The sequence below is a fragment of the Spea bombifrons genome, chromosome 13 (assembly GCF_027358695.1).
Source record: "Spea bombifrons isolate aSpeBom1 chromosome 13, aSpeBom1.2.pri, whole genome shotgun sequence".
In the NCBI taxonomy this organism is placed as follows: domain Eukaryota; kingdom Metazoa; phylum Chordata; class Amphibia; order Anura; family Pelobatidae; genus Spea; species Spea bombifrons.
This window is the reverse complement of record NC_071099.1, coordinates 23,701,231-23,773,319: the sequence shown is the minus strand read 5'-3', so window position 1 is coordinate 23,773,319 and position 72,089 is coordinate 23,701,231. Positions and strand designations below refer to the sequence as shown.

The 72,089-nt window shown below is 40.5% G+C and overlaps 3 protein-coding genes across 3 annotated transcripts; 1 reads left to right on the top strand and 2 right to left on the bottom strand.

Annotated features, from left to right (window-relative positions):
* Positions 1-1,384: 1,384 nt before the first annotated feature.
* MBTD1 (mbt domain containing 1) lies at positions 1,385-12,375 on the bottom strand. Its single transcript, XM_053453804.1, has 16 exons — positions 12,213-12,375; positions 11,201-11,399; positions 10,863-10,996; positions 10,493-10,607; positions 10,000-10,082; positions 9,752-9,869; positions 9,010-9,144; positions 8,402-8,490; positions 8,058-8,292; positions 7,848-7,903; positions 7,608-7,712; positions 7,190-7,337; positions 6,784-6,866; positions 6,101-6,335; positions 5,890-5,967; positions 1,385-2,014 (listed from the first exon to the last, which is right to left on the bottom strand). The coding sequence occupies exons 1-16, from the start codon at positions 12,231-12,233 to the stop codon at positions 1,899-1,901; spliced, it is 1,950 nt and encodes a 649-aa protein (XP_053309779.1). The 5' UTR covers positions 12,234-12,375; the 3' UTR covers positions 1,385-1,898.
* Positions 12,376-12,449: 74 nt separating this feature from the next.
* On the top strand, positions 12,450-19,600 carry UTP18 (UTP18 small subunit processome component). The gene is made up of 15 exons (XM_053453031.1): positions 12,450-12,672; positions 13,611-13,827; positions 14,482-14,603; positions 14,822-14,917; positions 15,125-15,195; positions 15,291-15,394; positions 15,744-15,869; positions 15,994-16,168; positions 16,388-16,488; positions 16,945-17,035; positions 17,155-17,278; positions 18,004-18,178; positions 18,678-18,823; positions 19,131-19,171; positions 19,443-19,600. The coding sequence occupies exons 2-14, from the start codon at positions 13,615-13,617 to the stop codon at positions 19,153-19,155; spliced, it is 1,569 nt and encodes a 522-aa protein (XP_053309006.1). The 5' UTR covers positions 12,450-12,672; positions 13,611-13,614; the 3' UTR covers positions 19,156-19,171; positions 19,443-19,600.
* Positions 19,601-25,494: 5,894 nt separating this feature from the next.
* CA10 (carbonic anhydrase 10) lies at positions 25,495-60,806 on the bottom strand. The gene is made up of 9 exons (XM_053453423.1): positions 60,638-60,806; positions 42,046-42,120; positions 39,132-39,274; positions 33,089-33,274; positions 31,298-31,393; positions 31,018-31,090; positions 30,282-30,436; positions 26,513-26,687; positions 25,495-25,660 (listed from the first exon to the last, which is right to left on the bottom strand). The coding sequence occupies exons 1-9, from the start codon at positions 60,696-60,698 to the stop codon at positions 25,638-25,640; spliced, it is 987 nt and encodes a 328-aa protein (XP_053309398.1). The 5' UTR covers positions 60,699-60,806; the 3' UTR covers positions 25,495-25,637.
* Positions 60,807-72,089: the final 11,283 nt, after the last annotated feature.

Genomic DNA, 72,089 nt, shown 5'->3' with positions numbered 1-72,089 from the left:
AATCAGTGCAAATTACTTTTGCATCAGGTGCAAGCAACCTGTTTATTGAGGTTCTTACACGTGAATTGTCAGGTAGTTAAAACTAAAAAAATAATAGTAATAAAAAAGGCCTAACAAAAAAAAAATGGAAAAAAATATTTATGAGTGCTTTGGGGTCTAATAGTGCTTAAGCATCTATTGCAATATATATATATATTTATATATATAATATTTTGAGCTTGTTTTCTTTATGTCACATATGACATGAGCATATATCCTGGATCAGTAAATAGGTACTGATGAACTACAACCCCCACAATCCCCTGCTACACCAATTAATATATAATTTTTGTAAATAGATCTTGTGCTTTCTTAAGGTAAAGTATAAATCTTTATGTCCGCTAACACAATGAATGACACGCAGCATCCAAATCTTAAGTAAAAATATGGTGGAATACTTTAATTATTTGCGGTATCCCTTTAACTCACCGTAACTGCTAAGAAAACGCTGCAACCGAGGCGGGATGCGGGACATGATCTATGCGGAACATGCAAGGAACAGACCGCAAGTTAACAATCTGTAGAATTATTTGAAAATAAAAATTGTAAATCCTGGTTACCATGACAACATCCCAGTTAGGGATGCTGGTATCATCCTCTAGGGGCACCTAGATTGCACTCCTTTATCTTATAGCTAACCACGGTTGGACAGAAGACAAGATGGACCAAATGGTTATCTGCCATGGAATTCTAGGTTTCATTGGACACTTTTAAGGGGAGGTTATCATATTTTGGGACCTTTTTCATGGTTCTCTTATAAGCAACATCTAGAACAGAAGTAGACATCCTGGACACACTTAAGGTCCAGAGCGCAAGTCTCGCTACTCTAGTATTATAAAAGGTCCAAGACTATCTGGCCGCCACCAGTCCTGATCGGTAAAAGCCAACACTTACACACAGCCAGCTTCAGAACAGATTGCTAAACGTCTGTCCCCACCCCAAAAAAAAATGCCTTGTGTGGTTATGTAGCGGATATCAAGAAAGAAAAAAAATATAGCTGCCCAATTTTTCTAAATAAATCAGCCGTAGGGATCTTTGCCCAATCCTGAGAAGACAAGTTGGTATTAAGAAAATTAAGAATTTTAGATCTACCTGATGTACTGATGGGGGGCCGACTCATCCCAAAACAGTAAGTGGCCTTTGATTACCAATTATGATTAAAATTGTAGTAAAACGTATTTTCTTGTTAAAATTATTTTAAATTATTAAATGATGGGGCGATGGGATATTCTCAAGAATTTATAAAATATGATATCTGGGAGAATTATATTCTGAATAAAATTCTTAAATGTAATCTTATATGGTAGATGCTGTTCCACCTCCAACTTTTGGAAACAAATGTTTGTTGTTTTTTTTTTTTAGTTGTTTTAGAGGAGCATAACTTTAGCAAAAATCATAAAATATTAGCACAAAAAATATATATATACTTTTTTTCAAATTAAAAAACTTTTCCTGGTTAACAAAACAAAAAAAGTTACCCAGTGTGTACCAAGTCTGCGTAGCTTTCCAAAAAAAAAACAAAACATTTTTTCTTACCAAATATATCTAGCCCTGCTATGTCCCCCCCAAAAAAAACTAAGATTTTTTTTTCCACTGCCCACAATTCACAATAATTTGTAAAATTTCAAAATATTAAATTTGTTTTCTCAAAAACTTCAAATACAACACAAAAATTGTTAATATTATATAATAAATTGAAAAAAATCTGTTTTTTTTTTTTTCTTCACCAAAATATTTTTCTTTTTACCCTTTAACAGAGCGTCCCTGCACGTAAGTCCAATTATAAATTCTGGTTTTCAAATAATTTTGTATGAAAACATTCTTGTCTTTAAATTATTTATAGGATAGTTACGGTGACATCATGGCTCTTGTTTGATGTAATAGCTGCCAGAACCGTTACTCTCCTGATCGGAAGCCTGAAGAAACGTGTATTCTTCACTGTCCAGTAAATCTTCTTTCAGCTGTAACGTTGTCACTATAAAACAAAACAAAAAATTACACACTGCTGAACACGATCTATAATACAAAAATCATAGTTTTTATAGTGGAAATTAAAACATACATTTAGAAATCTGAATAAAACCACAAATAAAGATATATTTAATATATATTAATATAGAAATATATAATAATTCTGAATAAAACTACAAATAAATATATATTTAATATACAAATTATTTAATATATAATATATAATAATTCCGAATAAAACCACAAATATTTAATTATCATTTAATATATAATATATTATTTAATATATAATATATAATTCTGAATAAAACCACAAATATTTAATTATCATTTAATATATATTTTATATATAATATATAATAATTCTGAATAAAACTACAAATATTTAATTATCATTAAATATATAATATATTATTTAATATATAATATATAATAATTGAATGCCCTTCATTTCTCTGTTCTTGTCCTCTCTGTTTCATAGCACCCTGCCTTTCTTGATTTATGTAATTTTAAAAGGGATACCTGCAGCCATCTTTTTATCAATCCCCATCCTTCTCTCTCCATCCCAACGAGTGTTTAATGCTTCTATATCTCATTGCTATTTTTATTGATCGCTGCCTTTCTCTCCCAATCTCAGGTTTTGTTAAGGACCTTGTCCTTGTCCTTTGTCCGTGTCCTTCTCACCCTGTACGACAGGACATTTATTGATCTGTTCTTTCTTTACATCCTAATAGTTTAATAGATCACCCCCTTCTCTCCTCATACCCTACTTCTTTTTCCATTATGGATCTCATGCCCATCAAGATTATATGAGTGGCGCCCTACCGTTGCCCACAAATCTATTATTATGTCATAATCCTGAGCTCATGATAAGACACAGATGTTTTGTCTCAATGTATATGCCTGCCATTCCCTGCACCCCAAAAAATGCCCATTATTGCTGGAACGTATGAGTATCGCTTCTTTTTTTCTCCCCAACTCAATGTTGTATTGATCATTGCCCTTCTCTCCCCGTACCCCAATCATTTATTATCCATAGATCGCCCTTCTCTACTTAAACATCAATGTTGTATTGACATTGCCCTTCTCTCCCTATACCTGTGTTTTTTTTTAATAGATCATTGCCCTTCTCTCCCCATACCTCAGTGTTTTTTATGGATGATTGCCCTTCTCTCCTCATACCTCAGTCTTTTTATAGATCATTGCCCTTCTCTCCCCATACCTCAGTTTTTTTATGGATGATTGCCCTTCTCTCCTCATACCTCAGTCTTTTTATAGATCATTGCCCTTCTCTCCCCATACCTCAGTTTTTTTATGGATGATTGCCCTTCTCTCCTCATACCTCAGTCTTTTTATAGATCATTGCCCTTCTCTCCCCATACCTCAGTTTTTTTTTTGTTGATGATTGCCCTTCTTTTCACACACAGTTTTTTTTTATGGATCAGCGCCCTCTTTCCCCAAACCTCAGTGTTTTATTGATCATCCTTGCTTAATATGATAATTGTATTTATCAAACAGGGACTATGCAACAGTCTCTCGCCCCCCTGTTTCCATGTGTTGCCCCTCTTTCTTCTCTGTCCTAACAGCCATTGTCTCCAAGACCTCTAGGACTTCATATCCAAGAATTTGCCAGGAAATCCCCAATGCGTTCACACAAGACGTTCTGGGCCTCTGCTGACCGTATGGTCAGGACCCAGCATTTCTTCTGGACTTTTATTTCATGTCTGTAACAATGTTGATGTAGAAGTTCACCTTATAGTTAAAATAAACTTTCCGGCACCCAAATACGCTTGATTTTTTTCAACCTAGAGACCCTCTGGCGATGATAGGAGGTCCACGTATGCTGGAACGGGGCTTCCACGACCCAGATAGGGCTAAAAGTCAGGTATCGCTAGACTGAATGATACTCTAATACAATAAAATAAATGTTCTCATCTCCCCCATGGGGGTATGCTCAGCACTGTGCACAAAGGGGTGAAAATCAAGACCGTCCAGCCCAAAATGGGCCAATTGGCCATCTGGTCAAGACCCATGCCTGCCTCCTCAACTGTGACTTACATTTCCATAGTTTTGTAAATGCTTTGAGAAGGCTCACACAAAAGCCCGTATTTTATTGCATATAAGAAGAAAAATATTTACAAAAATTGCCAAAAGAAAAAACAGTAAATGTTTAAACAATTAAACAAAATCAAACACACAGGGGCCGTGTGTAGCGGGGCTTTCAGAGAGGCGGCATGGCTTTAGGGCATGCTACCCGGGAGGCTTCCTGAAATCTGGAATTTTATTCAATAAAAAAAGAAATAAAATAAGGGTGGATTAGAAGTAACAGAAGCCTCATGGTAGACGGAAATATATAATATATATATTTTACACCCTGCAGGTTTAACGTTATTTCACAGCAATTAAAAGCATTTACCATGTGATGTATAAAAGCATAAAACAAACCCACTTTATTATCATATATAAATATATAGGAATAATTACACAAAAATGTTCGTTTTTTTTCAAGTTGTTAAAGAATTTCACCTCAATTCATTAGCCTTTTGTTAATACCAAACAGCCGTGTTTTTTCCATCTTCTTTCATTATTTTAGAGCCCCCAATTTTTTTAAAATTTGTTATCACTTTTATTTACATGCACTTTATATTTATTTACGGCCAAAGCAATAGATCAATCGAGAGGTTAAAACCAGTGTTAGCGTAATGTTCTGTGTTGTAGGTCTCATTCAATAAAGTATCTTTATGCCCTTTCACTTATTAATAACTTAAATCAAGCTGCGTCGAATGAACAATTCCAGCGTGTTTAAAGGACACAAACGGGAACGTGATTTTGCCAATCAGGGATTCTCGATATTAGGGGCGGGGCATGGATAGAAGTGGGAAGGGCTAGCACTGAGCAACACCCACTCAGACAGAAGCCCTTTAAAGAATCTTATCTTGTCTTGTTCCTTCTATTAATGTCTCTTATGTCATAGCGAAGGTGCGAGTCAGGCCGACACATCCCAGTCCCCCTGGTATTTTAATGCCCCCTTTACCTATAACACTTTATAGATAAGAAATGCCCGTCCTTGGCAGCCGGCGAGTCATCCTCAGGTGCCAGAAAGGCGTTGACGTTTGTGAAGAACACAGCGAAACAATATGGCAGACGGAGGCCACAACCGCAATGATATCGTAAAGGTTCCACCTACTAGAATAAACCATAGCAGCAGAAAGGAGCTCTATAGTGCCAATATTATTTTGCTGTGTTTAAAATGCAATGAAATTGTTCCTTGTGGTAAGAGTATGTGGACTCTTCACACCGGGGTTACCGGGCTGAAAGTTTGTGAAAGGGACTAGGAACGGTCACGTTATCAATTGACCTTTTAAATGTAAACTTGGATCAGCAAACACGATGTGAGTGATAAAGGGCCATTGGAACACAGGAGTGATGGGAGGGATAAAGGGCCATTGGGACACAGGAGTGATGAGAGTGATGAGAGTGATAAAGGGCCATGGGGACACAGGAGTGATGAGAGTGATAAAGGGCCATTGGGACACAGGAGTGATGGGAGTGATAAAGGGCTCTGTACTCCAATACAGATATACCATTAAAATTCATCCATTTCCAGCATTAACCCCGTCTGCGCTGGATTTATGATCCACTTCATGTTATCTCAATGGACAAAATGTGCTTTTTTTAAATAAAAAAAAATTCTAAGTGATCCCAAACTTTTGAACGGTAGTGTATATTTTCTTGAAAGAAAACCAAATAAAACATTAAATTTGAATAAATTGTGTCAATAAGGCTCTGTAAGGAGCCATTCATATTTTGGGATGAAAAGGCGGCCTTACATTCAATACAAAGAGCAACTAAACCCAAATAAAAAGTTCCTCGACCTACTTTTTTTGTGTCCCTTGTACTGCTGCGACTTGGATTTCTTCTTCTGTTTGGACACATTGGACTGGTTGTCTTTCGTTGCTGCAAAGGCAACGTGGGATTTAGTGGCTTTCTTACATTCTCAAATCCAACATTTTTTGTTGTTTTAAACAAAACCCCCCAAAACTTGGAATCCTTGTATGGGAGCAGATCCCCATCATGCTGTGCAACTTACTCTGCGGCGCTGGGGGCTGTAACTGGTAACCCGTTAACTGGCACCATCCGACGGGATAGAGGTCTGCGGATTCACAGTCCACCCACTGATCGTACTCGTCCTCCCAGCCGTCAAAATGAATCCTTAGGAGGCGGTGAATAATGCGCGTTACGGTGGCCACACACACTAGCCGGGGCTCCATGAGGTCCACGGCTTCCAGCTTCATTCCCACACGAAAGCCGTGATTGGGAACTTCCTGGAAGATTGGGATATTGTGAGAAAAATAATAAAAATATAAAAGCCAATTTAAAAATATAAAATAAAAAAGGATATAATATAATAATCTATAATATATATATATAATCCTAATGTCTTGTTGAATATTTTTGTGCTTTAAATTAATAAACTAGGCTTTTGCAAAAGAAAATTAGTACTAGCAACAACTCGTATAGGATATCTATTAAAATTAAACACTCATTTACAAGGATTTCCAGTGAAACCGACATTTAATGAAATATTCTGAATATTTAAACAGTTTTAATATTTTTTTTACATGAACGGTAAATTGAATAGATGTTTTAGTAACACCCACCCTCTCAACGTACGGTTCAAGGATTTCCGCACGATTCTTAAAACGCAGACTTTTTATAAAAATAGAGCAACACTCTTGGACGCCCCCTAACACACTCCCCCCGTATGATTACCTTGTTAAAAAACTTTACCGGGGCAGCCACGGATCCCGTTTCCCTGAGGTAGTCAAACCATTTGAAAGGTAGTTTTGTGTAGCCTGGAAAGTACATATTTGTCATTTCTATGTCATATATAAAAAGTTTCCAAAAAACCTTTTTTTTTTTTCTTTTCAAATCGTCATTATGTTCACCATAAAAAAGTTTTAACGTTTGGTTCGGGACAATCCGAATGTAGATTTGGAGCGGAGGACAAACAGAAATTGCACTACTAATAAAAACAACAAATATGAAAATGTTACCATTAAAATAATATGATTTACTTTGATTTAAAAATCACTAAGATGTTGGAACCCCAATAGTTTTCATGGCCTAACATCAGACGTTCAGATCTGAGATAAATCTGAATATCTCTCCCAAGTACCTCGAGGCGGCGTCAATTCAATTTTGTTAATTTCACAGAAACCAACAGGGAATATGGAAGGAGAGGACGCGTGGTAACAGAACCAGTCAGAGCCGTCCGCTGCTTCCGAGCCGTCGATGCCAATCATTAGGTATCCCTCCGCGAGCACCTATAGAAATTTAATGCACAAAAACAACACGTGATGAATTCCGTAACGTCGGATAAAATATTAGCATGTAACCATAGAAAGCCTGCGGGCACGTTATATGTAACTTGTCTTAAACATGCATCATGTGATTAAATTTAATGATTTTTGGCATTATTATTAACAATAACGGCAAGAACATTATAATGTTGATAACGCACGCCGGCGCCCTCAAGTGTCCAGCTACTGCAACTACAAACCTCCTAGAAGATGCACCCATCGGAGGGTATTTACCTTTCTGATGGTCGCTACACATATTGCCGATAAATTTAAAGGGTCGATTGCTTCCAGCTTCATGCCATCTTTAAACCACTCGGCACCCTGGTCAACCTCTTTAATCTGGTGGAGAACATCGCAACGGTTATATGAAGTATTCATTCATAGGATGTGACCCTTTATGGCCCAACACAATAATACACAAAGATCTGCACTCAATAATAAGTAAAAATAACTCAAATAAATCCATTTTCCTACCTTTGCAAATAAATGAGGAGGCGCATCATAGCTGGATTCCTGCTTCTTCAAAATATCTAAAAATATAGACAAGAGCGCCAATGATAAAACCATCCGAACCGATGCATGCTTACGGGGGAATGATTATTTGCGGATCTCTGCAGAGCGTTTCACATGAGATATTCTGCAAGGAAGCAGAGACTGTTCCTATAAGAATCTTACTATACATACCTGTTCTTTTGAATCGATGCCCTATGCTCCGAGACCACCCGATCTGATGAATGAGGGGACTGTACATATGACACCAGAAGTCATCTGTCTTGTCTTCGCTTTCCTCGTAGACTAATCGCAACCTGCCCCCGATCACGCTGTCCACTATGGCCACCCGCGTCCGGCAGAGGTGCGTCTTGTCCACCACCTCGACCCTCATGGAAGCTTTGATAGGATACTGCATGCTTTCCGATACCTAACGAATCCGAACACAAATCCCCAAAGTAAGACAAATCTGTCATAACCGTAGAAACAAACAAAAAAAACAACCAATCGTACGTAAATTGCTCAAATAGTACATTTACCTTTTGAGAGAAGTCAGGAGGCAGCGTCTTGGCTCCGGTGAGTCTTTTCACTAAAAAGGCTTTCCAATTTGTGTATCGGTGTTGTATCGCTGATGGGAAAAGAAAGACAATCATATCTCAGACTGCGTTTACCTAGTATACCGAGTACCTTACCCAACGCATGATCCAAAAGACTAAGCAGCTCACGACGTAACACAATAACACGCAGTTGTGGTATTCCGTATTAACGGTCTCTTGTCCGGATAACCGGGAGAAGGCTATTAGCAACGTGCAGAAGAGAGACTCTTCCTAATACTATGCGATTGTAAGCTCCTGCGAGCAAGATTGTTATGTTATATACTACTTGTTACGTCCTGTCTACCCGTTGTACAGCTCTACAGAATTGGATTGCGCTATATAAAACAATAAATAATAACAACAGTGACTTTCACCAAGAGCCCCATTGAAATAACCGTTTATCGTCGATGGGGATAATTAATTGAAGTTTTTCTGAATATTTAGTACGGATAACGATAAATGATTTGTGTGTCGCAAGAAAAAGGAGGCCGTGGCTGGGTAGAAATGTGTGTAAAACGGCACCGGCTGGAGGGTTGATTTAAGCGTCTTACTCTGCGGAGGAACTAACGGCTTCCCGCTGCTTGCACACCAGCCGACCGGATGGACGTCAGGAGCGCAGATGTTACACCAGAAGTCCAGGCTGGAATCGTTTTCGAAGCCCTCGTATCTCAGCAAAGCGTTGTACCCTGTCCAAAATGTGAGAGAACGTTACGGATACGCGGAACGGTAACGGGATCAGCAAGTGTCAAACCGGTAGGAGAAATACCCTCTTCAGTGACTCGTTCATTAACAAAAATGTACAAAGAACAAGAGGTCGCCCTCTGGGATGGGAAGAGCGGAGATTTCATAGACGACAAAGGAAGGGATTCTTTACAGTGAGGGCAGTAAAGGTACGGAATCCGCTGCCAAGGGAGGTGGTTATCAGATACATTAGATGCCTTCAAGAGGGGTCTGGATATTTTTTTAGAAAGACATGACATACAGGGCTATAAACAGAAATAATAGTTTAGAGCTTCTTGATCCAAGGAGAAATCTGATCGTCTTTTGGAGTCGAGAATAATTTTTTCCCCTGATGGCAGAATTCGAAGCAGCTTAATTAGGGCTTTTTTTTGGATCAAGAATAGGAAAGTTGGGTAGGAAAGTTGGGTAGAAGGGTTGAACTTGATGGACTTAGGCCTTTTTTCAACCTATGTACTATGTAATAATCCCACTTCTCACACCAGTTTCCAGTGAAGAGAAACAGTCAGCACGCTCCTGAAAACGTAATACACCAACGATGATATAATCACCGACCTGCTAACTTCACGATCGCGGCAATCCAGAACACTTTCTGGGGCAGATTGTGGTCTGTGTTTGGAACTTCGACTCTTACACCTTCTGAGATATCTCCCCAGCAGTTTCCCATGGGTGCCTGGCAGAAAAAAAAAAAACAGCGGATTTATAAGCAGAAGGGTTAAAGGAGCCTAGAATGGCTGAACGTGTTAATAAGTCAATCTTTCAAGACGCGTTAGAACGCAGGGAGTCTGTCGATGCCTACTTACGTGTCTGAAACAAGTGACAGGAGCAGCGATCAGGTTATTGCTCGTGATGTAGTTGCCCCAATTAAATCCTTCTGCTGTGACGGCTGCAAAAATAATAAATGAAAACCGGATGACGACGACTCGACGACTCGAGCATGAACCAATACTTATCGATCTTAAACAAATTAATACTTTTAAAAAGGCAACAAAAACAATTTACGTAATTATTACGGAAATTCAAACTACTTTATTATCACTCCCATCACTCCTGTGCTCCAATGGCACGTTGTGTTAGCTGATTCAAGTTTAAAAGGCCAATCGATGGTTAGAAGCCCTTTTGCAATTATGTGACAGCCAGAAATGTCATTGGTTTCCATGGAAACAGTGGAGTGAGCCCAAACGTTTAAATGGTAGCGTACGTCTACAAATATTTCATCTCCTCCCCGCGCTCCGTTTCCCGTAACATCCGATCGCGCAAAAGTAAAACCACTACTCTTCCCAGGACGCCTCTTACCCATTTTGTTCGCCGGTTGGTTCTTCAGCGTCGCTTGGTACTGAGCATAAGCTGCTAACTTGGCAACCAGCGGCTGTTTTTGGAGAACTTTTGCTTTTTTCGTAGGAGGTTTACCCTGCAATTAAAGAGGAAAAACAAGGGAATTAGACAAGAAATAAACACTCAAAATGGTTTTTTTTAATGTAATAATCACTAATGCTGTACTTTATATCCCTGAAGAGTTTGGTTTTAGGGAAAATAAATATATATATTTTATTAATTTCCTTCCCCAGTAGCTCACCTCTCTCTCCTGACTCTGATCGCTAAACTAAACGTCTATGTCGAGGGCCGATGCGTTTTACGCTGGAAATCTACACTTACAACCTAGTACCTGAAGCCTTGCCAGAATGCTTGCCTTCTTGGAATTGGAGGAGTAACTCCGGGAGCAGGAAACGCTGCAGAATCGCTTCGTCTTGGAGTAAAACGCGTCCCGGACTCCGACCATGCCGCACATCTCGCAGGTAGCTGGGCGCCAAAATAATACGTGAATATACACACGGTTACATACAACACAACCACAAGGTCCGCAACAGACGCAAGCCGAAGCCCTGGGTGAGCACAAGTGAGTTAAGCCAGTATTACCCAGTCACCTGTGCTCAAGCAGGGATACCCAGAAACTAGTTTTGAAACCTTCTAGATACTTAATGTCACCGCACGGGTAACACTCACCCATTCCGGATTTCCCGTCTGGATACGTGTAAACTTGCCCATTGTTTTTGATGATGGGGAGGCTCGACTGCAGCGGGGTAACTTCCTCCTCGCTTTCGTCGGAACTTGAGCTGCTACTCGTGTCCTCGCTGCAGCTGTCATACCCGTCGAACATTCCGAACGAATCCCGTCTCTTCCTTTCACGTGAAGAATGGTCAGACTGGAATCAAAAGATGGAGAAAAACACAGATCAGGAAGATTTTTTCGGCCGACGACATTAATTGAAACAGAGGCGTTATTAACCATTTGCACGCCACAAAACCACAAGCGGACAATGCACGGTATGGGGGGGTCTTAGAAGGACTCTTCCTAATTAGCAAAGGCACTTTTTTCAAACCAAATTCTAACTGCTGAAGACACTACGGACCCGCCGGACGCACAGAAAGCAAACGCACGAGGAACCCGCTTGCACGTCGGGGTTAAGCGGTGTCACGCTGGCGCTCCTCCTGACAGATCGGGTCAAATAATTCCAATTAACGCAGATTAACAAGCACCGGGGGCTACGATTTTAAGCCGCAAATGGGTATTTTTGGTACAGCAAGGCGCTCGCCTTTCTATCAACTATTAACCCTTAGAGTGCAAGAATTTGAAACAAGCATATTAATTCCCACTTTAAACATCCCATGTATAGTATACATTTGCATGCATGCATACGCTGTAACGACGCATGCACATACTGCATTAAGACCTCATGCATGCACTCATATATGTATAGGACATATATGTTTATACAGTATACATGCAGCCTGACTGCTGGGGTAGCTGTACCCACGTGACTGGGCTGCAGTAGGCTTACAGAAGGGTATTAGCATGCAGTCACATGCCCAGGGCCAGTTACCCCACACACGGGCTCCTGCCCCCTTGGCATGCCAGGGCTGGGGGGCAGCTGGCAGGAACCCCTGCCAGGCCTCACTGCACAACAGGAATAACAACAAAGAGAGGAGAGCAGCCATGGGCAGCCCTCACCGCCTACCAGCTCCTTGGGCTGTTCCATCAGACCCTCATGGATGCTCCGGTGCACGGCGCTATCCCGGGGCCACAGCGCGGACACACGGCCGGTAAAGGGAGCCTGGAGCAGGGGGGAAAACAATGAAACTCCTTCCACAACATCAACAAAACCTGAGCCTGGCAGCTGCGCCTGCGCGCCACGGGGCCGCCGATTGGCCGCGCGCTCAGGGAACGCCCCCTTCCGGCGGAAGACTGGCCGTACGAAGTGACGTCTTGGGTGATGGAGGGCAGGAAGTGTGGGATACGGAGCTAGCGGTGCTGGGGAAGCAAGGGGAGTAACTACTGTCGGGTTTTACACCGGGGGCTAAAGGGTTTCGGGAAGACCCGGGATTTGGCAAAGCCACACACGGCGCTTCGAGCTTTATTTGGGATCGGGGTTTCCGGTTTGGAGGTTAAAGGTCACAGGAAGCTCCACGTGCGTTAGTGTGAGTATAAGTGCTGCATGCAGTAGGTAGAGTCACACGTGTTTTAAGTAAGGTATATGAGGGGGAAACAGTGGGGGAATTATTCACGAAACTGTGGCATGGAGCAGGTCATCTCACTGGCTTCACTACCGCTTAGATTGTAAGCTCTACAAGGCAGGGACCTCCTTTTCTAATGCACTCGAATGTCTGTAGACTGCTGCACTTGTATAACTTATTATACTGTCACTTTTATCATGCTGTGACACACTAAGTACATCTTTAACGGCGTAATAAATAAAAATATTCACACACATTACACTGTGAAGTGGTAGTCCTACCCAGATCTTCCATCAGCTGTATAATGCTCAGGGACCGGTTCCGCCATTCTTGAAAGAGAGGGATATTTTGCTGTGTTGGTCAGATTCCCGGTCATAGTTGCCAACTGTCAGGCCGCTGTTGGCTGCCGCGTTGGGCAAACGCAAAATGTATAGGAGATTTTTAACCCATTCCATGCATGCATCTGTTCTCTTTCCCTTTATTTTCTGTGTCTGAAATAAATAAATAAATAATGAAACAATTGCGTGTTTATCTTAATGCAGAGTCTTTTCCTCTTCGTTCAAATAGTTGACGTCACGCGCGCATGGACCCCGATGCGTTATACTGCATGCAGATTGGTGTATGAAATCTCTTTTTAGGGGTGTTAGAAAATGAAATTTCTACTTAATGTCCCTCCCCCTGGCACACTTGTTCTACAGCAGGAAGCATACTTAAGTATGCTTCCGACCCAACGTACCGCCATTAAAGTCATTGGCAGTACATCTAGCACGCTAGTCTTATAGTCACGCGTGGGAAGTGTGCTTGCGGTTCTTTTTATTGACTCAGGGGAACCTGGAACACTTAAGACAACCCGCAGTGTGATCGCTGCCATTAAAGCTCTTGTTCTCTGCTTCGTTTACCAGGAAGATGTCTTCTAAGGCGATTGCCCGTTCTCAGCAACGCAGGAAAAGAAAAATGAAAACCGTCGCCGTGGACGACGAGGTTCTGATGCAGGAGGAGCAGCTGAGGGCGAAGCATTTGAAGAAACTGGCAGAGAAACCGGATACTGAAAAATGTTTGGAAGAATTGGTTTTTGGAGGAGAAGACGAGTTTGTGGAGAATCTTATCGTTGGCACAAAAGTAAATCCTTGTCTACTTTGTAGCTAACTCAGCGCTCTGGCCTTGGTTCATGCGACAGTTGAGGTTCCTCAAAGTTATGGCGGTCAGGAAGTAGTCTGCGTCTGCTTGAGATCTCGTCTGGGCTGAACTGTTTTTTTTGATCGAAAGATCGTAGAACGGTAGCGCGGGGTGGCAGGGAAGTTGTCAGCGATTCTCCGTGGCTTCACCTCAGTGCAAAAATAAGGCATCAGCCGGGTTAAAGGGGCACTCGAGTGTCCCAGGGAGCCCCCTAAATAATCAATGCATCATAGGTGTTGTCCAAGGTCTGATTGGCTGCTCCTGTCAGTGGCAGGCGATCGGTGCCATTAAACTTACTGAGGACGAGGTTCTGTAGAATGCCTCCATTTATTTGCAAAGGGGACACCACTGAAATTTAAAAGGACCATAGAGTAATTCAGAAAGGCATATATTGGGTCCAGGGCAAGGTTGCTAGTAATTATAAATATTTAAGTGTTTAAAAAAACAAACAAAAACATCTTGTTTAAAAAATAGCCGAGTATATTGTATCATAAGAGCAATATATGTCAGCAGAATATATGACAGCAGCGCCGGATACAAGACGAAGGAGCAGCCCATGCAGTCCGTTCACTCGCTTACGGTTTCTCCTGTTTGTAGGAAACAGAGGAGGCTCTTGGGATCCAGCCCAGCAGTGATTCCGATGATGACCATCCTAAAAGCGACTCGCTGGCAGCAAGGAAGCCCGTTTGGGAGGATGACGACGATCTACTTGAAGAAAGGTTTGTGTTCCTTCCTTTTCTCTCTTCTCTCTTTCTTCTCTCTCTCTTTCTTCTCTTCTCTCTCTCTTTCTTCTCTCTCTCTCTTCTCTCTCCCTTTTTTCTCTCTCTCTTCTCTCTTGCTTCTCTCTTCTCTCTCTCGACTTTAACCCCGACACTAATATTTTTCATTATTATTATTTCTCTTTATTTAACTCCCACTTTTTCTTATTCTTTTCTAGTATCGAAATGACTCACCGCTATCGCCGAGACATCAGGAAAAGTAGAGAGGAGAAGACGCTCGGCAAAGAAAAACTTCAAATCAGACTGCAGGAAGAGTAAGTGTCAACCTCCTGTTCTCAGGATCTGCAGGATTATTCCTCCCCAATGAAGTCTTCTGTCTCCTATAGTTAAATGGCTGAAATCCTTGTTCTATCGCTCAGCTACCCTGAGATAAGATGAGTCCCTTTAAACATTATTATCAAACAAAGTTGAAGATGTACAGATAGACTAATCTGCATAAACACTTTTTCCTCCCCTGATAGATTCCAGAAAGCAATGGGGGGAGTCCCATCGTGGGCTGCCAGAGACCATAAAAAGAGAGACTCAGATGAAGGTACGTTTGAATGGAATGATGAGATTTTAACGTGTTTTGTTTTCCTATTTTTCCGTATGACGCTAAACGGTGAGCCTCGTTAATTTCTCTTGCAGACGATGAGGATGAGAGCAGCGATGAAGAAAACGAGGATAATTTGTTGAGCAAGACGGGCAATTTACTGACAAAATCAAGCTCCCTACCTAAGGGTATCTTGGCGGTAAGACCACTGTCATGGAAATGTCCGATCTACTCCGGTGTTTAATATGAATTATGACCTCAAAACGCTTATAATCCAGCTCTTCTATATCATCGGTCTTGGAGTAACCAAGAGGCTGAGATCTAGCTGTCGAAAGACAGTAACGCGCATGGCCAGGCATAATGCATCATATTTGGCTACCCCAAGCCTTGGCAGAACTTATAACAACATCAAACGTGGGGCAAATTATCTACCACTTTTACCTGCCAGGTTGGGGGGGGGTGTGTGTGTGATATCACCCTGCCATACAATTACCACCATATTTCTCTATCTATGAACATTTACTAACAGTCACCATGCTTTTCTTCAGGTGAAGAGGTGCTTGAATGCCAATCACGAAAGGCTATCGAAAGTCCCGCTCTCGACCGTGCAGTTCCACCCGCTGGCGCAAGTCGTAATGACGGCGGGAGTTGACTGCACAATATCTCTGTTCCAGGTAAGCATAGCGCTTGCCGGCAATTGCTTGCATGCTTTACAACACTACCAACAGGAACCTATTAGATCGCGCAACCCGGATAGCGGGGTAATACTTAACAGCCTTTCCATTCTAATCCCTCTAGGTGGACGGAAAGTTAAATCCAAAGATTCAAAGCATTTATCTGGAAAGCTTTCCAATTTTTAAGGCACAGTTCAGTGCAGACGGCGAGCAAGTAGTAGCCACAGGCATGCGTCACAAGTTGTTTTATGTGTACGACATGATGGGTGGAAACATTATCCCGATTCCCAGCATAAGAGGTAAGGGAAACTCCTCCTGTTTTTTTTGTTTTGTTTTTTTTTTTCTAACCCCATTCAGTACCCTATAGACGTACAGTTACGTCATGTGTGTTCCGCAGCGGCACGGACATCTGTTCAGGCCTCATATTTACAGCCCAGACTCCTCAATGCAGAAAAAATAAGAGATGCCAGAAATAGTATCTGCGTTCTAATAAATTATGATTATTTTTTACGTCTCAGGTTTGAACGACAAGCGTTTCCAGCAGTTTGAAGTGTCTCCCGACGGGTCGTATCTGCTCCTTAACGGATCGGCTGGATTCTTACACTTGCTTTCTATGAAGGTAGCTTCTTGTGACCGTAATATTTATTTTTATGACGGGTTCGCTATTCATACCCAGCAAAGTGTCTCTGTCTAAATTTATGTAGCGAAAATTGGAAAACATTCCATAAAAAAAAAAAAAAAACAGCTGAAAAAGAAAAAAAAATGGATTTAAAAAGCAGATCCAAGTCTTGAGTTTTATCAGAGGGCTCAAGGATCCTACTGAATTTATTTGTAGGTTTTAACTTTTAAAATTAGAAATTATTCTCATCGCTGTAGCAGCCGGTGGAATTTTCCCGCTGATTGGACCGTTCCATTGGTTGCCATAGCGATAACATCAGTTTCCCGACTTTGCACAAGAATCATTTTTCGTACGTAACCTCCATTGTGTAAAACGTGTACGTATTCTTCATGCGTATTGAGACTATTTGTGCTAATTGTATTCCTTCATAAATGTGGTTTTTGGGGTTTTTTTTAGACAAAAGAGCTGATTGGAAGTATGAAGATGAACGGCAAGTCCGTCAAAGCAGCATTTACTCCGGACTGCAGTAAAATAATCTCAAATTCAGGTATTTTATACGTAATTTAAACTAATTGTATACACATAACCCAGAATGGTACATAGAAGAGGGATAACCCCCCCCCCAAACACCCCATTCTATAATTGGGGGCATTTGCTTTTTTTTAGATGACGGCTGTGTGTACATTTGGGATGTGAATAGCAGGAAATGTCTGAACAAGTTTGTGGACGATGGAAGCATACGAGGGACGACCATTGCTCTGTCCGGAGACGGGCGCTACCTGGCGTGCGGGTAAGTGCACCGATAACCCAAAGTTACAAGATCCTACCTGTAAATGGTTGGGGTTGTTTTTTTACCATCATACGGTGCACAGACGGGGTTAATGTTGTAAATGACTATTGTAGCTGGAAACGACTGATTTTTTTAATGGAATCTCTTCATAGAAGTACAGAGGCCCTTTATCACTCCCATCACTCCTGTGTGCCAATGGCCCTTTATCACCCCCATCACTCCCGTGTTCCAATGGCCCTTTATCACCCCCATCACTCCCGTGTTCCAATGGCCCTTTATCACTCCCATCACTCCCGTGTGCCAATGGCCCTTTATCACCCCCATCACTCCCGTGTTCCAATGGCCCTTTATCACTCCCATTACTCCTGTGTTCCAATGGCCCTTTATCACTCCCATCACTCCTGTGTTCCAATGGCCCTTTATCACTCCCATCACTCCTGTGTTCCAATGGCACGTTGTGTTCGCTGATCCAAGTTTAAGTTTAAAAGGCTGATTGATGGTTAGAAAACCCCTTTGTAATTATGTTACAGCCAGAAATTTTCTAGTTTTCCATGAAAACAGCTGAGTGACCCCAAACTTTTGAGCAGTAGTGTATATCAACGTCTAGTCCCTGCAGTGGTCCCCGTGGTCCGTGTTTCTGTTAATCCACTTGTATGCCAGTGCATACAATGGCCGAGGGGTCTTCTCCGAGACGCGTTCCTGTTTTTATTTTTATTGTATTTTAGGTCAAACACCGGAGTTGTGAATATATATAATTCCGAAGACTGTCTACAGACTACAGCTCCCAAACCACTGAAGACGGTAATGAATTTAGTGACCTCGGCTTCGACGATGGTCTTCAACTCAAAAACCGAAATCCTCGCCGTGGCGTCCAACAAGATGGACGACGCCGTAAAATTGGTAAAAAAAAAACACCCCCCTATTAACACAATGAATTCTCTTAGTTTCATTGGATACTCCCCAAATTAAGATATTGCTCCCCCCTTTTTGTTAAGTTGCTGAGTCTTGCTGATTGGCTCAGGCAGCTTTTGTAAGGGTGGGGGGAAGGAGAAAGTAGAGAACTTCAGGAAAGGAAATCGATGAGATTTCAGTTTCCCTTTAAACAAATATACACTATTTTTAAATGATTTCCCCATAAAGGGTTAAAAAAAACAAGCTAGGCGACGCTTTAGGTAATTTTGCTAAATATGTTTAGTTTTGTTAAACGGAAACTAAAGGACCTGCCGTGTCCAGACGAAGAGTCACCTAACGTTTGACTCAAGTGGCTTTTACTGAATGCCCAACGTTCTAATCCTCGTATTTATCCACGGATGCTAAGTATGCGTAAGCGGTGCTTAAAGACTTGCGTTATTATTCGATGCGTTTTAAGCCTTGGGGTTTTTTTTCCCCCCACCCACAGATTCATATCCCATCGTGGAGCGTGTTCTCTAACTTCCCGCAGCAAAGCAAACGGAAGAGAATCCACCTGACCCGCTCCATGGACTTCTCCCCGCGCAGCGGCTTCTTCTCCATCGCAAACAACAGAGGGGAAGCGTTATTATACAGGTAGGCGTTCTAAACGACGTCAAAAGAAACGAGTTATATGTTTTTCAGACCGTTTAATTTTAAAATAAATGAAATCAGTTACTTCCCGGTTAGTGCAATAAAGACGAGCACAAAGGTGGTCTTCTTAAGAAATGCTACAAGCAAAGATCTTGTTCTTGGCTATTTCCGTTGTATGGGGCTGTATATATTCCCTATGGCATGTTAATATAACATGTTGGGGGCGGGGAAGGGGTATTTGGCGATGGGTTTGTAATATCCTTGATAATATAATATAAATAACTATTTTATTTCTCTTTTTATGTTGAAGGTTAAAGCATTATACGGATTTCTAAACCGTGACAATCAAATGTAAGTTCCATGTCAGTGGTATCTGTCTGTCTACCTGTCCTCTCTTCCAATATATTGTATTTGTATGCCCCCCCCCCCGTCTCCTGAGACCCGACCTGGTTTCACGGAAAGTCCGTTGACGGCTGGAACCGTCGTCAGAACACGAAGGGACTTTTCCCTGAGCCATATCCCTGCTAACCTTCCATTCCCTCTGCACTAATAGACCCGTTTCTTCTACGTCAAAGACCCACATTCGATACATCTTAACATATTTTAACTTATTCTCCCCCAGTCGTACGTTCCATTGCCCGTTCCAACTGGACGAAGAAGCCGCTTCTGCACCGAGGCCGCCTGACGTCTCTCCTTTTGTAAATGTTATCATTTTTTTTAATTATGATTTTTCATCAGTTCTCTGGTTAAGTCTAAAAATAAATATATTGTAACATTTTATTGTCTGGTGTTTATTGGACGCTGGAGCGATTTTAGGCCAACTTGCTCCCTCCCGAGTTAACTGCGTCAAGTTGGAGCCCATTTTTAAGTCTGCAGCCAACTCGACGTAAGTCGGAACTTCTGTGCGTAGACGAGTTGCTCTGCTTTTCACAACGTGCCAGTGGAGTCATCTTCTGTGTGGTCAACCAGAACGACGGTCAACTTGGCCGTTGAGTTAATGAACAGACAAATCGAATCTCCTGCCGGCTTGACGCATCTCAAACTTTTTGGAATCGTTTCCAACCATTCATCGCGCAACTTAACATTCTGGGGCGGAATCTCATGACACGGTCTAGACGCTAACCTAAAACACCTTCTTCTACAATGGCACCTTAGGAGGTTAGCGGGTATGGCGTAAGCAATTGACTTAACAAAACTTGGAGAGTGACCTGGGGTCTAAATCCAAGTCATCGTTTGGGTTTTTATCTTCTGCTTAGACGATTCTTACTTCGGTTATGCAATAAGCGTCACAGTAGGCTTATAGCGACACCCCGGCCATCGTATGCACTTTAATGCATATCATAGCCAACTGGTCTTCTTCTTCATTTGCCGTTTTCCTTGCCCTCCTAGCTCCTAAAAATGTTCTACTTGACAAAGTGCCTGCCGAGTGCTCAATTGCAACATTCTGCTTTAAAATCTATTAAATAGACCTAATATTGGACTAGCTTTTTTTCACGCAGTTCTTATTATCTTATTATCTTATCTAATAATGGCTAATAAGAATAAAAAGGGGGGGCTGTTCTGTAACTGTGCTGATTTCAGATCACCGCATGGTGGAGCTGTTGGTTTATGTATTTCTCGGGTTTCCTTTTGAAACGCGAAGCTCTCTGTTTCATCTCGGGCTTCTGAAATATATATGAATTATCTATATTTTTATAAGGGACCCATTCCCCCTCCCCCCTCTCTATATTCCAATTAAGTGCAGCGCTCGTGGTGATTAAAATATATGGAGATCTACACCAAATGCAATTTTTTTTGCCGTTAATTAGAATTAATGGTGCTGAATTTCCTATAAAACAGATAAATTAAGAGACAAAAAGCTAAGTACAATTATTCCAACCCTTTGCCCCCCCCGCCGTTTACAATCAAATAACATCTAAGTAAACCGCGGGGTTAAAAGTGCCGAGTATCCGCCGGATCGCATCCACAGACCAGGGATCGGCGGTCTACCTCTTGCGAAATATCCCCCAACAACTACTTCTAGATAGTAAGCTCCTTTGAACAGGGCCCTCCACACTGCTTATGTACCGTTTAGCTGTTGTACTGCGCTGCAGAACATGATGGCGCTATATAAACCAATTAAATAATAATTGCATCAAATGGCTTTATAGATTTAACTGTATTAATAAACCCCGTTATTCTTCCTCTAAAAGGACCCCCCCACCACAAAATTGAGCATTTCTTACAGGACGAAGCGTGGCCCCTTTATTATGTATTGTTAGCGTAACTCAGTATTTAGTGAGTCGGGCCCGACTTTGTTCCGTAACATTACATCTGGATTTATATCGGTAGACCTGCAGCAGCGACCCCCATCAAAAATGCTTTTTAAATGGGCTTTTTCTAGGGGAAAAAAGACATTTTCACAATTCTCTTTAAGAGCTTTTCAAAAGCGAAATACTTGGGAGTAGATTTTTCACTTTCATCACCCGCATGTCTGATATAAAACATTGATAGGAGGAGGACTATCTATATTAGGACTATATAGGACTATATTACTGTAAACAGCGCTGGGGGTTATATTACTGTATACAGCGCTGGGGGTTATATTACTGTATACAGCACTGGAGGTTATATTACTGTATACAGCGCTGGGGGTTATATTACTGTATACAGCGCTAGGGGGTTATATTACTGTATACAGCGCTGGGGGTTATATTACTGTATACAGCACTGGGGGGTTATATTACTGTATACAGCGCTGGGGGTTATATTACTGTATACAGCGCTGGGGGTTATATTACTGTATACAGCACTGGGGGTTATATTACTGTATACAGCACTGGGGGTTATATTACTGTACACAGCGCTGGGGGGTATATTACTGTATACAGCGCTAGGGGGTTATATTACTGTATACAGCGCTGGGGGTTATATTACTGTATACAGCACTGGGGGGTTATATTACTGTATACAGCGCTGGGGGTTATATTACTGTATACAGCGCTGGGGGTTATATTACTGTATACAGCACTGGGGGTTATATTACTGTATACAGCACTGGGGGTTATATTACTGTATACAGCACTGGAGGTTATATTACTGTATACAGCGCTGGGGGTTATATTACTGTATACAGCGCTAGGGGGGTTATATTACTGTATACAGCGCTGGGGGTTATATTACTGTATACAGCGCTGGGGGGTTATATTACTGTATACAGCGCTGGGGGTTATATTACTGTATACAGCGCTGGGGGTTATATTACTGTATACAGCGCTGGGGTTATATTACTGTATACAGCTCTGGAGGTTATATTACTGTATACAGCGCTGGGGGTTATATTACTGTATACAGCGCTGGGGGTTATATTACTGTATACAGCGCTGGGGGTTATATTACTGTATACAGCGCTGGGGGTTATATTACTGTATACAGCGCTGGGGGTTATATTACTGTATACAGCGCTGGGGGTTATATTACTGTATACAGCGCTGGGGGTATGCTGTGTGGGTAATTTCCTGTATAACGGGGCGTGTGGTATGGCCCATACAGTCGTCTACCTCTGCATTGTGTCCAATCTCCCTGTGCTGTTATCAGTGTAGTCGAGGCATGAATTTTAAATGAATTAAACAAAAACAAACAATCAAAGGGATCTTAGCAGTAGGGCTGCAACTAACGATTATTTTCATAATCGATTAGTTGGCCGATTATTTTTTCGATTAATCGAATAAAAAAAAAAGAATGTAAATTTTTCATTTATTTAAAATAATTTAATAAACAAATGATGTTAAATACAAACAGCAGAATAAAAAAAACTTTGATAAAATGCATTTCTTGTCTTTATTTCCCAACCTGCCCACACAATTGATGCGCATTTGAGCCCAGGCTTGCCACACTGCATCCCCGACATGCCACGCTGCCTCCCACATATACCACTCCACGCTGCCTCCCACATATACCACTCCACGCTGCCTCCCACATCTGCCACTCCATGCTGCCTCCCACATATGCCACTCCATGCTGCCTCCCACATATACCACTCCACGCTGCCTCCCATATATACCACGCTGCCTCCCACATATACCACTCCACGCTGCCTCCCATATGTACCACGCTGCCTCCCACATATACCACTCCATGCTGCCTCCCACATATACCACTCCACGCTGCCTCCCATATATACCACGCTGCCTCCCACATATACCACTCCACGCTGCCTCCCATATGTACCACGCTGCCTCCCACATATACCACTCCATGCTGCCTCCCACATATACCACTCCACGCTGCCTCCCATATATACCACGCTGCCTCCCACATATACCACTCCACGCTGCCTCCCATATGTACCACGCTGCCTCCCACATATACCACACCACGCTGCCTCCCACATATACCACTCCACGCTGCCTCCCACATATGCCACTCCATGCTGCCTCCCATATATACCACGCTGCCTCCCATATATACCACGCTGCCTCCCACATATACCACTCCACGCTGCCTCCCACATATGTCACTGTGCCTGATATGCCTTATACCCCCTGATACACCACTCCATCCTCCCCAGACATGCCACGCTGCCCTCCCCACATATGCCACTCCACTCTACCCCCAGATATGCCACTGTGGCCCCAGATATGCCTTATACACCCGGATACACCACTCCGTCCTCCCCAGACATGCCACGCTGCCCTCCCCACATATGCCTTATATACCGTATATGCCTTATACCCCCAGATATGTCACTCCGTCCTCCCCAGATATGCCTTATACCCCCCAGATATCTCATAGTCCCCTCATAGAGTCACAGACCCGTTCACAGCACACGGACACCATACTATAATAAATAAGCACTGGGTTAATCTTCACTGCCCCCAGGATTTAGATTCCCTTTAGTCTGCCCCCCTTTATCTCTAACACCCCATTAACCATAACTGTCCCTAAATTAACCCTAAACACTCCATTGACCATAACTGCCCCTAAATTAACTCCACCTCCCCTGACTTTCAGTAGCCCAAATATAAATGTTATACTTGCAGTTAGATGAGTGTCACAGCCATGTGGTTCTGGCCTTCTGGGAGAAGGAAGGGGCGGGGCCAGTTGTCACGGTGATTACAGGGAGGGACTGGTAAGTAGGAGCTGCTGCTGTGAGTCAGACTAAACTATTATATAATGAGGGGTGTTTTTCAGAGCGTTTGCCCTCATTTTATAATCAATAAAAATCGATTCAACTAATCGATAATGAAATTCGTTGGCAACGATTTTCATTATCGATTAGTTGTTGCAGCCCTAATTAGCAGTTCTTGGTATTTGTCAAATCACTATATTGAGAAACTATAATTAGCATATTGGAAAATTTGAAGACTATCCTGGGCATACCCCGTGTCATCACCTTACACGAAGGGTCCACAAACATCCATACATCTACCGTCTAATACAACGCCTTCTGCCGGCATTCCGGAATGGTACAAAAGGAACCCCATTTGGTATAACGGGGCAAGATGTTCCTGACTAGTTCTATGTATCATGTTTAAGAAGAACCACAGAACTCCAAAATTCTGATTGGGTTTATGGTCACATGCTCCATGGTCTCCTGCCCAATCATCTAGAGGTTCATCATCTGGTGAGCGCCTGTCCGGACTTCACATTGTCCATAGCTTTGATTTGGGATAATGGAACCAACTCCATTGTTGTCCAACTCTTGGGTCCATGGGTTGACTGAGGTCAACCAAGGTCAGCCAGGGCTCCTTTATGGTTCCCACTGACCACAAACATGACGCCCTTGACCATCCTTCACAAATAAATTGACTCTGTAGTTTATCCAAGATTTTAATAACATTTATTCAGATGCTGAAGGTAAACAAACACAAGAAATGACGTTATGTTATAGAAAAAAAGATGAAAACGTCTTATATCGTTCGATTTTGTCTCAACAAAAATACCAATAAACTTAATATGATTAAGATATAGATGTCGTGTTTTCAAGTCAATTTTTTTTTTAGAATATTATATATATATATATATATTTTTTAACAGAATTGACCGAATCACATAAAATATTTTAGTTGTTTCAAAGGCAATAAATCCGCATATTAAGAGTTCAGACAATCGTAAATGAAATAGCAAAAAAAAGTAAAAAAAAAAAAAAAATAATAATAATAAAATCTGGAAGTATTCCAGTTAACAAACAAAAGGCGATGGAATGAATGTTTTCGGATGATTTAGAAAATCTGTATTTGGGTGCGAAACAAATGATGTCTTTATATTCTTTAATAATATATATATTTTTATATATATATAATCCATATTTCGCTCAACATCTTTTTTTTTCATGGAATAAACAGTAGGACAACCTAGAAATAATTATTTTTTTTTTTCTTTCTTTTTTTTTTTTCTTCTTTTTCTGTATTCCGGCATGTTTGCGCGATGGACCTCTTAGAGAGGGACTCCACCATGGGAAGTCGTTTGCGAGATAATGATTCCGATCGGAAAGTGTTCAAAGCAATTCGTAGAAATGATGCCGTATGTACAAAGGCCGAAAAAAAAAAGTCTTCCATACTCGATAATCGGTAAAGTCCGCGAGGATTTGTGAATCGGCGCCTCCTCGCGTCTTTTTCGGGACGCCGTTACCGAGTCGCCGTTCCCCAGGACCTTTGCCTTATTTAATGTTCTTTGCAGCTCGTTAATATATATTTTTGTTTTCACGTGATGGCCACCGTGTATGAAAAACGTATCCAAAAAGTGAATGAAGAGCGGTACGTTCTATGGTACGGAGATCCAGAGGAACCATGTTGCGGTGAATTTTTAATTTTTTTTAAACTTTTTCGAGTTTTTTTCATTTTAGAAGCCATTCGTTCACTGTATGGAAATAAACACAAGATTTACCAATGATTTGACTATATTTGAAGACATTACATGACTCCCAAGTGTCCCACTTTACAAGGGACAGTCCCTCTTTCCTCTCCCGCTGTCCCTCTTCTCTAGAAGACTACATACCACCCAAGTGTCCATGTCACGTTTAAAGTCCTCTTTGGTCTCCAAACCCCTGATGCCTCTCTCCTCCCCTGATGCCTCTCTCTCCTCCCCTGATGCCCCTCTCTCCTCCCCCTGATGCCCCTCTCTCCTCCGCTGATGCCCCTCTTTTCCAGGAGCTCAGAATGTTTGCTGGGTATGAGGGGATCGCAGGGTTCTACAGCCCTAAAAGCCCCGATAATGTGTATAGAAACAGCAGGAAACAACTTTGTAAATGAAACCCATTCTTCTTCTTCTAAATGCCTCACTCAGTTGCATAAGTTGCTATCAATAGGTCACCACGTCAAATAAAAGTCTTCATAAAGCCCCACCCCATCTGTACTCTAACCACACCCCTTAGAACAAAAGTGGCCATATATGGTCATTGAAAACATTGGGAGGTGGGGCCTGACATTGAAATTGAATTGTGATACGGGCAGAACTCACTTTGATATTCCCTTTAGAGTACAAACTCCCAAGAAACAGGTTTCTCAACCCCGTTGTATCGCATGAAATAAATTAGACGTTCGATGTCTGCGAACATACTTAAAACCTACGAGCCATGACACACACGTGTAATTAGAATTCTATCATCTAAAAAGATCTGTTTGTGTCTGGCGATGATGATTATAAGCATCGATACAACGTTATGATGGCCGATTAACTTCAAGGCCGGGGATCACCCTAGAAGAGACCCACCTTTATACTGAAGCTTCTGCGCTCTGTTATTCGGACAGTCTTTTCCCTGTAAGCTGAAGTTGATATTCGTCCGGATGCAGCGGTTATTTAGAGGCTGGACCGGTCTAAAATTGTCGCTCATGCTGGAGAATATCTGAGACGGCTGATTTTGACTTAGTAGCCTTAAAGAATGCATCTGCCGGAAGGAAAAGAGACAGTCGGTAACCGACACGCAGCGAAACATAGACATTTTAAATGTAACGTTCCGTTTATTTGAACGTTAACGACATTCCGATTCTGAAATTATTATTTCATACTTTGTATGGCGAATGGAAAAAAATAAAAATAAATAAATCAATTCATGGAAATATATATAAATAAAATATAAAATGATGTATAATAAATATATAATTTTAATCTGCAAACACAATTTGAATATATTAATATTTGTTTTGTTTCCAAATAATATTATGGATTTGTGTCCTGTTTTTTTTTTATTATTTTTTTATTTTTTTCCATTTTTTTCTTATTATCTGCAGGGGCCTGGTAATGTTTTTCCTAAAATGGGACTAAGGCAAACAAGATTAGATCTTTATTCCTCCCCATCCCAGATTGAATCGCTTCCCCCCTTAATTAATTAATTTGCGTACTTGAAAATATGTATATTTTTCAGATTTTTTTTAAATCATTTATTTCTATATATTTTAAATGAAAACAGTTGCTTTTAGGGAAGTATCTGATGAGATAAGATTCCTATTAGAGAAACATATCAGGAATTCAGAATGTTCAAAGGGAGCCTTCAATATGGCGTTGATAGGAAATTGCCCGAAGGGGGTGCGAATATATCAGATAGATTTGAGCCGCTGCTTATACGCAGAAATATATACGGTATGGGTATTTTTTTTAGCATATATATATATTCAGATACTACTAGCTGGGTTCTTATCTTCAGCTGAAATACGCTCACGGCATTTCACGCTGGATAACGGACATGGGTTTGCAACAAAGTTATTATGAGGAAGAAGATACATTATAATGACTTCATGGTTGACTACATCTCCCATGATAGTCGGCCACTACTCTGGAATACTTAGTACTACTATACGTCATGCATGTATTATGTGGGCCTTCACGTATATATAATATATTTCAACCAGAGCAGCTTCACAGGAGAAGAAGCGTTAGGACAAGCGGTCATGAGTCTGCAACCAGATGGTCAAAGGCTTACATTCCAACTGAGCCTCCGACCCTCTAGTTGTAGACCACTTGTCCTAACGCTTGGTTTTTAGAACACCCAAGGGTTAAAAATTACACAGAAAAATATTAAAAACCCCTGTAATAATAGTCAAAAAACCAACAAATAATGACAACATCCTGAAAGTCTTTAAATATGGTGACCTTGAAGCCTCATTAACCTTCCTCAAGCAGGAGTACTTCACGACGAGCGTCTTGGCCTTTCTAAGTGCTTTAGAAAGTACCCTCCGAAAGAAACAGAGTTAGTCTTTCAGATGCTCTAGAAAGATTTATTACGCTTGCCGAATAATTATTACGGTTCCTCCCCAAACCTTCCATTCGATACGCGCCATATAATCAGAATACTGTAACATTCCACAGGAAGTAATTGAACTCTCGCTAGAAAGAGTCACATTCCAGGACATCGGCTCCCATGGCGCTTGGCAGGTTTTATAGCTAAGGTAGTTTAGTTGTTGCAGATGGCTACGCGGCTTTTATCAGAAGCCGGCCAAGCATCTTCTTAAGCACAGCTACCAACTGTTCTAAAGCAGTTGGGACAGTCATTACAGCACATGCTGGCTGTTCCCACCGATGTCCCAACGAGAAGATGTCCTGAAACGCATGGGGAACAGGCAGAGGCGTAACTAGAAACCATAGGGCCCTGGTGGGAAAATTGCCCTGGGGCCCACCCAACTTCTACAGCTGGTTTGTGCCATCATTGCCCCCAAACAACTTGTCTGTGCCTTCTTTGCCCCCCCTCTTCCAACATACACTCTGGCACACATATGTAAAAACACTTACACAAATTACACACGCACACAAGTACACATTAATTCTAACACACACTTAATCTAACCTCACTAACACATTCATGCTCACACACACCTACACATCCATGCTCACACACGCAATTACACATCCATGCTCACATACATACATACATACATACATGGTATAATCTGCCCCCCATTTGCACTCTATTACCCTCCCTCTTTAATTAATTAGAGTTCAATAAAGACAGGTAAGATGATAGGAAGAAGCACTTTTGATCTACCACTCTGCGTGACAGCCGTGCATGCGCAGACGAGACAATTCCTGTAAAAAAAACCATCCAAACAGGAAGTGCCCAACGATCAGGACTGTCCAGCAAAAAACAGGACACTTGGGAGGTATGTTTGCCTGTACAAAGTCATGCACTTATCTACAAAGTGTAGATATTTTATGGCACCGCAAATTTTCATGCAAATTTGTAACTTCTTCTTCTGAGAGAATGGTAAATTAATATTTTTCAAGTGTGCAAATTCTCCAAAAAACCCCGAAATCTTGAAATATCCGCAGGCACGTTAAATTTTTACTATGGAACGAGAATGATTTTGAAGTGGCAGTTTGTGTCGAGTACCTTGCGTCTTAATATTATTGTTATTTTTTTTTTCCGGTGCATCGATATAAAGAAAAACAACAAAAAAAAAGACAAACAGCGGAGGGTTTCGAGCGCTCCGCGGGGAAAATAGCCAATAAATTATTAAGGAACGATCCGAGAAACGTCAACGGGGGTGATTGTTGTTTACTGTCGGATGATATAAGTGCCCAGAGAGCAGAACAGTAAACCATTACGTCCTGCGACTGTATGCAGAACTAGCTAATAAAAAAACAAAACACGCCAAAAACAAGCAAGACGATACGCAGGCCGCATAATATAACAAAAATCTACATTTTAAAATATAAATATTTTAAAAGTGTTTGGTTTCCGAGCAATTGATTTAGATGCTTCAAGATGGATGTTGGGTACCGATCGTCTTCTCTCCTGGAGTTGCACTGTGGCTTTGCATTCTTATTGGATGCTGTGATACCATGGTAACCTCGCAGCCAATCAGAGCTTCCAGGGAAACTATCGCATTCTAGATCACGCTTGATTCCTACCATCTTGCTTGAGTCCCATCACATGGTTTAAATGGCTGCCTCGTTCCTAAGAAATTTGGAAATACCGGGGCTGGATAAAATATCTAGCGCTAGCGGTTCATGCGCAGTCTACTAAAGGAGAGTCCAAGAAGATCCAGCCCTCCTGCAAGACTTCCGGCCCGGGAGGGAAGGAAGGGCCAGAAAACAAAGGAGACCTGGTGCCCACCATGGCCTTCTGACACTTTTACTTTATTTCCTCCCCCCCCCCAAGGCTGGGCACTTGAAGCTCGACGTTCCATTAAAAAAACAAAATGGCGGGAGAGTCCAGGAAGTGGATTGCAACTTCCTGTTTGGTCTGACAGTAGGATTCTAATGCAGTCTGCACTGAGGGATCATGGGAAAACATGAACATTTGCATGAAATATCCCACCTCTGCCTTTGGTGATTGTAGAGGTAGAAAATATGAAGAAAAAAAACAGTAAGAAAGTAAAAATGGAACGTTATGGAAAACATTAATACATTTAATTAGGGTTTTAAAGTAGATGGGATGGAATGATAAACCACAAAATAAAACAGGGGATTTTATTTTAAAATGAACCATTTTCCCTGCATTTGGGTAATATTTCTGTAATGGCGGCTGCGGTTTTCTAGAAGGTACCTGCATCCTGGTGATATAGATGGGTTTGTTCATTATGATCCAGCTGGCTGTCTCGTAGCACGGCGGCACGGTCATCGAGCCGTCGTATGTAATGAAACTGGACGTCTCAGGATACAGCTCTTCTATATTAAGCCCCTGTAGTAAATATGCATCATCTAAGGATATATTACGAAAAAGTCTGGTTAAGGAGACATACGTGATTAGCATATGGTCACGCAACATACATGTAATCCATTCATTATCGGGAGAAGACAACGTTTCATTTAAAGAACGTCCCATAGAGCTCAAGATAATTAGCCTAATCATTTAACCTCCTCTAAGAAATCCCAAGCTGTTCATACCTTCCATGTGTCCTAGTTATGTTTGACCAGTCCCTCTATGGGCCCCAAATCCTATGTGCCCCCCCGATGCCCCTCTTTTCAATGAGCTCAGAATGTTGGCTGGGTATGAGGGGATCGCAGGGTTCTACAGCCCCAAAAGCCCCGATAATGTGTATAAAAACAACAGGGAATGGGTTAATAAATTTAATTGTCGTATCATATACATATCTTCTGGAGTGGGATGGGGGGGGCATACGATCAGGAATTTTACTGTCCCCTAACTGGAACAAAACCAGTTTGAAGGGCTTGAGTCACACATGAGCTGATCACGCCCCACTATGGCTCCATCAGGAGGTCAACTCTCTAAATTTGTTCATCGTTCTATAATTTTTCTAGAACTTTCCGCAAAAACTTACTTTTAAAGGTTATTCTTGTTATCGGATCTCTGCTAAGCATGCGATTTAGGAAGGGATTGGATGAATCGGTCACCTGGAGGAAAAAATAGAAATAACCTAAAACACCAGTAATTCGAACATTATATATCCACGCATGAAAACAGAACCTTGTAGCCGTAATGTTCCGTTATGTTTAATAATTCAGCTGACATCACACGTCTATGACGTAATAAACTAGTTTATTAATTTACCGACCTTCGTGCTAAAATAAAATTAACGACACATGCCAAAAACGACTGACCTTTATAAATATGGAAATGACCACTATTCCGTTTGGACTTTTGGCTGCTTCTGATACATTTGTATACAACTCATGATTGTAATGAATGAGTTGCACCTAGAAGAAAACATCACATATGTATTAAATTCAATAGAACTTTACATATTTATCCATAAATAATTGAATATGACGATTTTGTCGGCCTTTGTAGGTTGGTAAAATCATTCCTCTAGCGCCATTTTTTTTTTTGTAAACATGCAATTCCAGTTCTTACCACTAGGGCTCAATACTAGCATTTAATAATTTGCCCCTAGTATACGTAACTTGCCCGGATCGACGATAGCACGGGACAATCTCTTGAGTCCCAGCAACACTTTGTAAAGCCAAAAACTGGCTTAAGACTGATCTGAGAGGAGAAGTCCAAAGGTAGCTACACTGTAACCATAATATGACACAATTTATAATACCTCGAATAATTGTTAAAAAAAACATGGAAAAAAATATCTGAAAAAATTACCCTGGAACTTGACAGTCTCTGGATTATATACAACCCTTTCCAAGGATGGTTCTTGTTACATGTGTCCTTATGACATGAAATATTATAATTTGGTAGGCTACATAACACACATTAGCCACCACATAGCTACCTTGACTGTCACATTTCCTCCTTTTTATTTAAGTAATGGCCGAAAGTCAATTTCTCTACAAAAAATGATTTCACGTAATGTTTGAGGGTCACGGTCATCTAACTGTTGGGCGTCGTTATTCGGTTGGTAAAACAGATAACTAAATAAAAGCTCACCAACATTGCAGGAAAATCACTGAATTTCATCTTCCTGTCCAGTTATTATCTTTTTAATTTTTTACTTTAAAAAAAATAAAAATACTTATTTTTTTTTCTAAAATAACGAGATAAATAATATTTTTAATTTTAATCAGAGAGTTTCACAATGCATTCATGAAAAAAAAATTAGCAAGCGCCGGGCCTTATAAAACTTTCAATTGAGTTTCAAAATGAAACAGTATAATTATGGTTAAAATTGGACAGTGACATCTAGTTTCATTAAGAAGGCAAATTTATATTCCAAAAGTTGAAAGAGAATGGCTTTATTATATTTATTTTTTATTTTTACTTTAATTTTATAATACACAGAACAAGGACAGATAGTAAAGAGTCAGGTCAAGGTCATACCCAAGACCGAACCAAGAAATAATTCTAGACCACCCATTGCCTTGAAGCAGAAAGACATGGGAGTGTTAAAAATACATGGACCCCAATATAATGCAAGAAATACCCTAAAATAACTTACAAAGGTGAACCTCAGCAACCCCCACTCAAAAGACTTAACCACCATAGAAACTCTATATCGAGAAGACCACCAGTTGGCCAATATTGGACACACGATGTTGGACTTTACTGGATTAACGTTAAAGGACAGCTTCACAGCTAACCATAAAACTTGTCAATTAAATATATCGGCATTTTGAACCCTAGGAGAGATGGATAAAACCCCAATGATGGTTTTATGTCATACTATGGAAAATGTTTATCTCATGTTGTTCATACCCTTTTATCTGCATTTTTCCTAATCTCATCTAGCTATGAGCCCACGCTCCCTAAGGATTATCAGTCGTAATTCCAATTGCATGATCACATGGTAAGGTGGTATGAAAATCCCTTCCAATATTATGTCACGAGACGAAGCCAACCCAACCTGGGCCCCATCTTGTGGGCCGTTATTATACGAACAGAAGACGTCCAAATCCCATACTGCAGAACGTGAACTTCTGTAACGAGGATCTTGGTCTTACCTCTCCAGAAAAAGCTTGTCCATTAAGTAGATGTTCAGATCCTTGACCGTCTTCGCTTCCAAAATGTAACCTTATCTCTTCTAAACGATGACTGTAGGTAAGAGGCCCGCCGGACACATTTACTAAATGTTCCTTGTCTAGCTTTAGCGATACGTGTCTTCCTGTGTTGTACATCGTTCCACCCACCTAGGAGAAAAACAGCAGCCATGATATTATCTGGGATGTTGACTTCATTAAGTAAGAAATGATGCATTCTACAGGAATGAAGTAAGTAAAGACTCAAACTTTAATCACTCATAGGCCTCGTCTTAAGTTCAGGAGCCATATGCCTATCCTATGCTTGTTTATATTCCTTCCCAGCTTTACCGAAGAGTTATTTCCAGGATCTGAGCTTTGAGATGGGTTTCCATTTTGGCGAGAGGTGCTTTGTGACCTCGAGTGTCAGTGTATTTTAGGAGCAAGGGACAATTAATAGGAACATTTCGAGATGCGGAAAGGCTCTTAATGTGAATTGTGTTGAAAGAAAAATAAACCGGAGAGGAAAGCAAAAGGTCTACTCTAAAAGCATGGCAATAAAACAGTCGAAATGTAAAAAAAATGATCAGTCCGTCTAATGGAGCCAAAAGAAAGAGGAAGAATGGGAGGAATAACCAGGGGCTGAATGGAGGCCAAGCCTGAGAGCTTAGAAGCGAGAAGTTATGGTGACATTAAAATTGTCAATGAATTCAGAACTTTAGTGGTTTGAGGAAACTTGAAATTGAAGGTATGGGAGACTGACCTTATACAAAAGCAAGACATAGAGTTGCATACGGCTCCTTGAAGCCATTTTGTCTCCTGTAACCTGCCTCACGGCTCCCTTAATACCCAGCCAGCATGTACCTGGGTGCAAATGCTGGCTACGGATAATAGGACTTGAAGCTCGACAAATTCTGAAGGCCAACTTGTCGACTGTTGGTGGCCTATTCTACTCCAAGTCATAGAAGTCCCTTTTTGATCATGATAACTACCAGGAGAATATCACACAAAACGCGGAATAATTACTTTTCTTCTGCGTTAAAAATCAAACCTGTTCCCTGCCTCTAACAGACATTAAGTTGATTCCCTTGTGACCTCCCTCTACCCTTCCCTGCTACAACAATTGCCGTGATTTGCAACTAATTTCCATTATCATTTATTACCGTCTTCCTAATCCATTCATTACATTTTTTTGATAGTCAATTGGTCCTTGAAAGTGGCTGTTTTCTCCCCAAGGTTAATTGGGTGTATTCAGAACCTCCGAAGATCAAAAAAAATCTGATCTAAACTCCAAATCTTTGAGTGATTATGTACAGATTTTCGTTATAATACCTTAAGTGGCTTGGTTTAAAAAAAAAAAAAAGAAAAGAAAAGTTTTCTTATATCAAATTCATCCTCCGACACGCAGTCTATGGATAAGAAGGTTTTAAGAGTAACTTATTTGTATCACTAGTTCAGTCTGGAAAACAATTCCCATCAGTATTAATATGCCCCCCCCATTTCTATAGCTCCAACTCTTCTTAATGAGACGCTAAGTCCAAGATTTATGGGACTCAGGGCAAGTTCACTGAATGAGCCCTCAAGCCCAACTCTAACTTGGTGAAGGCCTATGCATCTCCATATACAGTGAGGTATCCTGGTCTAGGCCAACTACCAAACCGGGGCCGATCATGCCCCTCCCCAGTGTCCTGCTGCACGATGAGACCTTTGATCTCGCAAACCAGCCTGTTATGGCTATCGAGGCATTAAAGTAGCTGTGAGGCTTTAAGATATGAGCCGTCGGCATATGACATCATATCCCGATGTCACGGAGGCTCACAGAGCCTTTTATTGTGTCAGAGACGTCGATTCAAGCTGTCAGATCCAACTGGATGAGCAACTGGATGTTGAGACATTTTTGGGTTGTGTAGAGAGCTGCGGAGTCTGAAATTGCGGAGTCCACGCAATTGTTGCATTGTCCCAAAGAGAACATGACTTGGCAGTTGAGTTTTCTCGATTTATTGAGCGTTTATGCAGTTCTTGGTCAGCAGATCCCGTCCTAAGACACTGTTTTGGTTGAGTTGAAGCACAATCTTCAACTTGACTTCCAACACAACTCAACTTGACTTGATTCGACTTGAACTCCAGTTGCGTTGAGTGTCAAGTTTCCCTGTCGTGAATACAAGACTTACTCAATCTCAGTTCAGGTGGCCTGAGGAACCCAACTCAACTGTTCACCCAAAAACCACAGACTCCATGGAGAAATTACTGATTTTTACAGAGCTCACCCATCTATATATTGCTCCAGTTAAACATTTCCACTCGATTACTGCAAATATATATTAGAAATTTATTTTTTAAATTACTTTGCAATTTTATTTTGGCCTTAAAGTGAAATTGAAGCACTTTTGATTTTTAGTACTTATAAATATTATTTTACAAATCATTAGAAAATCATGTGTAGCGCTATCATTCATGTTACTGAGCGACCCCCCAGGAGCAAACCTTTTTGTACGCGGCGCGGACTGCGCTAATGCACCTTTAGGAGGAAAAAAAAAGACTAAATGCATTCTTTTCCATATTTTCTTTTTTAATGGCTTCATTATAAGAGAAATAATTTGATTTTTAATACTCGTATTTAACATGTTTAATCGTACAAAGACCCTGTCCTCGCCTTAAGAGACCCAAAAATTTGGTAGCAGAAATCTGCACTTCTAAAATCCACTTTTAACACATTATATATTTCATTTTAACAGGAAGAAAATGGCAAATCTCTAAATTATACATAAAAATACCTTTGTAAAAAAAAAAAAAAAACCTCTTGTTTTCGCTGATAGTTCCATTATCTATGGCAGTGGGTATAGAAAGAAATGAAAGGTTAATATATTTTTTAATACCAAGTTTCTGTGCCCCCTAACTCTCTGTGGGGTATCTATTGTCTGTGGGTTCCTACAATAAGTGGCCATCAAAACCGGAGGCTGGCTATTAACTCTTACAATAGAAAGCCTTCCGGACTGACAGCGTTCCATGGAACAATCCAGTACCCAGACCATAAAAAGGTACATTAAAACCCTAAAAACAAGGCTATTTAGGAGATTACTGTGAACCTGACCTTTGAAGCTGTCGGTAAAATACTCTCTGCTACTTCAATGTAATTGTTTAGTTACCTTTGTTAATAGGACAGAAAAAAAATGGACAGGTTTGGACCTTTATCTACAGATCTGGAGCCGCCATTGTCGTCAGTCATGTGATATTTTGGGAGACTTTCCCCAGATCAAACACCACACTGAGCTGATGCTTTATGGCAATGCTAATGAAGTCCGTTCCCCCATAGACTTTCATTAGTCAGAGGTCCATTAGCATTTTAGATGTCGGTGGCAATGTTCCTTGTGCTAGCTCCTTCTGGTCATCCACCAGCCGAACTACCATCTACTGTACTGGTGAAAGCATGCCATCAATCCCGTGCCACCGAAACAACGACGTCTGTACACGTCGTTACCTTGTTGCAGTCACCTAGTTAAACTTGTTAGAGGATTAGTAAAGTGTAAAGAAATATATCATCTCATCAGAGTGAGACGAAGTCCTGTTCTTAGATCATCAAGAATGGTGGGTTCTTCAAGAGCATTCCCTGAGTTACAGTTGTTGAATGTAAAACCTGTTCCCTTTCTTAACTACTCTGGAAGAAGAAACCGCGAAGAGAGTCGAGGTGATCACCTATACAATCTCCGCTCGCCAACAGACCAGTGGATTTGTTTAGCCCACCGCGTTTTGTTATATCACGAAGGCAGAAGAACTGCGCTCCAGCAGAATGCCCACCCTCTCCCCGTCTGTTTACTGGCTTCGCGACAAGGGCAGACCGAATGGCTGAACAGACGGATAATGAATTTTCATTTCCAGAGACGGCTTGATTCAATGTTCATGGGGAAAAAAAAGAACAGGAGCTAAGCAAATATTTTGGCCTATGGACAACCTTTTAATGGTCTATCACACATGAGCGTATACTCATCATTCCGTTGTGTACAATTCTAAATTGTATCTTTTAATTAAGATTAACATTAGTTGTGTAGCCTAGCCCAATGCTAACTACAGAACAGAGAAAGTTAGTATGGGAATACTTTGAATAAAATACATTGTGTTGATTAACCGTGTATTATTGATTTTTGTGTCAAAAATTAGGAAGGGCCATCCAAATCTGTCTTGAAGAAGCAACCCACCTAGCCTGACAGTGAGATCAAATGTTTCAACACAATATACCGTGTCAATCACTGAAATGTTAGTGACAGCCAAGAGGTTGTGCTGCTAAATTGGTGGGTTTATAGCTCGGACTCGGGTTATTTCCTTAGTTCCTGGATGAGTGACCTAGAATTTGGGGTAAGGATAGGACAAGTATCCTCAGAAATCCAGTTGAGAGATTTTTCTAACCCACTGTAATTGGCCTTTCGTCAGCCAACACGCGAAGAAAGGCGGACAGAGGGAGTACAGTTATCTCCTAGAAGAAGCCAAGAGTCCTAAATTATCTCCTAGAAGAAGCCAAGAGTCCTAGATCTGATGAGGAACATTGTCCTTTGTGATCTGGAACAAGATCCTGCTTCAAGCTTACTGTCCAGTTTAGAAAGTCCATCGTAGCTTCTGTGTCATAATTGGTCATTTAGGTCCAGAGAGTGTGGGGCAAGCTGAGTGCGAGCGAGCAGCATTCCCTCTGAGGCCAACCGTCCATAAGAACCCATTTAGGAATATCTTCATTTAACAATTGTGTTTGCGTTGGAACAATAGGCGTTCTACACATTCTTTAACTAGATTGGTACATTAGAGGCCAAGTCTTGCATCTGGTTCCATATTGACGTGACAAACAAGGCAGAACTGCAAGATGGCGCTTGGGGATATAGTTTGGTATATTCCTGGTGGACTAGATAAGCTTGGCTTTTCTTCTGCTTACTTGAGTGGACCCATAACTGCTGACATTCCCTCCACTCAGTTTTTGAGTGGAAAACCAGAAAAAAAACTGTGTAAGAACATTCAAGATCCATCGATCCCCAATGACTTTGGATATCTGTTTCCAGAAGCACAATGAAACCTCAAACTGCTTGCCACGTGGACACTTTCACATCACAGAATGAATCCTACCCTCATCTCAAGCCCAGCAAAGGAACGCAAATTACATGTAAATTACAATAAATCTCAAATTGTTATAAAATGTAAACCCAACTTCATGCCGACCGTATTTAAAAATAAATATATTGGAAATGCTTGCCTGTTAAAAATGAAAACACAATTATTAATTACGTAAATTCAGGACATACATCAGATTCATGATTAAGAAATTACAATTTGACATTAATTACCAAACTCATGTAATTGCAAAATGAGTACAATAGCCGATGCATACGCAGCAAATATTTTATATTTGTAGCCGCTCTCCGCAAATCCGTCCCATTCATCTGGATCGCTTTGTTTTAGAAAACATTAATCTGCACAGATGGCATTCATGGTAATCTCTTATTCTCCGTTACTATGTTACCAGATAGCGGGCTTTGTTGTTTTTTTTAAAAGAAACGGTTTATAGAAAAAAATATTATTTCTCATAATTTAAAATCATTTTGTAATTATTCATTTGAATTGATGTAAAGTGTTTAGATTTTTTTTTTAAATTCAATTCTCTGAGCTATAGTTATAAAAATATAAGGAAAAATAAGAATAAAAAGCAATGAGGTCCCCCTGTAATCACAATGGGATAACTGATTAAAAATAATATCTAACAAAAAAAATGTAAAAAAAAAAAAAAGAAAAAAAGAAAAAAAGAAAAAATTCTATTTGCATAGTATGGACCCAAAAAGAATACTTTTTTTTGAGGAAATGCATACATGGAAAAAGTTCTTGAAAAGGTTCAAAAATGATTTTTTAATGTTTTATGTTTACTTTATTTTGGGTTTTAGTTTCTTTCATATTCACGCAGATATTCTATTTTCCTATTTCAAAGACAACAAGCAGATGCCATCACGTGTAAACGCTTCGTGGCCGATGGAATCCTTTACTTTAAGAAGATTCTTACCTTCCGTCCACCCGTGTTAATGCGCAGTGGGGTTAAGAATGGGTCGAAGATCATATGGCTAGTTTCTATGTTGACAGGAGACTGCCTCTTCCCGACGGCGCACAGATTCCAGGCTGAATTTACCAATCCCCAGAAGGAAGGCACTGCGTAGGGAATAAATAATATCATTGGCATTTCAAAGATTCTTTTTTTGAGGTTTAAAGCTATATTGGTTGGCTGTGAAATGTAAGTTTATGTTTTAAACATAAGAAGTGTGGTTTGGTCATGATGTCGATGGACAGTGGTGGGTGGCATATGATTGTTACAATGTTATCTCTGCTGTCAGAGATGTCTTCTCTCCTCCATCTCCTGCTGCTCAAGACTATCGCTTTCACTGAACCAGAATCTGTTCACCTTCCTATTTCCTCCTTTCTGGAAAAAGCCCTTCTTTCTCTTCTTAAACCTTCCCTTCTCCATCTTGCACCAGAACCTGACCTCCACAATAGCCTTCATTCTGTACTCTGCATGGACCTTCAAGGAACAAACTCAAAACCTTCTTTCTCACCCTAACCCTACACTGACCTCTTTTGTTCATCAACACAACCACCAAACGCTCTTAGTTTGAGTGATTTAGAGTAGTCCTTTATGAGGAATACATTATGAGAAAGTGAATAAAACTTGGTGGAACAAGTTAGGTGGCCCAAGTAGCTGAGGGACATGGGTGAAACAAGATGAAGATAGGAGCAGCTACCTACCACCCAAGAGAAATATTCTTCATTCGTCTGTAAGGCATAATCATGACGGCCAATGACTTGGTCGTTAGAGTCTAATGATAATCTAAAAGCTCTGGATTGATAGTTGGTTGCTTGGCCCGGAGATGAGTCTGATCATTCCCAAGTTATCCACTCAATAAGCTCTTGCATTTACCACCAAACTGGAAACTGATTCAGCGTGTGCCGTCTTTCTCTTTAATTTCTAGTTATTTGCAAACAAATTACCTTTAATGAACTAGAACGCTAACCATAGTGATTATAGCTTTCTGATGTCTCAATGAATCAAACCAAGCCAAGGCTAGGCAGAAGACAACCTAACAAAACCCAGTAACTGGATAATTACATAATAGGCCTCTAATTAGTAGCACATGGCATGATAATTGCTAATCATAGGTAATGGACATGGGCAAATGCAAGAAAACAATTAGCAATATAAATGAACACATGCTTTATTAACCCCTCAAGGACCAATGATGCTCTGTGTTGCCACCACAATCTGGACCTCAGAGATCCATTGTCAACATGTTATTAACTTACTGAACATTTATCTTTACAGAGAGGCTTTGCGATATAAACAGGGTTACAGAGCATGGGATGGTACTTTTTCCCATTATACTTGTTTTAAGTCCCATAATTTTAGGCTCTATATAGTATATATGTTCCATGATGAAAGCTGCTGGAGCACCTATCTCTGGGCTCATCATAGAGTCAATGAACGAATCGTGTCATTAGGAGGGCCTGGTTAGTTCACAACTGCGCATGAACACATAAACTACGGACATGCACAAGACCGCCCCCCGGTGGCCACAGACCTTGGCATTGAACTCACCAGCTGGAGCAAACCCATCCAAGCCAATGGCATGGAAGCCATCATCAATGGGAACGAGCTCAGGACAGGTACCCAAGTATTCACGCCTAGACACATGGCCTATTGGACTACCATAGCCGTGGAACATCAAGGTTCCTTGGGTAGAACAGAACTGTGATTCTGTTCCCAAGAGCTTACAATCTGTCATAACGTGGACAGCGAAAGCATGAACGGATTTTCAAGGGACCTATTTAGCATTAAATTCAGCCAATTTACATTTCTTTTAAATTCATTTTTGGGTTACTCCTCTTGCCAATGAGCTCCTGCAACAAATTGCTTGCATTTTCCTCGGCGAAGGTAAGCGATTTAATTTCCCGCAGCCTTCTCAGTCGCTCACAGAGTGATCTGTCTTTGTGGCACAGTCGGTGACACATTAATTGAATGCTTCTCGACTCTCCAGCCCGGTCTAATTGTTACAATTTTGAATAACTTGATGAAGCGGTTATTAAAATTTTAGAACCCAGACGGAAAGCTCGAAGTCATTTATTCAAAACCAATAAAATTTGTGAGGCTTCCGTTAAAAACATTAGGAAAAAAGATTTTATACCTAACCAAAAACTTCGATCCTGGTCCAAAATGATCTCATAATTTATTTAATTTTTTTTTTAACAAAAATAAACTTAACGTTATCAAAAAGAACAAGAAAACGCAGATATTTTTTTTTTGTGACCTCTCTTTTTTAACTCATTATTTGGGACATTTTTGTAAAAAAACAAACTAAAAAAATGGTGAATATTTTTATATATTTTTTAAAGTATAGTAACGTTCAGAATATTTTAGGCTAATGACAGAAGATACACTTTCCATTAACGGCATAAGGCTTAAATGAAACCACGGCAGTCTAATCTTCCCAACGCAAAGGATGTTTAACCATCGGCTGGGGAAATGATGTCACAAATGACATTTGACGACTTAAAAAAAAATGTCTACCATCTTCAGCTTTCATCTTTGCCTCCTCACTTATTCTCTGAGATATTTATCACTTTTATCAAATAAAATAATTCTACAGGGAGATTTTTCATATAAAAAATATACATACACCAAAAAAATTGGAACAAAAAAAATAAAATAAATTAAATAAAAAAACAATAAATATAAGACTCTTTTTTAGGCATTTTTTAAAGCATAAAATATATATTTTTTCTATAACAAAATTTACATTTTCAGTAAAGTTCCATTTTTTAAAAAAACATTTTTTAATATTCCATATTATTTTAATATTTAATGACATTTTAATTGTATTTTTTTAATGTAACCATAACATAAATATTATTACACATAAAAAGCTTGTTACCTGGAACAAAACTGCCCTGGACGACTTCTTTATATGCCCACCAGCCTTCATGAATTTTTGGTGAATTCTGCTGTGCTGAAAACAAAAATATACAAAAAAGTTTTTTGTTTTTTTTAAACTGATATTTCCAATATTTATAGATATTTCTAGGCAAACTGGCAAACTGGCTGGCTGACTTTTGGCTGAGCGAGACCCCCCAGTTCCCCTGTGCCAGTAGACGTCTCTACAACTAGTGGTATAATATTCACAATAAAACAATTGTGTATTTTTTTTTATTTTAGTTGTTTTATTCATCAGTTTTTTTCCCCAAAGATCATGAATCTGAAATGTTAGTTATGTTTTTGTTTTTCATTCCAAATACTTTTTTTATTGTTTTAACGGCAAGATGCTGCCGGTCCCTTGAAAAAGGTTTTTTTTTTTTTTTTAATTTAAAAACAGCTCCGATTCACACATTTTCTTAAAGAGTATCTACCATCTTTCCATCAAGTCACCACCTAAAGTACAAATCAAAATTAATCCGCCGAGGCTTACGACTAAATCAAAACAGATGTGCTAGATTGTACGAACGCCTCCTCTTAGTTTCCTCCTGATTTATTTTTTTGGGCTCTTGCCTGCTCAGAAGAGATCAAGAAGCTTATGGCGACAAGGACAATATAACGGGGAAATACTAAACACATACATGTAAAATCGGGACATGGAATCGCAGTGTTGATGACACCACAAAGGGTTGATGACTGGCCTTATATTATAGACATTTTTAACCCCTTAGCGCAGACAGTTTTTGTTTCTTGTATACATTGTGCAGCCAATACACTGTTTCTTGCTGCATGCTTACACCTGTTTGGTAGGCCTCATATTACACATTTGTATTACCGTATTTGCTCGATTATAAGACAACCCTGATTATAAGACGACCCCCCCAAAATCTGAATATTAACTTAGGAAAAAAAGAAAAAGCCTGAATATAAGACGACCCTAAAGGAAAAAAGTTTTACCAGTAAATGTTAATTCATGTAAACTATTTTTTTTAATAAAAGCTATGATTGAGAAAAATATTTTTTTTTTGTTTTTATTTCTTGTATTTTCCAACCTGTCCCCCAGTTACGCACATCTGCCCCCAGGCTTGCCACACCAATATGGCACTGTGGCCCATGATATGCCTTTTAACCCTCTATATGCCACTGTGCCCCATGGTATGCCTTTTGACCCCCTATGTGCCACTCTGCCTCCAGAAATGCCTTATACCCCTATATCCCATTCTGGCATTTAGGGGGTTAAAATGCATATTATGGGGCAGAGTGGCATATAGGGAGGTATAAGGCATTCCAGGAGGCAGAGTGGCATTAAGGGAGTTAAAAGGCATTATATAGAGCACTCTGCCTCCAGAAATGCCTTATACCCCTATATGCCACTCTGGCATTTAGGGGGTTAAAAGGCATATTATGGGGCAGAGTGGCATATAGGGAGGTATAAGGCAGGCAGAGTGCTCTATTAAATGCCCCCTTAACGCCACTCTGCCTCCTGAAATGCCTTATACCTCCCTATATGCCACTCTGCCCCATAATATGCCTTTTAACCCCCTAAGTGCCAGAGTGGCATATAGGGGTGTAAGGCATTCCAGAAATGCCCTACACACACACACACACACACACACACACACACACACACACACACACACACACACTTACTTACTTACTTACCGGTGCTTCCAATTTCCTGCTGTATTGCCGGGGCAGCGGGTTGACGTCTCATTCCGCGGCAACCGGAAGGAGGTGGAGTTGGCAGCGGGGGTTTGTATGCGTCCGTCGCAAATACCTTCCCCGGCTGTCAGAGATCAGGAACTCTGGAACTCTGACCTCTGACAGTCGGGGAAGTTATTTGCGACGGACGCATACAAACCCCCGCTGCCAACTTCACCTCCGGAAGCACCGGTAAGTGTGTGTGTGTGTGTGGGGGGGGGGGGCGACGACAGGAGGATCCAGGTCCCCTGCAGCGGTGCGGGGGATCTGGATCTTAGTCTCCTAATCAGACCTCTATTTGAGGTCTGATTAGAAGACGACCCCGATTATAAGACGAGGGGTATTTTTCAGAGCATTTGCTCTGAAAAAAACCTCGTCTTATAATCGAGCAAATACGGTATTTGAGCCTGTGACTAGCTTAGCGCACCGACACTTTTTCTTTTCCCTTAGATCAGGGTGTGAAAGAAGACACCACGTAGCATGAAGTGCGTCTACGTTGACTGCGATGAAGATAGAGGGGAAGAGAGAGTGTTCTTGCGATAAATAAAGGTTTAGTAAAGTTATTACTTTGGAACAAGTCACCCAAACTTTCCTTGGCCAACTAGGCTTTGGGCGACAGGTCCAGTTGGGTGGCTTCTCCTGTGCCATAAAATCTGGGCCATAAAATGGTGGTCAAGGGGCTTGTTCCAAGAGACGTCTCCTGTTCACTCAATGGAGACTTCTTATTTCTTTAAAGTAATTGAGCAGGAACGGTTTCCCCAAATAATTCAGTTTTGACAATTACTTACAGTAAAGAAATGAAGGCCGTCGCTTAGCTGTCAGATACGGGGGAAACAACTTTTTATAGACACAACGCCATCACTCACTTAGACGAATCAATAGCTTTCAAACAAACTCCTATCGTCTGACAGGTATTCACGTCGATTGAAGGCTCCCTTCTCAGTTCCGTCGGTAATTTCCAGTAAAGACACATCACACGAGACTGACGGCTCATGTCTATTTGTTTCGTTACGAATTCTACAGAGTCGGAAGGCTGCGGATTAAAAAATGGCGCTGGCGCTTTAAGGCTGGTGGATGCGCGAATGCAAGCCATGGGCATCCAGATGGCAGAGGCACACTGAAGGTAAAGGTAAGCGTGTGGCGCCGTGGGTCATGGGATTAGATGTAAAAAAAAAAAACGATTCGGAAGAAAAGTGGTTTTATCACCATGGCAACCAAACCAACCCATGGTAAAGATTACAATACGCACTATATATTAATATGATTAATCCTCTCCATTGCTATATAGCTATTTAATAAATAACAAATCCATTATAGCATATTTATTGTTATAGTGAAAAGAGTTAATAAAAAAATTTAAATAATCTCTTTAAAGATGTTTTTGGATGACAAAAAAAATCCAAAAGCAAATCAAATGTATTTTTTAGATAATTTTCCAGCTAAATCGAATGAGTTCCCCGTTCTACCCGACATTCAATTTCGACTTGGATTACGGTTCTCTTTTTTTCCCCCCCATTCATTCGCTCTCTCTTTCAGAGTCTCTTCTTTCATCCGTCTAACATTACTTCTCATTTCCCAGTTTGCCGGGAAATATTAAACTTTAATTCGCGAGAACGGTTTTCATTCTATACCATTATTTCCGCTCTACCTTCTTTAGTACCACTGCATACGGGATTTTAATTAAATCCCTTTTTAAGGGATAGCATTAATTTAATGTATGCCCCGGCGAGAGCTAGGTTAGGGTTTAGATAATTCCCATTATCCGTTGTCACTTTGTCAAATCTTCACCTGACAGTTAAAGTCACAGAGTCACACGTTGTAAGCCGTATCAATATCCCACGTCTCACGTTACAGCACATCAATCTTACATCATGGGCCGCATGGAAAGTCTTTAAGCCACCATTCTTCTATACATTTAAATGTCTACATGGACAGTTTGTTGTGTATGTGTATGAGCATGGATATGTGATTGTGTAAATCACACATCCATGTGTGTTTATAAATGTTGTATGTTGGAAGTAGGGGCAAAGAAGGCACAGACTAGTTGTGTGGGGTCAATGATGGCACAAACCAGCTATTGAAGTTGCGGTGGCCCTTGACAATTTTTCACACCAGGGCCCCGAGGTTTCCAGTTACGCCCCAGGCTTTGGTGATTGATGTAGTGGTGACAGCAACATGAGAAGGAGTATGAGAAGCTGGAGAAGTACCATGGCCTGAAAGGAGACCTAGAGAAGATGCGGAGAGTGAAGACCAAAGTAGTCGCAGTGGTCATAGGAGCCCTCGGGGCTGTGACTCCTAAGCTGGGAGAGCGGCTCCAACAGATTCCAGAAACAACGCCAGAACTCTGATACTCATAATGAAACAGAAGATACTGGTAGAGGACCTGAGACTGAGGAAGACACATACCACCCATAGGAGCAGGAAGATATATATATATATATATATACAAAATAAAATGGGAAAATACGCACAAAAACAACAAACAAAAAGAAATGTGCTCATCTTGCAGGGTACATGGTTTACATGTTGTGTTTGTGAACGTTCACTGGGTTTGTTTAATTGCAGCTTCAGTAAATCTATCTCATTGCTGGATTGTGAGCGATCGGATGTGCGGAGTTTCTCGGTGGGAAAATAAATCGCGCTGCCTCGACCAATTAATGAAATGTAGCGTTGAGACGCACGAGCTTGCCATGAACACCTGAGCTCGTAGGCACCATATGGAAAGATGTTCTTATGTACCGCACAACAGACAGAAAGGAGGAGATACTTAAAAGGGAACAGCGGAACTTGAAAATACGTTGCTGGAAACATTTGGGCCTCGAACAGGTAGCAAAGAGGTCTAATTACTAAAAATACACCCATGTATTTGCCAAAACCCATTAATTAGTGGAATCCAGATAAAATTCACATTCAAGTGCACTAATACCTAAAGCCACATTGCCAAATACATGTATCTGGATGCTCCTTCAGTCAGGACCACTAGATAAAATATCTACTGTAACTTGTGGTATCCTCATCAATGGCCATCAACATCTTGGGAAGAGGAGGACCTCGCCACCCCTTCAAATGCCCGTCACGATGGAGCTTCGTTATTTCTCAATCAATGCTGATGGCCGCCTGGCTGGGTCCTTTCATGGGACGTAGGTCCTGGTGAAGCTCTACAAGTGTCTTCACCTTGGACGTAAATCCGGAACCAGACTTTGTCCTCTCCTCGTCTATAACATTTGTAACAAAGGAAAGGGATATCTAATCTGGTCAAGCAGGGCAAAACCATTTTGTGTTTCACAAATAAAACACCCGGTATTCCAATAATTACAGTTCCCGGATATGCACCATTAGTCAACGGTTCTCCTTGGCGCAAGTGGGCAGAGACATTAAAGCGGAATATGTAAATTGATGCAAATGAGTTCAATGAGTAAACCAAGACAGATGTAGATCAAATGTTCTTCAAAGAAAAATTACTGTAAAAAAAAAATTCTCCTTTCAATAATTTATGCGATACGGTGTTGGAGAAGGGCTTGACTTTCATGTATTGAACATCTGAAAGGGAGATAAAATGTTGTCAACAAGAAAAGATAAAGAGAGTTGGTAACATTTGATGTTCTGGGGCACAGAATGGCAGCCATTTTTATGCCCCCCCCCGAGTCTCGGGGTCAGCTTCCCCTTTGGGGGCCCGCCTACGAGTTTTTGAGGATTTTTTTTCTCAAAAAAGTGGCCGATTAATCAAGTTGCTAAATGCATTATTCAATAAACCGTTGGAGCATAAGGGAAGTAGAAACATGCAAATGAGTTCAAGATGGATGCCCCCAATGAGACAAAAGCTTCTGAAGTTGACATGTTTTATCGTGACGTTCCATACAATTTAAAATGTATAATGTCTGCTAAAATATGGAATATTTTAATGGTGTGTGTGATTTACGGAATGTATTTTACCATTTTTTTTATGATTTGAAAAAAATAAAAAATCATTAATATACCGTATTGGCTCGGATATAGGCCGCCCCCGTATATAGGCCGCACCCTAAAAGTTTGGTACAACCGGAAGTTGTATACGCGTATTGCGTAGATGTCCCCCGCCGGCGCCCCGCAAGACACCCGGGAGTCTGCTCCGGTAAGTCTTGGGGGCAGAGGTAAAACGCATCGTGTGGACGGTCACCGGCTGCCGGTGACCATCCAGACGATGCGCTTAGACAACCTCCCCTGCAGGCACCCCCCCCGTGGAAAGTGCTGGCAGGGGAGGCTGTCTTAGCGTATCAGAGAGTAGGATGCAGGTCCCCTGCACCGCTGCGGGGGATCTGCATCCTAACCCCGCGCCCGGGACTGCATGTCCCGGGCGTCGGGCACTAGACCCCGAATATAGGCCGCACCCCCACTTTAAAGTCTTAAAGTGGGGGAAAAAAGTGCGGCCTATATTCGAGCCAATACGGTATTTGCTAATGTTATACCATTTTTGAATGGCTATATATCGGCTTTCAGAGCCAGTTAAAATAAATAAATAAATAAAATGACAGGAAATCATTAAATCTGCAAATTTATCTCATTTTTAAAGTGTATCTTTCAAGTGCCTGACACCTTTATAAAGCACAAGATAAGCCTAAGGATAACAAAGCTGTTAGCTTTTAACGCTATAATTGACACTTTATTAGAACGCATGAGAAATGTTTATGAAATGGTAATCTTTTTAGAGACGGTAATGCTTTTATTTTTTTTTTTTTCGGTATCAGTGAATCCATCTTTACGGCGATACAAAGCCACAATATCCAATGTTTTCCATTGTTTTTTGTTTATAGGGCCTTGTGTCTATCCCTCTAAATGATTTATCTCTTTGTAACAGTATCATTCTGGCAATATTCCCCTCTCCTCTCTGATATCGGACCCACTGTTGATCCATGCCCTCATTGTGTCCTCACCAAAACATGGAATCAATGTGGTCATAGTCACTTATCCACCAACGTTCTTATGCAGTTTTACGTTGAGTACTATGGAATCTACTGGTTCTCTATAAATTACCTAACCTAATAAAGTTGATACATTTTTAGGGCCAACATAGAAAAAGTAGATCTCTGAGGACCTGCAAGCTTCGATGCTTCGATCATCTTCTTCTGTATTGACCAATATATGGCATTACCTTCAACTGTCTTGTACTGATACAACTATCTAGAGGTTAGCTCAGTAGGGTTATGCCAAGCAGAGAACTTGGTTCTATGTAGGGTCAACCTAGGAGGTCTGATGGACATTATTGTCCTTCCCTGTAGACCAGCTAGAGATTTCTGTGTGCTCCGCAACATGCATCAGACCTTACTACACATGGAACGGCAGTGAGCACTCATGGAACCTAAGCCTCCACATCACACAACTTGGAACCCTTTGGCTTGGACAATGAGGCCCGGAACGTAGGTATCCCGGCCAGATTAGCTGCAGTTCTCTAACATATTTCAAGAGACCTTAAGTGGTTGACACAACTCATAAAAACTGCTGAACTGGGAACATTCGAAGTTGACCATTTCTGCTGCCGTCTTCACTACTGATGGCAACAAAACCACAGCATTTGTTGGAACTTCTGTATTGGGTTGGTGGACAAGCAAACCCATATAGTTTATACCCCTAAGGGTAGTACTAGGAAAACCCAAGCAGATAAAGCAAGTGCAACTCAACCTGGTGTGTTGGTTCTCAAGTCGCTTTGGGTTTTTGCTGACGCACCCAATCAGCGGGCTTTTGAAATTCACGTCTTTTCATGTACATTAATTAAGTATAACAAGCACAATCTAATTAATAGTTGTGTCAAGAAAAACGGCACCACTTCTAGCACTTATACTATCAAATGTTAGTAATATGTGCCCTTTCCCGGTTTCATTTTATTGACTCAAAGCTAATTTCTTTAGTGGGAGATACATTCAGGTTTACATAAATATCCTTCGATATTGGACGGGACAAGCTGCCAATATCCATTACCGCACTTGTAATACACAAGCAAACAGAAAGTGCACTCGGAAAATAAGTTAATATTGATTTACAAAAGTGATTTGCCATGTAATTGGTATTGTAATTAGTCATTTTTATGAGATCGGAACTCTGAACTAAAGATGACATCATATTAATCAATGGGGGGATTTAAAACCGACTATTTGGAAATGTTTCAGCAGTATGTACAATATAGGTATATAAATACATTTCTTACTTTAGAATACATTTTATATTTATATAATATATAATATATATATATAATATATATTATATATATAATATATATATATAATATATATATATATATATAATATATATTATATATATCATATATATATATATAATATTAATAATATATAATATATATATTATATATTATATATATTATTTATTATATATATTATATATATATAATATATATAATATATAATATATATTATTTCATATTCTTCTATCCAGAAGGGGGGAAAATAATAATGAAATATATCGAGAATATAAAAAAAATTAAGTATATTTTAAGATGGAGGCCATGATTAAGAATATTTTAATACTCGCTTCTATCCAAATCCCCTTTTTATTTAAGGTTTCTCCATGTGGAGAATGTATTTCTTTGGCATTTTAAATAGTCGGACCAACCCAAGGTATCTCTAGATGTATTGATCAGATCTATAGCTATACTGTATACATAATACATAAGGTTAGATACAGCTGACGCAATGAATTTTACAGGAAATATAGAATATTCCTCAAAGACTAATTTATTTAAACATTTATAAAACGATTTCAAGAAATAATAAAACTAAATAACTAAAATAAAAAAGTCAATGTAGATTCTTTTTTTACATTTTTTTTAAAAAATGTAACAGATTTCTAAATTTTGACATTTATCGGAAACATTGATTCCAATGCCATCTGGTCTCTAGTTATTTGAGGAGTGGTAAGGAGATAAAATAGGTAACTTTCGAGGACAGATCATGATTATTCATGATTTATTAGTCTGGTCACCTAGAGACTGGGTTTCCAGAGTTGGAGTCTCAAGACAAAAATGTAAAGATAGGAACAGGAAGTGATGTCACAATTACACTTAAAGAATATATATATATAAAAATAACTCATCACATTGGATTGAGCCTTTATAAGGTGTTAGGGTGTGTGTGTGTGTGGAAATGTGTATCTTTGTTTCTTGCCAAAAATAACGGGATTAAATAAAGTTCAAGACGGACGGAATTACAAAGGGTATGATTTAACAGTTCTGCTTTACATAAAGTGTAGTGGATACCTGGAACAGACTTTCAGTGCAGGAAAATACACTAAAGAATGATTAAACAAAAAGTAATAAAAAAATGCTAGACTAGATGGGCAGGTTGCATCTTCCATGCTCTTACAATCTATATTTTAATCAATGTAAATGTTTGAATTGAAAAAATACAGAAAAATGTTAAAATAATTAAAGAAATGCAGTGCCGTCTGAACGAGGCGTTCAATGATTATTGCTAGGCTACCATGTTTGAGTCGAGCTGAATGACTAGGCTTAGGATACCAACGTGTGGATATTATAATTCATTTCACGGCTGGCTGCACTTACATTCAGATCAACACTTTCCACCGGAGATGATTTTTTATACAAATATTGGAATGGTCGAAAGGCTTTCCTTGTTATCAAAGCAAAAAGGCCAGAACGAGCAACCTTTTTCAGATTATTGTAAAAAAAAAAAAACATTTGAGCAATGTTACGGATGAATACAAACTTTTACTGTTTTGGTCAATGTGGTTGGAGGATCATTTCAAAAATTCTTATTTTTTTTGCGTCCCAAATTCACAACCTTGTAATTATCTTAGTGGAATCTCCTCCTCGGCCCGCTAGACCTAGAAAAGTAGCCCAGCGCATCGCACAGAAGCATCGTAGCGGCAGAATTAACAAAAAGGGGCGCGCTCGTCAAATCGAGTGTCTCCAAATACCGTTATATGGCGACGGAAAAGAAAGTGCAAAAAAAAAAAAAAAAAGTTCTAGGGAGTTTCCAATTTTTACTTCAAAAGGAGGAAAAAAAATTCCTTCTTGACTACAAAGGGAATTTTCTTTTCTCCTTGATCAATATTCAGGCTGCATTTATACGACTTCATTACAACTCATGTAATCTCGGCGGAAAAGTATCTAGTCCTTGTTTGAAGATATTTAACTGTATCCATCAGTACGGCCATATTTCCCAGGGAACTCTATCTTGTTGTAAACCATCAGAAATCATCTTTCTTAATACTTTCATAAATGACATTATTTGAATTTAATATATATATTTATATATATATATATAAATATATAAAAATATAAATATATATATATATATATAGTATTAATATAATACTATATTATATATTAATACTATATATATATATATATAATACTATATTATATATTAAATGAAATATACTTACATATATTATACATAAAAATTGTTATTTAAATGAAATATATATTTATTTAATATAATATATATTTATTTAATATAATATATAATATCGTATTAGTTGCCTTATTAATAATATTTATATAAAGAGATAAATATCCAAACAACATAAAAGAGAAACCTATTGAACACCAAACCTACTAATACTACAAATGGGGCGGCTCTGGGTTTTTTGGGGGCCCTAACTAAGAAATACACCATTTATCGGCATAAATGTTTTTTTAAAGAAAACGATGACGTGATGAACAATCAGTCAAATGCTCTATTTTTTTTAAGGTTCATTAGGCTGACGGTTTGGCCGTAACGGCCTTGATGAAGGTTGCTATGGCAGAAACGTTGGTCTAATAAACCTTATCTTAATTAGAACGCGCATGGGGTAATTTAATGCAATATTTAATGTTATTGGATCATAGGGAGCAATACTAGAATGGCAGCATCTCGTTTTTTCAATTTTCTTTTTTCAATTTTCTTTTTATCAATTTTCTTTTTAGTCTTTTTCCTTTTTTTTTGTTGATGTGTATCTGCCTACACTTCTCTTTGTATATTTGCCGAGAATTCCATAGGTCTCTTCCCTATAGACCATCCCGGTCCGCTGTATAGTAGCGCCAACCCCAATGGCGCGCCACTTCTACAGAGAGCTATCGCCATCGTGCCAGCATCACGGAATGCCGCCCATGTATTATGCAAGCAGATTACACGCACGTAAACTGTTTTATGGCGGTGTTACATTTTGGAGGCGTATTTAATGTATCCTCTCGAGGCGTTATTAAAGAACGTTCAATATGCATGGAACGCGGCATCAGACAGCGCGGCGTTTCCCAATGTTTTATTGGTAGAGTCAATTTAAGGGAACTGGAAAGCTTAATGGATTAGTCAAAACAGGCCATTAATCTCCGCATCCTCGTTTTTAATCCGGCAATGACCAAAGTGATTGGAAATCATTTTCATCTCATGACCGGAGAAGCCTCTAAGCAGGGCTGTAATTTATAAGGAGTTAGTAAACCATGGTTGCGGTTATGGTTTAATGTCAAACCCCCCCCCAAGGAGAAATCTCTCCGCCGCCGTCTATTACCTTGAAAGGAGACATTTAGTAATACTCGTCAGAGGAAGTTCAACAAGAACGGCTAAATGTGCTGGAGTAACAAATCTATACAAATCTGGAGAGTTAAGACAACAAAATTGGATAGAAAAGATGTAAACTTACAAAATTAGCATTATTGTTTATAATATGTATTTGGAATCAATTTCATATATTCATTTATACAAATACACACATACGCGCGCACACACACACACACACACACACATTCAAACGTTTGGGGTCACTTAGGAATTGTCCTTGTTTTTGAAAGAAAAGCAAATTTTCTCCATTAAAATAACATGAAATGGATCAGAAATCCAGCGCAGACGGGGTTAATGTTGTAAATGACTATTATAGCTGGAAACAGCTGATTTTTAATGGAATCTCTTCATAGGCGTACAGAGGCCCTTTATTACCCCATCACACCTTTGTCACTCCCATCACTCCTGTGTTCCAATGGCCCTTTATCACTCCCATCACTCCTGTGTTCCAATGGCCCTTTATCACTCCCATCACTCCTGTGTTCCAACGGCCCTTTATCACTCCCATCACTCCTGTGTTCCAATGGCTCTTTATCCCTCCCATCACTCCTGTGTTCCAATGGCCCTTTATCACTCCCATCACTCCTGTGTTCCAATGGCTCTTTATCCCTCCCATCACTCCTGTGTTCCAATGGCCCTTTATCACTCCCATCACTTCTGTGTTCCAATGGCCCTTTATCACTCTCATCACTCCTGTGTTCCAATGGCCCTTTATCATTCCCATCACTCCTGTGTTCCAATGGCCCTGAGCTCCCAGAAAAGAGGGGCATCAGGGAACGAAAAAAGGGCATCAGGGATTTGGGGCAGAAAGAATCTTTAGCAAGATTCCCCTTTTGCCATCCAATGAGAAGTAAGATAACGTGTTGCGGCAGCGCATGCACATATGATCATGTGCCTTTTTATTTACTTTAAAAATGTTAATATTTGGAAGTCACCCTTGTTTTTCTTGGAATTTCTTTCTTTAATCCACATTCCGTCACATCCTATAGGTTAAGTGATGCGTCAAGTGATTATTTTTGTCTTCTTCTGTATGCAGCCTTAAAACAAATATTGTAAAATATGTTCATTTTCCTGGAAGAATTCCAGTAAAGAAAAAAAAAACAAAACATTTTTTAATCACCTGTAATCATGATTTCCTTCCTGGTAAAAAGGCAGAGATTCTGAGAATAAGAACATCATTTTTCACACTACACCCACCAGCTGTTACTTGGCGGAATAATTAAAGTCTTTTAATACCTTAAAGGAGCAGGAATACCTTTATAGAACAGATTTCATATATATATATATATATTTATATCCATTATCGGGGTATAAGAGGGGCATCAGCAGAGGAAAGAGGGACTAAGCCTCCTAAAGAGGGGCACTTCGGATGTGTGTATTGGGGTAAAAAATGATCCTAATTAAAAAATAGCTGGTTAGTGGGGTATGGAATAAAGACTCAAATACAGAGACCTCTACTGCATGGATAGTGAAATAATAAGGGGCAGCAGTGAGAGAGAGACATGGATGGTGGGAAAGGGGATGAGAAGAGGTATGTGTGTAGTGTTAGGGTGAGTGTGTGTGATATATGTATATTGTTACAGTGTATATGTGTGTATAACGTTAGAGTCAGTGTGTGTTAGTGTATGGTGTTGGATATGTGCGTATATGTGTAGGTTGTTTGAATGTGTGTGCAAGTGTATTAGAGCGTGGTATTAGCGTGTGTGAGTATAGTGTTGTGTGTGTTTTACTGTATGGTGTTAGCGTGTGTGAGAGTATAGTGTTGTGTGTGTTTTACTGTATGGTATAAGCGTGGGTATCTTTGTCAGCATATGGTGTTAAAGTTGGTGTTACTGTATGGTGTTAGCGTACGTGACCATCTTTCAGTGTGTGGTGTTAGAGTGTGTAAGTGTATGTTAGTGTTTAATGTTTAATGAGTGTGAGTGTATGGTTTCAGAATATCAGGGGTGAACCCGGGGTTAGTGGTGCAAGGGAGAGAGGGGAAGCAGGATAAAGTCTAATATATAAATATATGTGTGTGTTGTGTATGGTGTTAGAGTAAGTTTGCGTGTTAGTATGTGTGCGCGTTCAAAGACTTCTTTTTGTATAGCACAACCTACCAGCACCTGCTTTCGTGTCACATGACAGTTGACTGTCCCCGAAGAAGTGAATGAATGAGGCAAATTTTTACTTGATTAAATTACTATCTCTAGGGAAGAATTGGGCGTTCATCGGGACTGGGGATGATTTCATTTAGCAGTTTCTTACATAAGTGTTAGCGTGGGGGGGTTGGGACCAGGAATGAGATTAAAAGGGAATGAAGCAGAGTTTTTAAAGCTTTTTTTTTCTAATCTGTTAAATTTATATTCATTTCACGCATTAGTAGATCCAGGTGCCTAACCCTAGGATATTCCTGACTTTCTCATTACGGGCAACATTAACCTATGGAAGATCCTTGGCTCGCATCTCATTTATATGCATTTCAAACAGCTCGGCCACCTTTAACATATAATTAGATTTAATTCATTAAAGGGGGTGATCAAAATCCTCAAGGTGATATCAAAAGCCCACATTTTATCGTTATCCTTAAATATATGAAAAGTCATTTACAGGTTAAAATACGTAGATGGCATCGGCCTAAAAAAAAATGTCAACAAGGAAGGCTAAGATTTCGTTAATTTAACTTACTTAATACTACTAATGCTTTGTCTTCTTTTGGGATGCCCATCCCCCTCCCCCCCCGATTATCCAAATCCCCCCGCAGAGTCGCAATTAAACGAATTGACTGTCCAGTACTCATTAACGTCGGCAAAACCCAAGGCTTGGCACGTCGCCTGCGTCTAAACAATTCAAACACTGAAACGCAAAACACTACCCCCCCCTTTTTAGGTGGAGAAGAGAGAATTTTGGTAAAACTCCAGAAAAGTGGATTTCAAGCAGCATGAACCGGAACGCTGATATCCCATAAATGTATTTCACAAAGTTTAATGTACGTTGGTCAGTCAATCTACTTCCCTGTTACCCAATGTGTGTTCAATTTAGGTCCCCTAACGTGACGCCTGTTCCTTCAGGAAGGTTCCGTGGTTTGGATGTTTCCTTTTTACATTCCTGAAACAATGATTGTTGACGTAGCGCCAATTCTGATCGACCACCACATCGAGTGTATACGCTGCTTACTAATCAACTGGCACATCTATGTCTGGGGAAAAGGAAGCGGCATATTCAGTAACTACAAACCACAGGGCCCTGGAGCGAAAACTGCTCCTCCCCCCAACAGCTGGTATGTGCCATCATTGCCCCCAAGCAACTTGACTGTGCCTTCTTTGTCCCTTACCCCCTTTCCAACATACACTCTGGCACATACACAGACTTACTCATACTCACTAACACATACATTCACACACACAATTACACATCTCTGCTCATACACACATGTAGACATCCATGCTCACACACACACAATTAAACAACCATGCTCACACTCGGTACGAGGAGACAGAAACAAGGGGTGTATTTATCTTTAACTCTGCCCAAGGCCTAACCCAGGGGAGCGCCAACTGCTACCCCCCTCCGTGCCACTGAACTTACTGCTGAGCGACATAATGACATCATATCCTGGCACACTGCCTTTTAAGGACATACAGGGGCGGGCAGAAGTAAGCCATGGAGGCCAGGCAGTCCTATTAATGGGCTGGTTTGGGAGATCAGTGCTCTTTTACCCAGTCCATTGAGCGATGGCGCTACAGCCTGATCACCCAATAGGACGACTGGTTCCCTGTTATGCGGTCATAATACGCCACTGGATATTCTAGCGCACCAATACAGCTACAAAAGAACAAACGAAATAACCTCACAGTACATACTTTCTTCCAATACACGTTCAAAACCATTCATTAATCATAGGAAGGCATCATTAAATGTAAGGTCGGAGACCCCTGCATCTGCACTTGTTATATCCGCATAGACTTCTCGAAATCAGTGGTCCATTGTATCACGGCTCGTGAGAAAGTATCCAGTTCACACAGACGCTGTAAATTAAGTCACCGGGGCGTACGCAGATATGGCGTGTATCTCTATAGCTCAACTGTCGATCATCCACATATTACATTAAATGACTTTAAATAAGATGAAACGGGTCTTTGAACGTTTTGGGACTCCAGGCATAGACTCTATAAACCAGCACATCATCGGCCTTGGCCAAGATCAATGTGAACTAGGGCTTTGTCATTAAGGGGTTAAAATGTTCTTTGATGTTTTTAAGTTGATATTCAGTGGGTCCAGTATCCAATGATATCCAAAGAGACCCAGGTATCAGGGGACAGTCTTTATTTGGGACCTAGTAGTAGCCAATGAGAGGGCAGGGTACTTTCAGCATGGTAAGCCTGAAAAAAAGTCAGGGGTTGACTAACACAGGGGAAGTGGGGCAATTCCTCCCCAGTCTGGTCCTGATTCTCCAAAGAGGGAGTGTATGTGTTAGAGTGAGTGTGCGTGTTATTTATGGTGGACTTTGCGTAGCCCAAGCCAGAAGGTGCCAGCCCTACCGTGCAAAAGGCCTAGTTAATGAATATAGTATCCCAAACCATGCTTGACTGACAGCGCTCCCAACACTTCTTTTTACCAGAATTACCTTTTTTTGTTGCCCTTTTGGCCAAATATTCTGGGCTTTTCAAGGCCCAGAAAGTGTGAAAAAACCACTCACTGTTGGGCCATACCATTATAGATGCAAATATTTTAGGCAAAATGGTGGGTTCCTTGGGCTAACCAGTAGAGAAAAAAAATCTATCTTCCCAAATTTCTCAACTGGATTACAAATATTAAAAATTCTGAAGTTCTGATCTTATTACAGGCTCATCAGATCTGTGCAATGGGCCCAGCTAGAAACAAAATGTGCCATTGAGGTTGACCAGTGTTAAATTGGATTATACATGGGCCAGGGTTGTCACACAAATCAGCCTCTGGTACTTTCCTTGGGTCTTGTGAAGCCAGATTGTGAAACACGTGGCCCCCATAATGGAGGCATGATGCTCAACACTTGAGTTACTAAGTTACCTAAATTACTAAAATTCCATTGGCTTCCCCCAGAATTCATTCCCGCGTCACATACAAAGTGGAGTAAGAGGCTTATGGCGTGAAACGTTTTTATTGATGAGTATACGGTACGTTTAAATAACCAGCTAAGGACTCGTGGATCGTGTCCCTCGTTAGCGAAGAGCTGCTCTATGTGCCATTGTAAGGCTTCCTGCTCCCTGGAATTATAAGACTCGCTGCAAGTAAAAAACAAGCAAATATATTTTCTAAAAAAAAATAAATAATAATAACAATAAAATTATATATATATATATGCTGAAACATATATGAAACCTGAGTCCAGAGCACCGGCACACGGGCAGAATGCTAAACGCATAAAACCTTCGGGAATTCTGAACGGGCAACAGTAATAGAATGAGGATATTTTATCTTCATGTTCTATAGATCCATTGGGGGAGTGGAAGTATTGGATGTACACCCATAGAGCCATTTTGGTGCAAAGTGCTAAAAGGGAAGCAATCACCATAGCAACCATAGTTTTTGCCAGCAGGTTAGACCCCATTCAGACCATTTGGTCTCCTCTTTTTCCTGCTGTAAAGACTCAGACCTTAATCAGTCGTTGGTCTTGCCTTAGATTCAGGAGCTGTATGTCTATCCCATGCATGTTTAAATTCCCTCACCCTACCACTGGGAGGCTGTTCCATTTATCTACTACCCTTAAAAACTCCTTATATTTCATCTAAGCCTCCGACCCTCCAGTTTTGGGTGGAATACTTGAGCTGATGGCTTCGCTTTTCCTCCAACTTGCACCGGAACGTCTCTCCGTTCATAACCCACCATGGCCAAGACAAAGTCAAATGATTTGAAATGATATTGAAAAGGATTCTTGGTTACATATTCTTGGGTTGTGGTTTCCATCCGAAATGCAAGATATTAAAGCATCTCCCTCATCATCTGTCCCTACTCTCCTGAAGTCATTGAGATGCAATAGATTTTGGTTCAAACACAAGATTAAAACCCTAAAATCCGTAGGTTTTTCATACAGGCTGCCTTGCGTTACATATCCTTGATAAAAGTGCATTAAAATGATTGAAAACAGTGTTTTTTGATGATGTTCCATGGGTTTAAAGGAAGAAAATCTCCATCCATAATCCATTCCTTTTTAGAATCCCATACACAATTCACTGCAGTCAAATACCCCCTGGCACTGAGCGTCACTGTATGAAAAGGAACATCTCCAGATAGTACTTATCCTCCATTCTGGACCAGCTCCAAATCCTCAATATTCTATAATCCTGTCCTGGTTCCTAAACTTACACCCTTTGTATTGTGGGAGTTGTAGTTTAGGGACCTTCACTTAGGCTGGAGTCTAGCTGGGGGGGGGGGGGTAGATGCAGTCATTGACTGCAAGTCCAGCTGCTGAGGACTACGACTCCCATCATGGATGACCAAGCCTGGTGTGACTTCTGTGTCCAGAGCAGCCAGGACATGTGAAAATTCCCTATTACCGAACAAATTTCTTGGATTCACAAAAAAAAAGACGAATAACATAAATTCCAACGAATTAGACTTAACCCTTTATGTTAAAATAACCACATTCTTTAGGGAAATGGTTAATGGATCTAGAAGTATGAGTATTGCACACATCTCCTGTTCAGCATCATAGCTTGGTTGTAGTTCATTATATACAAATATTTAGTAATAACCCTGATGCAGCAACCAAACACAAAAACTGTTACAAAAAAAAACAAAAAACAGTGGATACATTTTAGAAAAAAAGAATAACAATTAAGAAGTTTCAGAAAGCAACACAAACCATTTCTATAACACATTCCCCTGCAATAGGTTCGTGGATGGTGAGACTGATTAACACTGACATTCTTTGCCTGAAAGAGTGCCACCCTACCAGCATCTGAAGGGTTAAAACAGACCAGTGTATAAAACAACAATTTTAATATATAGGAGCCTGGTTGTAGGTATAATGCAGATATTAATGATCGTCAAGGCAGACCAGGCTGCCACCCTCTTGGTTTATAATACAGCAGAATAAGTGTGTGTGTGTGTGTGTGTGTATTAAATATATGAAGTTATATTTGAGGCATATTAGCCCACTTTCATCAAAGCCCCTCCATAGCACATAAACCTTATAAATAACAAGCAACCACAGGCTCATCTGCTGATATGGACTCCAAACTCCCATGACCATAAGCCAGCCAAGTGGCAGTCCACAGCAGCTCAGTGCAGATATCAGTACAACAGGGTAAAATGAAGAAACAAGAAAAAAGGGGGCAACCATACCTGACATGCAGACAATGAAATTGGCTTGCAGGACCAATATAACCTCCCAAACAATTTCCATTCTAAAAATATCATTCCAGCTTCATTAACTCAGAGGAAGTAGAAAATATCACACTTTCCAGGGCTTCTGCCTGCTTCCCATACTGGTGGAAGGTATTTCCCAAATTTGCTTAAACATGTCCAAAAAAAGAAAAAAAAAATCCAGGAGGAAAAAAACAAATTGGTTAACTTGTATCCTTTTTCTCCATTAAAGGACAAACAGAGAAAATATCCAGTCGTAAAGATTCTTTAAGCCACAGAATATAGTGCAGGGTGATATAGAAACCTCCTAGCAGGTTATCCTTGTAGTCTGCTCCCAATAGATGCACAAAAAGAGATCAAACCCTATTTTATCCATTTAAGCTGATTCTTTCCAAAAAAAAAAGGGATATCCATAGATGGACTTTTCTGTTTCAAGAAAAACAAAGACAAATAAAAATAAGATAATTATAAGTCCCATAAAGCAGAGATAGAATAAAGACACCCCAAAATATGTAATAATGTGATGCTATGTGACTAGCTGCTGGGAGAAAGCGAAGATAATCCATAGGTGCATTGCAGTTCCACCGGTGGCCAGTAGGGGTCACTATAACACAAGGCAGCTTTATACCTGGTCCCCCATTTCTATAAGGTTCTTCCTATAGAATCCAGGTGCTCAGTTCAGATACTTCTCTATTTTCTATAAGAGCTATTAGGGCTTTCAATGAGATACTTGCCGTAAAATACAGATATAGCAGACCATTTATAGGGATGGTCAGATTAGTTTTTAATAGAAACCCAAATGAAGGTATTTTCATTTATTACTTAAGGATTAAAGGGGGAGAAAAAACAGGAGGGGATGGATTTCAAGGGGGTTATTAGTGGGGAGCCAGTCCTGTTTATTGCATGCAATGAGATGGGAATTTACCAAGGCTGTAGAGACATCCTAATGGACCCGGAGTATGAAGGATGGAGAAGGCTCTTACTCACCAGACCTGCTCCTGATTGCCCTGGCCAGCAGGCACTCCCCTCTGCTCCCAGTTGAAGGTGGTCTCCTGAAGCTGGCTGGTTAGTGGTGGTGGGGAGTGCTGTGGGGCAGGGGGAGGGGGTCTCACTTTTGAGATGAGTGTGTAGCTGGAGGCAGCTCCTCTTGTCCATGAGCAGCTCAGAGGGAATGTGGAGTGCGAGCTCCCTGCTCATGCGCGGCAGTCCTTACACTGGAGCTCTCCGGCTGGGGAGGGAGCGCCCGGCTGCAGGTGAGGAGAGCGATGGGGGCGCCACAGGTCACATTCCAGCACTCACCGGGCACACAGCCCCCCTGTAGCGCTAAACAGCGAGTACGACCTCAGTATAGCGCTGCATTCACTGTCACTTAATAGCGCACGGCACTCACATCCAAAAGCCACGCAATAGCGCACATTAACTGGCAAAAATAGCGCTAGGTAGACTGCTTTTAAATAGCGCTCCAAACCAATAGCGCTAAATGTACAGCATCTCGGTAGCGCTAAATACGCGGTCGCTTTTTAGCGCTCAGTAGTCAGTCAGTAGCGCTCTTTTGCTGATAAGTTATAGCACTGTGTACTGCGTACATTCATACCGATAATGTGCGGATAGCGCCTTATTTACAGACACCCGACAGCGCTGCGATCAGTGTCATATAATAGCTCTTCTACAAGCACTCCGAGCCAGACCATAAACTAGCACTCAATCCACTGTCAAGCGCTAAACTGGCGCTGAGTTCTGCCCGATGCCAGCCTCTATTCACTGCCGCAGCTCTGACAGCTACAATCAGCCCTCCTCCGAAGCTGCCCTTTACCACCCCCTCCGGGCACAGTCACCCTGAGCTGAAACTACCCCAAGTTACAGCCAGGCTAGAGCTCTACAATTACCTCCAGCCCCCAGAGCTGCACATCTTAACCCTTCAATCACCAGACCTGTGCCTTGTTGCACTGGATCTAAATGCATTGCCTCCTCTACAAACTTGTCATCCAAAGCAATTGCCCTCACTCCAAAATGCCACCTCCTCTGCATTCCTCCCCTGGGGCAGTTGCCCTGGCTTCAATTCCAGATCTGCCCCGCACAAAGTCCATCCTCCACCTGCTTTGTGTTGCTCTTCACCCTCTCTGGCCTGGAGCTCCCCATCAGTGTATTCACTGGACCTGCACTCCCCCCCCATCCACTGCATCACTGGGATTTCGCATGCAGACTAACTGGTATCTAATGGAAAAAAAGTCACCCCCCCCAAAGACCCAGTATGTCTTAAGATGACTTAAGACTTTATATTAAGTCTTACTCTACTCACAAAGTGTTAATGGAATGTTTCTAAACACCATTGTTACATTGTTACTATTTATACCATATACATTGTTTATTTATTTAATATGTAGCAAAATATTATTTTTTCCCCATTTTTTCCTTGTAATATAGGCCTCTATTCTTTGCTCAATAATGAAAAACCTCACCCTTGAAATTAAAATTTTTAATGTGCACAGAAACTCAATTTAATGTTCATTTTAACTTTTTTTTGTTGCAGATATGTTATCTACTCATTAACCGTTTAGTTTTTCATCCTCCAGACATTAAGTCATTTAGTTACAAGGATAATTACTCTAAAAAGGATGATATGTGGAAAAAAAGAGAGAGTAATTAGAAGCTGCTTCTTAAAACATACAGATTTTAGTCCCGTGACATCATAGAAAGATAGAATTTTCTGTTCAGCCCCATCTGGTCTGCCCGTTTCTCCCGCTGTAAAGACTCAAACCTCAATCAGTCGTTGGTTTTGTCTTAGATTTAGGAACCAAATGTCTATCCCATGCATGTTTCCATTCCTTTGCTGTATAACCCTCTACCACTGCTGCTAGGAGGCTGTTCCATGTATCTACCACCCTCCCGGTAAAGAACAGGGCCAGACAAGCTCTTCCTGCTGATGCTCACTGCTCTTGATAAAGAAGAGGAGCTGAAATCAGTCTTATACATATATAACAGGCTTTAATATATCAGCAGCAATGATTACAGCCATTAGAAGGAGTAGTACGTGCTTTCAAGCTTTACCCTGCAGAGGGGTCTGTTTAGCAGATGCTGCGTCTGGATGGATCACACGCCGCAGGTAATGATCTCAATCCACTCATTCTCTTCTTACAAACCCATTTACTATGTGGAGCTGCACCTACTGTTTGAAGATGGGATCCTTAAATTTAATTAAGTCTCCTTCCAACTGATGATTTGTTTAAAGCTCTAACAGTCATAGATAATGAAACAGTTTATTTGAACGTGTTGTAACGGCATCATCTTCTTCCTGACCCAAATCCTCTTTAGTTCTATACACTAAATAAACCCCATGCATTTGTGTTTATAGGTTAAAATAAGCAATATTTTGCAATTCCAAACTCACATCCGGGTCTATTCATTAAGAAGTCAAGTGGTCAAACAAGTAAAGGGTTAACCTGACTGTGCAGACTGCATTTCAGTCTCATGCAAAAATAACTCTAAAAAATTAACTGACCTGCGTGCCGTTTGTCATGGGTTGCTTGTGCCTAAAACTTAAAATTTTGTGAGTTACAGGCGAGGGAATGTGAGTTCAATGTGAATGCGCATGTCCTCATCTGTAACTCGCAAAATACCCCCCCAGACTATATTGAAATTTTTTTATAAATATTTTCTTTTTTTTAAAAATGGAGGTGCTAAACCAATGATGACTTTGACTTCCCCTTCCCTCACCCTGTGTGTTGTGAGGTGGATATGTTACTAATACCCTTCTAGTTGTATATGTCCCTTCATACACCTGTCTCCTGCATCACCTGCTAATGGGGATGAGGGGGTTAATATATATATATATATATATATATATATATTGTGACAAACCCTATAGCATGAGGGCTATACATGTCACTTTTAGGGGTCCTAAGCACAGTCCTCTAGAGCAGGAACAGCAGGAACAGCAGCTTTGAACAAAACAGCACTTTATTTTAACCACTTAAACCCCAAAAACCAAATCATAAAAATAAAATCTAGCCCCCAATTGGAACCCTCTCTAACTTAACTATGCTGGTCCAGACTGACCAGCCTAATCACCCACTAACTCAACCTCCCAGCCAGATCCAGCTACGCCAGGCTCTGGAAAACCTCCCCCAGACAGCACACAAAATGTCCAGGCAGGTATTGCCTCACTTGGCTCAGGGATTGTCTTCTTCAGGGCCTCTCCTTGCCCTGGGAGCTCAGGGAACTTCCTCTTCCCTAACAGTCTCCCTGAGTATCAGGCTCCAGGGGTTTTTAATGTCCAGCACCTGTGCCTGATGCCGACCCCATAGGAATCCCGGACCGGATCCTGTGGACTTCTTGCCTCCTGGAAAACCCGGCATGGAATTTCCACAAAATGGGGAAATGGAGCATTGGCCCACCCTGTTCTCCAATTGCTCCAACCCAGGGACCCATATTTACAATCTGGATAGCACCTGTACCCAAATGCCACACTAAGCATCTCCCTGGGGTTTACACTGTCACAATATATATATATATATTATATATGCCTTAGGGGGGCATGGACTCCCATATGTGCTTCGCTTTCACCCCTATACCATACCCAGTGGGAGAGTAGCTCCACTTGGGTTGTTTGGATATCATTAAATCAGAGGAGAACATAAAGGGGTCATCGCCACACTGTGCCACCCTCACCTTGAGATTGGGGTAAAAACACTGAGATTCAGCCAAACCTTGAAATTTTACAGGTATTTGCAATAGCCTTGGTAAGTAAACTAAGATATCTTGGAACTTCCAGGCTCTGGCTCCCCGGAGCCCTTCCTCGTTGGGTTGCCCGATAATGTTGATGGGTGGGGCTAGGATTATTTGTGGGAGGGACTGACAATGTTTTGGGTGGCGCGAGCCCCAAACACTTAATATTTCTATAGGCGGTGGAAGAGCGAAATGGACCCTTCCAAGTGTAATATTAAGTCTACGAACACCTGATGAAGAACTTGGTGGCCACCATGTCTAGCTGTTTCACCCAAAGTTGAGCTGGAAACACAATCTATCAATAAAGTTACAGGATTCAAAATGATTTTGACGTGTCCCATAACTTAGAACCTGTTTTATGCCTTGAAGGTTATGGTTTCGGTCATACTCTTTGTTATTTTTCAATTATTATTATTTTTTTTAACGTATATTTTTGCGTCTTAAAACTTTATGAGTGTTCCAAATAACCTAAAACACACAAAGGGAATAATCGATGTCATAACTGTAAAAATACAAACGGCTTTTACTGATGAAACCGGAACAATCCAATAGCCGTAAAAAGAAAACGAGCAAAAATGTCATCCGACTTTGGACGGAACTTTCTGAGGACTAAATAAAGAGAAAAAGGTTGTTTTTCTGTTTGAATGGAGGGGTATTGAAGCCTATGCATTCTAACTCGAGTTGTGAAAGACTTGGGGGCTGGGGGCAATTAGGGCACATGGTCCTACTGGACCCCACCACTCTAAAGTAGCTACCCCATCTCACGTGGACTCACACTCACCCTCACATATTTTACCTTGTCTGGCACCTGCCTTTCCACTTTCTTAGGGGGTCGTGTTGGGGCGACACTGCTTGATGAATCTGGGCCGGCCCAGGGGGCAATTGGCACATGCCCCTGTTATTCAGGCCACCATTAGACTGATAAAGGAAGTTAACCCATTCCCGGCCAAACCCAGCCTTTGTGTAAAAGGAGAACCATTTTATTATTATTATTATTATTATGATGTTATTTCTTGTGCTTTCTGGGAGCTGATAGGTTCTCCGAGCCTTTGATCATGTTATTAAGAGAAGGGAGGGTAATTAAGGAGAGGGCATGAATTATTTAGATATGTTATGCCACAATTTGCCATAATAGTAATAATAATAATAATAATAAATAATAATAAATTATAATTCACTTTAAAAAAAAACTTTTTTCCTGTATCTATGTCAACAGCCTATCAGTGCCTGCTTTTATGTCACATGACAATTAAGCATTCCCAAAATTATGATCGATGCTATATTTTGCTTGACTATGGAAGTATTTCGGGGGAGGGTCATGGCCGTTCAAAAGTATTAGAAATCATGTTTTTTAAAAAGTGTAAAATTTAACATAGAATAGAGCTCTGGAAATAAAATATTTAGTATAGGGCTACACCCCCGAGCCCCTTTATTATCTTGGCTGAGAGTGGATCTAATGTGGATGGACCCCAAACAAGCCAGTTTCTTCGTATGTGAAGAATACTCTTTGCGCATGCTGTCTTTGACATACTTGACTTCACCGGCTGAATACCCCGTCTGAAAAGCAAATTACCATTAGAAATAATTGCATTAATTTCATCTGGTGTACGATATAAATCATATCTGTAACTCCGTGGGAGCTCAGCCTTGCAGGTCTTCATGTATTTTTCAGATGATCAGGCAGGCTTGTCTGATAGACCTGCTGGGGAGCCGGAAGATTAAAAGGCGGGCGCGTAAAACGGTTCTCGATGACTTTCTGCTGGTAAAATATGTGTTTTCCCATTAAGGAGTCCACAGAAACCGAGGAATTCTACAGCGGTCACATCCGTGTTTATTTATCAAGTGCTGGTTACGTCGTAACACCACACACCGGGCAGGAAAAAAAAAGACATATAAATGTAACAGCCGTACCTAGGACTATGGGGGGAAAAAACGCTCCCACCTTCGCTGAAAGTTGTAAAAACCTTTGAAAAACATTAAAAAATCTCTTTGTTGCTTGCTCTCTATCAAGTATACACTATGTGAACAAAAGTATTGGGACACCTGAAGCCAACAGTGGCTTTGATGACATCACATTCTTAATATATATACATTAATATGTCGTTGGTCGTTGTGAGGTAAGGCGCTGATGTTGGACGAGACGCCCGTCTCACAATCTCCGTTCCAGTTCACACCAAAGGTGGTCGATGGGGCTCTGTGCGGCCGGTCAAGTTCTTCTTCTTCAAGCTCATCCAGCCATGTCATTGTGGCTTCATACTGGAGTAGGGTCTTCCCCAAACTGTTCCTACAAAGTCTGAAGCAGATGATTTTCCTTCACTGGATGTAAGGGACCCAACCCCTGATTACAGGAATTAAGAGGCGCGTCCCAATAATTTTTGTCCATATATTGGCTCACAAAGCAAGGTCCATGGTTGGATGGGTTTGTGGTGGAGGAACTTGACCGGTCGCGCAGAGCCCCGACCTCAACCACATCGAACGCTTCGGAATGACCTGGAATGGAGACCACAAACGCTCTACTGGATGAATGGGCAAAAATTCCCACTTTTAAAAAAACCTCGTGGAAAGCCTTCCCAGAAGTGTGGAAGCTGTTATGGCGTCACCTCTACTACTTCCACTACACCTTTAATTCTAAAGACAAAGCACCCTCCACTACATTACATTTATTCCCTATTCTTATATACATGGAATAAAATTAGATTCTTTGGTCTTAAACTCATATTATATAAATTTAGTTTTTTTTTTTATATATATTTTCTGTGTTTGACGATTTGTGTTATATTGAGAATCCCTCCACAAATATCTAGAGACGTTTCTTCATCAGACAAGATCATACACTACAGAAGCCATTATCAATCTTTTTTGACATTCCGGTATCTGGGGCCTGCGTAAACGCATGGCTCATAATTAAAGGAAACAGAATCTTTTCTTTACAAAAAAAAAATCAAAAACTACAAATAGAAGCGCAACGAAAAGAAGAAAAAAAACAAAAAACTTCAGATGTTCAACTGAGACCAGGGAGGACTACGTGGCTTTTAATCTAAAGAAAGCAAAAAGTTAACATTCTACCTTAACGTACAAAAGAAAACAAACTTTACACGAGCAAACTTATTCTTTTCCGGTTTGATGAAATTCATAAATTTGTCTCGATTTTATCCGGAAATTTGCAAAAATGATTTAAAAATGGTGCAATTCTTGAAAGAGCTGCTCAGAATTGAAAATGTGAGTTATTGTATCCATTAGAAGGACACATTCTTCTTCTAAAACATGGTTGTCCAGCCTGAAGCCCAACAGCCAAGGATGCCTCAGTTCTTCTGAATGTCTCACAATGAAGACATGAATGACCCAAACATGGAAGGTGTCTTCTTTCCTCCATTGCTAACAGGTCCACCACCATGGAAGGTGTCTTCTTTCCTCCATTGCTAACAGGTCCACCACCATGGAACGTGTCTTCTTTCCTCCATTGCTAAGAGGTCCACCACCGTCCTAGATGAAGCTCACATCGACCCACCCATCAATATTTATTTTTTGCACTTTAAAAACCATATTAGGTATTTCTTAGACTTAAACAAGTATTTGGCTGGACCTGCTTGATGACCAAAACATGGAATGTATCTTCCTTCCTTCCTTCCTCCATTCCTAACAGGCCCACCACCATCCTAGCTGTAGCTCACATCGACCAACTCATCAATCTTTTACTTTTTACACTTTGAAAACCATTAAATATTTCTTAGACTTAAAGAAGTGTCTGGCTGGACCTGCTTGATGACCCAAACATGAAAGATATCTTCTTCCTCCATTGCTAACAGGCCCCCTACTGGCTTAGCTGAAGCTCAATTTATCCACCCATCAATCCACCTTTTTTGTTTACACCCTTAAAACCATATTAGATATTTCTTAGAAGTGTTTGGCTGGACCCAAACATGGAAGGTGTCTTTCTTCCTTCCTCCATTGCAAACAGGCCCACCATTATCCTAGCTGAAGCTCCCTCCAACCCACCCATCGATGTTTTCTTTCTTACACTTTCAAACCCATACTAAACATTTCTTAGACTTCAAGAAGTGTTTGGCTGGACCTGCTTTATGACCCAAACATGAAAGATGTCTTCTTCCTCCATTGCTAACAGGCCCCCTACTGCCCTAGCTAAAGCTCACATTACCCACCCATCGATATTTTCTTTTTTCTTAGACTTAAAGAAGTGTTTGGCTGGACCTGCTTGATGACCCAAACATGGAAGGTGTCTTCCTTCCTTCCTCCATTGCAAATAGGCCCACCATCATCCTACCCACCCATCCATCTTTTCTTTCTTACACTTTCAAACCCATATTAAACATTTCTTAGACTTATAGAAGTGTTTTGGCTGGCAGTCTACTTTATTTAGCTACTTGGATCTTCCTACTGAACGCTTAAAATGTCTTTCTGGTTGAATCTCGCAGAAAAATCTTTCATCCAAACATAGCTTTAAGACAATTTTAAGATTTCCAAATGCTGCTGTGTGGCCCCTTTGGGTACGAGTCGCTCCCTGGCTGTATTGTGGATCCATATCAGATCGGTGTTAAGGTTATTGAGATTAACAAGTGTGCATTGTGTTCCATTTAGTCTGCCGATCGGAATACGGTATCTGCTTTTTATTATCCTTTTGGATTTCGGAACATATAAAGCGATAGGGTTATTAAATGCTATTTCTACTCCATTCCTTTATTTTTTTTCCTGCAGTTTGAAAGATAAGTAGCTTGTTAGAGATTTCTTATTACCGGAGTCAGAAGGCGAGGAATCAGAGCAATTAGAATGCTGAACGCTATCTTTTTCTACCCTGACTTTTCAAAATAAGTAAAATGTTAACTTAGTTTGAAAACTTTTTTTTTTTAATTAAAAATAAACTTTTTTTTTACATTAACTGGATACGGACATGGGTTTTGCCGGATCATTCCATTAACCCCTTCCATTAACCCCTTGAAGACTGCAGTTTTTTTGTAAATATTTAAATTCCGTGCTCGTGATTCGCTGCAAAGCGATCACGTGCACGCAATTGAGGGGGAGTGGCTGCTACGGACCGCTGGGGACACCCAGCGGTCAGTAGCAGCCGCCCCTCGCGCTCCCAGCGCCCATAGCGTACGTCCCGGACTTGAAGGGGTTAATATTACTATAAATCATTCTAAAGGGACAGTTTATTGCCCCGCCAAAGAAGAATGCATATTAAAGTACCTTAGGTAGAAGCTGCAGCAGCCATCTTCCTCGGTGGTCCGATGATTCTTGGAGCTTGAAGGGCAGCCAATCGGAGTCAGGAAATAACTCATATTGACATCAACAGGAGCCCTTTCCATCCATGCGCAAGGTCTTGTTGGAAACAAACAAAAAAAAAAATAAAAGCAATTGCCTTAGGTAGAAGCTGCTGCACTGGGGCTCTGTGGTCCAACGATTCTCATCAACGATTGGCTTTTTCAAGCAGCCAATCGGTGGCAGGAAGGTTTTGCAGAATCGGGGGACACCATGTCAATTTAAAGGGACTTTAGGACAAAAAATCCCTTTTTAAAAAAAAAGTATGGTGAAATTTAAATAATGAATAAGCTCCATTTTTTATTTTTACAATAAGAACTTTAAGTTTGCGCTTTGCTGCTCAGCTCAAAATAAAACAAACATTTCACCAGGTTTAGTTTTTTTCTTTAACATTAAAAATCCATCAACGACGAGGCCAGACTGCGGATTATAAGCGAGGCATGTTAATTGCTTTAATTATTAACGTACAAACCGTTAACAACTCTCTGAAAACATCTCCCTAACCCCGCAATCCTTTGCAAAGTGTGTTTCAGACTAATATTTATTATTTTTATCTAAATGGCAAAAAAAAAAAATAAGGCATTACGGCTGTTAGAAAAAAATCAAAATCCACGAGAAAAAAGAAAAATAAGTATTTTTTATTAATGTTTTATGTTTTTTTTTCTTGTATTTTCTCATGTAAAAGCATCGATAAATACATATAATAAGGAAAAAGCTTCCAGCTGAAGGGGCACCACTGAAATCAGATGTTTTCTATAGAATTTTAATGGTTTTCTTGAGACGCCTTTTAACGCTAGAAAGTAGAACGTTGGGGCTACATTCAACATAATAAGACTAAAACCTCGCGCAAAGGCAGCCTTGTGAGTAAAAGTAATATCCTGTGACTACGGAATAAACAGACAATTTCTCCGCCGTGAGATTACTGCAAAAAATCTTATAAAATAGGAATAATGGAAAAAAAACCCAGTAAAAATCATAGAAGCATAGAATCTGCCGGAAGATCAGCCCAATTTGGTACGTCTGGTCTGCCGGTTTTTCCTGTTGTAGCCATTTGCCTATTCCCTGCATGTTTAAACCCCCTCACTGTATTAGCCTCTACCACTTCTGCTGGGAGGCTGTTCCACTTATCCACTACCCTTTCAATGAAGAACGACTAATCGTATCCTATTGGCAGTAGTCATATTTCATATTGAAATAGAAGTCTACTGGAAGGGCACCTTGACCCGATTTCAAGATGACCTGACTCTTAATTTTAGTCAAGTTGAAAAGAGGTTCCGATCCAACAAAAGTGATCAAGTGTACAAGAAATCAAGCAAATTTGTAAAGAAAATTTGATGACCTTGTCAACAGAAAACTTGGTCAACCATCTCTATTCCCAAAGTGGTCAAACATGTCCAACAAAAGTGGTCAAACATGCCATGAAGTAGACTAA

Coding starts and splice junctions, on each gene's coding strand:
- UTP18 (XM_053453031.1), top strand. CDS start 13,615: ATGTCTTCTAAGGCGATTGCCCGTTCTCAGCAACGCAGGAAAAGAAAA. Junction 15,870..15,993: donor GCACAATATCTCTGTTCCAG/GTAAGCATAGCG, acceptor TAATCCCTCTAG/GTGGACGGAAAGTTAAATCC. Junction 16,169..16,387: donor CCCGATTCCCAGCATAAGAG/GTAAGGGAAACT, acceptor TTTACGTCTCAG/GTTTGAACGACAAGCGTTTC.
- MBTD1 (XM_053453804.1), bottom strand. CDS start 12,233: ATGGAACAGCCCAAGGAGCTG. Junction 11,400..12,212: donor TGGAACAGCCCAAGGAGCTG/GTAGGCGGTGAG, acceptor TTTTGATTCCAG/TCTGACCATTCTTCACGTGA. Junction 8,293..8,401: donor CTCCTGACTTCTCTCAAAAG/GTAAATGTACTA, acceptor CGGATTCGTTAG/GTATCGGAAAGCATGCAGTA.
- CA10 (XM_053453423.1), bottom strand. CDS start 60,698: ATGGAAATTGTTTGGGAGGTTATATTGGTCCTGCAAGCCAATTTCATT. Junction 31,091..31,297: donor TCATTTCCATATTTATAAAG/GTCAGTCGTTTT, acceptor TTTTTCCTCCAG/GTGACCGATTCATCCAATCC. Junction 25,661..26,512: donor GCAGAAGCTTCAGTATAAAG/GTGGGTCTCTTC, acceptor ATTTCCATACAG/TGAACGAATGGCTTCTAAAA.